At 46.3% G+C, this 72089-nt stretch overlaps 1 protein-coding gene across 1 annotated transcript; it reads right to left on the bottom strand.

Moving 5' to 3' along the window:
• Positions 1-21598: 21598 nt before the first annotated feature.
• Positions 21599-54901, bottom strand: cfap53 (cilia and flagella associated protein 53). Its single transcript, XM_034191846.1, has 8 exons — positions 54866-54901; positions 50524-50765; positions 50266-50439; positions 35420-35723; positions 29981-30199; positions 26153-26369; positions 25974-26076; positions 21599-22138 (listed from the first exon to the last, which is right to left on the bottom strand). Exons 1-8 carry the CDS (start codon positions 54899-54901, stop codon positions 21913-21915), a joined length of 1521 nt encoding a protein of 506 aa, XP_034047737.1. The 3' UTR covers positions 21599-21912.
• Positions 54902-72089: the final 17188 nt, after the last annotated feature.

Here is a 72089-nt window from a genome sequence, read left to right as displayed (position 1 = left end):
AGAAGAAAAGCTCATGTGGGCAGTAAATAAAACTCTTCAAACTGGAGGAGAATCAGGAGAATTCACGCCACCAGATCGTTCCACAGCGTCCATGGCTCCTGAACCATCAGGGGCACAGAAGCCATCACAGCCCTTGGCAGCACGTCCGTCACAGGACTCACCCACGGTGCACGCATCACTTTAGTCCCCAGCAGCATGTCTCTCAGCAGCCTCATCCACGGTGCGCACACCTTTGGAGACCTCAGCTTCACTCTCATCTCCAGAAGCACCGCTGCTCCCAGCCATGTGCACACACCACGGGAGTCACCCACAGCGCAGGCATCGCTCCAGCTCCCAGCTGCACGTATGTCATCAGATTTATTCGCTGCCCGCCCACTTCTGCACTCATCAGACCAACTCATGCCTCATGAATCACCAGCTGAACTACAAGAGAAGGTCACGCCAGCCCAGCCATCCACCGTTTGCACATTACTGGAAACGTCTATGACACATTTGCCTCCAGCATCATCAGGATCACCCACGATGCGCACATCTCAAAGGTTCACAGCCATGCCCACGTCTTCAGTGCCTCCTCTGATCCGAACATGAACGTCACCTCGATGACGGCCTTGGGCATCACAGCTGACAGGACAGTGAGTTTTTCACTGTTTAATTTCATGATCAAGCTTTTCAGGTTGTTTCTCCACTTTTTGTGTCTGTCAGGAAGACTGTTTACTGTCTCTTATCAAGATTCCATTGGGCTCCTGCATATTTATAGTTCTAAGTTAATGACAAGTGTGCCCTTAATCTTGTGTTCCAGAAAGATCTCTTTTTGGGGACCCCCTCACTGTCTGTATTTTTGATGTTTAGTTAAATTCCCTCCCAGGTCCTGTAAAGACCTATCGGACTTTGTTTGCCTCCCAAGTGTATGGTATTAGTTGTTTAACTTTTTGCACACTTTTATGAAGCAGGTTTTCTTTTTTTCAGCTTTTTTGCCAAGGTAATTGATCTCTATGGTCCTCGTAGCCTTGCATTTTGCTGGTTTCTTCCCTTTTTACTCTCAGGTCTGTAGTCCAGGTTACTTATACTTTCTGCCTTCTCATGATGCCCACCAAGGTTGTGTTTTTTTGGAGTTTCATGCCTTAGACCTGACCTTGGTCTTCCTTTTGACTCCACCACCATTCTCTGCCTTCCTAATAGCCGTCCTCCTGACTCTACAGTGGACCTAATCACCCGTAATAGCCTTCAGAAATGGAAGGGTTTTAGCCATGCTGTTGCTCCCCAGAAACATTTAGTCTGTTTACTCAGCTTTTGAATGAAACTTGATTTCTCACCCACTCCCCTTTTGAAGAAGACTTCGCCTCATTTGTACTCACTCCTTTTGGAATAAGACTACTCCTCAGTTGCACTCACCTTTATAAAGAAAACTACTCCTCAGTTTAACTCACCTTTTTTCTGAAGACTACTCCTGAGTTGAACTCACTTATCTAATAAACTACAGTTCTTGTTTTCCATACCTACGTCTAGGCTGTCCTGCTTTGGGGTTCATTTAGTCAATTCTGTCCTAACACCCAACTGTAACAGAATGGACCCACAACTGAAGAACGTGGCAGGCAGCCTTCTCAGCCCAGTGTCCTTTAGGTCTTTTTGTGAACAATTCAACCTGTGTTACAACTCCTTCCATGGTTTTCAGAAGAGGAGGACAAAGAAAGAGTGGCTGGACAAAACTTGGAATGTGGTCAAAGACTGGGCTCAAGACTCCCTGGCATATTTTGTTAGGCTAAACTGCCAGGTGTTACCCAGGCCAGAGGAGCCTTTCCTGCTCCGACTGTCTCTACCAAATGTGACACTGGCAGGGCCTGTTGTGTGGGCCGCTGAAGAGGAGGTACTGCTGGCCCACCACCACCAGAGGGCGCCCTGCCTGGAGTGCGGGCTCCAGGCACCAGAGGGCGCTACCGCATCATGGGAGTAATCTGGGTGACAGCTGTCACCCATCACCAAACACAGCTGTTTCTACTCAGCACCGAGGTATATCAGGAGGACGGCGTCTCCACCTCAGTGCCGAGATATCGCCTAAGACCAAGGTAACATTCTCTGCAGCATATTCTGTGATTGATAAACTTGTTAAACCTTTCAGGACTGGTGACTACTGAGACCCTCCTTCTTTGGATAAGTACTCACCTTCCTGCTGAACTTTGCCAAGAGGTGGAGGCGGCTTCTCCCCTCTCTGTACTGGGTGCGTTCATCCACTCCTGTGTGTTCTTGCTCTCTCCTGCCAGCAGTACCGGATCCGACGAGCGGAGGCAGTGGCCACCTGGGAATTCGGGACTTGGCGGTTCCAGTATTTCCGGGGTTCGGTGGCAGTGGAGATCTGGGTGGTTCCGGTTCGACTGAGACGGACGTCTCCTATCTTCGAGCCTGCCCACACGACACCAGCGGATTCGACCCTAAACATTGTGTTTGTTATACTACTCGTGCTTGTTTCAGTAGTAAATCTTGTTTTTTACTTCCTCCATTGTCCATTCATTGCGCCCCCTGTTGTGGGTCCGTGTTCCTACACTTTCACAACAGGAACAGGATATCTCGGCCAGCGTCATGGATCCCGAGGGGCGTCAACCGGCTGTTGAACGGCCAATGGAAGACCAAGGCGCAGCGGAGGCTTCGGGAGGGGTAATCGGTGAGTTGCAGCGGATCCTCACCGCTTTCACCTCTCGGATCGATTTAATGACCGAGCAGCACGTTCTCCTAAACCGCAGGGTGGAGGCTCTCGCCGCACAAGTGGAGGCACGCCCTTCGGGCGCCGCTGCGGCTCTCCCTCCCGAGGACCCTGCGCGTGAAAGTGACGTTCCACTGGTCGTTCAACGGTCCCTTCCTCCGTCCCCAGAAGCATACATAAGCCCTCCAGAACCGTATGGAGGCTGTGTGGAGAAGTGCGCGGACTTTCTTATGCAGTGTTCGCTCGTCTTCGCTCAGCGTCCCGTGATGTACGCGACTGACGCTAGCAGAGTAGCTTATGTGATAAATCTGCTTTGTGGAGAGGCACGCGCTTGGGCTACAGCGCTCTGGGAGCAGAACTCACGGCTCCTTCATACTTACGATGGGTTTGTACGGGAGCTCAGAACGGTGTTCGATCATCCCAACAGAGGAGAGTCCGCTTCAACCGCACTACTGTCCATTCGACAGGGACGCCGGAGCGCAGCTGCCTATGCAGTCGCCTTCCGCATCGCGGCGGCGAGATCCGGCTGGAATAGCACTGCCCTCCGCGCTGCCTTTATAAACGGACTGTCACTGGTCCTAAAAGAGCACCTGGTGGCTAAGGACGAACCGCGGGATTTAGATGGGCTTATCGATCTAGTCATACGACTCGACAACCGGTTAGAAGAACGCCGTCGGGAACGAGGCGAAGGGCGTGGCCAGGCACGCGTCGTCCCTCTCCCTTCCGGGTCCGATCGAGCTCCGCCCTCCCCACGCTCCTCTGTTCCTGCGCTCCGTGCGCCTATGGCTCCCCCTGCTGACGAAGCTATGGACACGAGCAGGGCAACATTTAGGGCACCTGGAGCACAAAGGAGGCGGGCTCACGGAGCTTGTTATGTTTGTGGCTCGAGTGAGCATATGGCAAACGACTGCCCCGAGCGGTTAAACTCCAACGCCCGCCCCTAGAGACTGGGCCAGGGGTGGGCCAAAACATTCACGTGGGACACACCCACATTGCTACACGACTCCCAGTCACGATCCTGTTTGAGGATTCAACCCTGAAGGCCCCAGCACTGGTGGACACGGGCTCTGAGGGGAATCTGCTTGACAGTAGATGGGCCAGGGAGATAGGGCTCCCTCTGGTGGCTCTTACCTCGCCTGTGCAGGTTCGGGCACTAGATGGCTCCCTACTCCCACCAATCACGCACAAGACACCTCCAGTAACTCTGGTGGTGTCAGGTAACCACCGGGAGGTGATCGAGTTCTTTGTGACTCAGGCCACCTCCCGTGTGGTTTTAGGGTTTCCATGGATGCTTAAGCACAATCCCCGGATTGATTGGCCGTCCGGGGTAGTGGTTCAGTGGAGCGAAACCTGCCATCGGGAGTGTCTCGGTTCCTCGGTTCCTCCCGGCTCCCAAGCTAAGGAGGAGGTCCGAGTCCCGCCCAATCTGAAGGCGGTGCCAGCGGAGTATCATGACCTCGCTGACGTGTTCAGCAAGGATCTGGCTCTCACGCTTCCTCCCCACCGTCCGTACGATTGTGCCATTGATTTGGTTCCAGGCAGTGAGTTCCCGTCCAGTAGGCTGTACAACCTCTCACGGCCGGAACGCGAATCAATGGAGACCTATATCCGGGACTCATTAGCTGCCGGATTGATCCGGAATTCCACCTCACCGATGGGCGCAGGTTTCTTTTTTGTGGGTAAAAAAGATGGCGGGCTTCGTCCATGCATTGATTACAGGGGGTTGAACGAGATCACGGTTCGCAACCGATACCCGTTGCCCTTGTTGGATTCAGTGTTCACTCCCTTGCATGGAGCCAAAATCTTCACCAAGCTGGATCTTAGAAATGCGTATCATTTGGTTCGGATTCGGAAGGGAGACGAATGGAAGACGGCATTTAACACCCCCTTAGGTCATTTTGAGTACCTGGTCATGCCGTTCGGTCTCACTAATGCTCCCGCGACTTTTCAAGCGTTGGTAAACGATGTCTTGCGGGACTTCCTGCACCGGTTCGTCTTCGTATATCTAGACGATATACTCATCTTTTCCCCGGATCCTGAGGCTCATGTCCGGCATGTCCGTCAGGTTCTGCAGCGGTTGTTGGAGAACCGTCTGTTTGTGAAGGGCGAGAAGTGTGAGTTCCACCGCACTTCTTTGTCCTTCCTGGGGTTTATCATCTCCTCCAACTCCGTCGCCCCGGACCCGGCCAAGGTTGCGGCGGTGAGAGATTGGCCCCAACCAACAAGCCGTAGGAAGCTGCAACAGTTCCTCGGTTTTGCTAATTTCTATAGGAGGTTCATCAAGGGCTACAGTCAGGTAGTTAGCCCCCTGACAGCCCTGACCTCTCCAAAAGTTCCCTTCACCTGGTCGGACCGGTGCGAGGCCGCGTTCAAGGAGTTGAAACGGCGCTTCTCGTCTGCACCAGTTCTGGTGCAGCCCGATCCTAGCCGCCAGTTAGTGGTTGAAGTGGATGCCTCGGACTCAGGGATAGGAGCGGTGCTCTCCCAGAGCAGGAAGACCGATAAGGTCCTTCACCCGTGTGCCTATTTTTCTCGCAGGTTGACCCCCGCTGAATGGAATTATGACGTCGGCAATCGGGAACTCCTTGCTGTGAAAGAGGCCCTCGAAGAGTGGAGACATCTGTTGGAGGGAACAGCCGTGCCATTCACGGTTTTCACTGACCATCGGAACCTGGAGTACATCAGAACCGCCAAGCGTCTGAACCCCAGGCAAGCCCGCTGGTCACTGTTCTTTGGCCGTTTTGACTTCCGGATTACCTACCGCCCCGGGACCAAGAATCAGAGATCGGATGCATTGTCCCGGGTGCACGAAGATGAGGTCAAAACGGAACCGTCGGATCCCCCGGATCCCATCATCCCGGAGTCCGCTATCGTGGCCGCCCTCACCTGGGACGTGGAGAAGACCGTCCGGGAGGCCCTGACCCGTGTCCCGGACCCCGGAAACGGACCAAAGAACAGACTGTACGTCCCGCCAGAAGCTAGGGCCGCAGTCCTGGACTTCTGTCACGGTTCTAAGCTCTCCTGTCACCCAGGGGTGCGAAGGACCGTGGCAGTCGTCCGGCAACGCTTCTGGTGGGCATCCCTGGAGACCGACATCCGGGACTACGTCCAGGCCTGTACCACCTGCGCCAGGGGCAAGGCCGATCATAGAAAGACCTCAGGGCAACTACAGCCACTGCCTGTGCCTCATCGCCCCTGGTCCCACATCGGCCTGGATTTCGTCACGGGTCTCCCGCCGTCCCAGGGAAACACTGTTATCTTCACGATAGTGGACCGTTTCTCCAAGGCGGCCCACTTCGTGGCCCTCCCGAAGCTCCCTACGGCCCAGGAGACAGCGGACCTCCTGGTCCACCACGTCGTCCGTCTGCATGGCATACCATCAGACATCGTCTCCGATCGCGGTCCCCAGTTCACCTCGCATGTCTGGAGGAGCTTCTGCCGGGAACTGGGGGCCACGGTCAGCCTCTCGTCTGGGTACCATCCCCAGACCAACGGGCAGGCAGAGCGGGCCAATCAAGAACTGGAGCAGACACTTCGCTGTGTGACAGCCGCGCACCCGACGGCCTGGAGTACCCACCTGGCCTGGATCGAGTACGCCCACAACAGTCAAGTGTCATCAGCCACCGGCCTCTCCCCGTTTGAGGTGTGCTTGGGGTATCAGCCCCCCTTGTTTCCGGTGGTTGAGGGAGAGGTCGGTGTGCCCTCGGTCCAGGCCCACCTACGGAAGTGCTGTCGGGTGTGGCGGGCCGCCCGCTCTGCCTTGTTGCAGGCCCGGACGAGGGCGAAGAAACATGCAGACCGGCGACGAGCCCCGGCCCCCAAGTATCGTCCTGGGCAGGAGGTCTGGTTATCCACCAAGGACATTCCCCTACAGGTTGACTCACCTAAACTGCAAGAACGATACATCGGACCGTATAAAATCCTCAAGGTCATCAACCCCGCCGCAGTGAGGCTCCAGCTTCCGGCCTCACTGCGGATCCATCCAGTTTTCCATGTTTCCCGGATCAAGCCTCTTCACACCTCACCCCTCTGCACCCCGGGTCCGGCACAGCCTCCTGCCCGGATCATCGACGGAGCACCAGCTTGGACTGTCCGCCGGCTCCTTGACGTCCGTCGGATGGGCCGGGGTTTTCAGTATCTGGTGGACTGGGAGGGGTACGGCCCCGAGGAGCGCTCCTGGGTGAAGAAGGGCTTCATCCTGGACCCGGCCCTCCTGGCCGACTTCTACCGACGCCATCCGGACAAGCCCGATCGTGCGCCAGGAGGCGCCCGTTGAGGGGGGGGTCCTGTTGTGTGGGCCGCTGAAGAGGAGGTACTGCTGGCCCACCACCACCAGAGGGCGCCCTGCCTGGAGTGCGGGCTCCAGGCACCAGAGGGCGCTACCGCATCATGGGAGTAATCTGGGTGACAGCTGTCACCCATCACCAAACACAGCTGTTTCTACTCAGCACCGAGGTATATCAGGAGGACGGCGTCTCCACCTCAGTGCCGAGATATCGCCTAAGACCAAGGTAACATTCTCTGCAGCATATTCTGTGATTGATAAACTTGTTAAACCTTTCAGGACTGGTGACTACTGAGACCCTCCTTCTTTGGATAAGTACTCACCTTCCTGCTGAACTTTGCCAAGAGGTGGAGGCGGCTTCTCCCCTCTCTGTACTGGGTGCGTTCATCCACTCCTGTGTGTTCTTGCTCTCTCCTGCCAGCAGTACCGGATCCGACGAGCGGAGGCAGTGGCCACCTGGGAATTCGGGACTTGGCGGTTCCAGTATTTCCGGGGTTCGGTGGCAGTGGAGATCTGGGTGGTTCCGGTTCGACTGAGACGGACGTCTCCTATCTTCGAGCCTGCCCACACGACACCAGCGGGTTCGACCCTAAACATTGTGTTTGTTATACTACTCGTGCTTGTTTCAGTAGTAAATCTTGTTTTTTACTTCCTCCATTGTCCATTCATTGCGCCCCCTGTTGTGGGTCCGTGTTCCTACACTTTCACAACAGGGCCCCACGGACAGGGAGGAAGAATAGTTCCAAGGCTGTTGCTGGAATGCCCAGCAGGTCAGACGAGGGGGCAGGGAACACTCACGGCAACCCCAGTGACGTCCCAGAGGATGTGCATGTTACAGCCCTGGATGACGCCCTGGAAGGACTGGACACCTTGTGTCCAATTGACACCCCCACTCAGAGTGATTTAGTTCTGTTACAACCACTCTTATCTTCAGCCTGTGACATTTTGGCTGTGGACGTAGCTTCCCTGACCACCCATACCTCTGCATTATGGGAGCATTTGTCTCAGCTTCAGGAGGAGGTCCGATGGGCTTGGATGGGCCTTTTTGTCACCTCCTGTCCTCCAACCACCTCCTCGGTTGGCGGATTGCCCACCTCCTCTTCCATATCACCTCAGCTCTTCCACCTCTTCCTTTTCATATCACTTCAGCACAAGGATCCCGCTATTCATTTCTAGTCTCTGCCCTCGCTGGATTCCAACTGTGGCTTGGGTGGAGCCAGGAAGAAGAGGAACCAGCGCCGATTGACATCCTGTGATGATGGTCATCAGCCAGTAGTAGTCACAGCGGCCATCCTCCTACCAGCAACTAAGCAGAGCAAAGACGGGTTGGCTGATCTCTTGTGCAAGACGCCTTTAGGACTCCAGGAAGGGGGGACTTTGTTAACCCATGCTGACTTTTCTTGCAGGTCGCGTGGTGAGCACATCTGGTCAGAGGAGGAGTAGAGGGAACATGTGCACTGGTAATATCAATCTCACTGAGGGGAACTCCTTTCCTACCCCTGATGATGTCTGCCCGCCCCCTCTCCTGAGGATCCCCTGAGGAGACGTTGCTGACCTCCTGTGACAGCGTCCAGGAGGAACTACTGTGCCTGTCATCTCCTGATGGCGGGATGGGGGCAGGACATTCTAATCCATGTATTGAGTGTTTTAGATCAGAGAAGGAGGACAGGTGCAGACTATTTCCAGCAGTTGTATCAGAAGGATTCCAAGTCCTGGCCCCTGATGGTGTTTTAGAGGGGTCTCTGAACCCCTCAACTGCACAGTATTTGAATGCGGGAGCAGGGCTGGTTAACATCTGTTCAATATCTTGCAGGCTGGAGAGTGAAATGGTCTTCCGTTTGGGTCCAGGAGGAGTTACCGGGGGGGGGGGGGGTGTCAATGGTCTCAGCTCCCGATAACACGATCCAGGAGACAGCAGCCTCTTCCCCAGAACTTCTCACTTGTGACCCACCTGTCGACTCACATCCTAGCAGAGCCACAGACCCGAACACACCAATGATGATGCTGCCATGCAGTTGCATAGGCTCCAATGAGTTGGGGCTGGGCATCCCCATTCCCAAAGACAGCTGTGAGATGGGGCTGGACATCCCCATTTTGAAAGACTACGGAGAAGTGGGGCTGGACATCCCCATTCTGGACTCAGTCATCTTGAACCCAGTGGAGAACTCCAGGGAGTCGAATGCTCACCCTCCTGCCTCCACTGGGGATTCAGGGCAGCAAAACAACCAACCATGAGCATTCACCGATCTCGTTAGACCACATCAGAGGTCATTTTGGTCCTGGCGTGGTAAGATTGCGTCATCATTTGCATTCCAATGTAACTTTGTCTTACGGTTTTTCTAACAGTAAAGTTTCATCTCCTGGTTATCAGATCCGTCCTGTTTTGTCTTGTGGTTTCCAGTCCAATCCTGTGTTGTCTTGTGGTTCCCAGACCAGCTTGCCCCTGTTGGGTCGGCTGTTCCTGCCCAGGCGTAATCCGATAGGGTTGTATCATGGTTTCCAGACCAGCCCTGTGTATTTGTTTCCTGGTTCCCAAACCAGTCCCAGTTTTTTTAATCCCCTGGTTCCCTGACTAGTTCTGAATTTTCATCTTATGGTTTCCAGACCAGTCCTAGTTTTATGTCTCCTGGTTTCCAGACCAGTCCCAGTCTTCATACCAGTACACTTCCATGTGGTAGGCCTTTCCTGTCTGGGCGTGGTTTTGTTGGTTCATCCCCTGGGTTTCAGTCCACTTCACCCCTAGTTGATGAGCCTTTCTGTCTTGTTGGTAGTGGATTGTTGTCCCATGGCCTCCTGGGTGGGTCTCTCGGGTTTGGCAGGGTTTCTTCCATGGGTTCAGCCTCCACCTCCCACCCAATGTTCCTTTTGCAGTGTTCCTTTTGTGGGGTAGGTTGTTTTTGAGCTGTCGGGGGACAGCTGTTTGGTGGGGAGGGTGGTACTGTTAGGGTTGTGTTTTGGTAGGGCTGTTAGGGTTGTTTTATTTGACTCCTTTATGTTCTCCCTCTTGTCCCTTTGGGTCATCTACGCTTCTGTCTGGAGTGCAAGTGAGCATCTCTCTTGCTCAGCACCCCCCCCCCCCCCCCGTCTCTCTCTCTCCCGGTGGTGTCTTACGTCACAATTAGTTCCAGTCTTCTTTACTTGTGCCACACCCTGTCATCTCTCCTGTGTCTCTTCTATCAATTCAATTTCAATTTATTCAATTTATAGGGCGCCAACTCACAACAGCATCGCCTCAAGGTGCCTTACACAAAACAATTCAAAAACAGTTCAAAATGAGTTAGAAAAATTAAAAAGCACAATTAAAAAATTAAAACAAGCACAATAAAAGAGTAAAAAATAAAAAGAATTTTAAAAGAATGTCAGCACAATATTCTCTTAAGTCTGGTTTTAAAAATCTCCACAGAGTCCGACTGTCTAATTGACACTGGGAGACCATTCCACAGCATAGGGGCATGATGACAGAAAGCCCTTTGGCCCACCCACAGAGTTTTTTCTTCACCCTAGGAACACAGAGCAGTCCTGCATCCTGTGAACGCAAAATAGGTCGGTGCCAGTCCATGAACAATTTTAAAGGCTAACAGCAGGACTTTAAAATCTGATCTCACAGAGATAGGTAGCCAATGAGGAGATGCCAGAATAGGTGTAATGTGGTCAAACTTTCTGCTTCATGTCAAATGTCTGGCAGCAGCATTTTTAATGAACTGGAGACCCCTAATGCTAGACTGTGGTAACCCTGAAAACAGGACATGGCAATAATCCAATCTGGAAGAAACCAAAGCATGGATGAGGGTCTCAGCATCAGCCATAGAAAGGATGGGATAAATCCTCGCTATATTTCCCAGATAGAAGAAGGCACTCCTTGTAATGTCCCTAATATGAAGGCCAAAGGACAATGCAGGATCAAAAATCACACCAAGGTTCCTCACCTTGTCTGACACATGGACCCACACCAAGTGCTAGCTGGTCAAATTGATGCTGATATCTTGCTGAACCAAGAACCATCATTTCAGTCTTATCAGAATTTAAAAGTAGGACGTTACTAGACATCCGGCCTTTCACTGATGCAAGGCAATCCTCTAGAGGTTTTATAGAATTAAAATTATCAGCAGTTATCGGCATGTACAATTGAGTATCAGCATAGCAGTGAAAGGTAATCCCAAAACGCCACAATATGTGCCCAAGGGATGCTAAATACAGAGAAACAAGCAGGGAGCCCAAGACAGATCACTGTGGAACCCCAAATTTCATGTCACTAAGGTTAGAGGTAGTGCTTAAACACAGTGAGAACAACTGGATAGATATGATATCAACCATGCAAGGTCACTTCCAGTAATCCCAAAATAATGTTCCTGTTATGTGTCGGACGCAGCCCGGAGAACCGACCAGCGTTTGAAGGACCCAGTTTGAAATAAGCAGAGCACGGTACAAAGGATAACAAAATTTAATGACATAACAGTGATGTGGAAAAGAACAAACAAATAAGTACGCGGTCTGCGAGGTGATAATACGGTGCGCTCCCAGCTGCACAAACGGTCCAGAGCCAGAAACAGTTCGGACCCAAGGACCCCGCCGACACCCCCCAGGTGGCCGCGACAAACCGAGTCTGTGAAAGAAGAAACCATCATGTGAGTCCACACTCCACACACAGAGAGACCACTCAAAGGTGTACATAAACAGCAAACACTTCCTGGCTTAATTACTAATCAGCTTCCCACCCTGCAGGCATGGAACACCCTGTTCACATACTCAAACTGCAGTGGAAGCTGATTAAACGACTAACATAACAGCTCAATACAATAAGGTGTGAGGGACACCACATATACTGACTGTACAAATGTTAGTCACAAAACCTGACGTACCTCAGGAAGTGTGCTGACGAGCGTGAGACCTCACCACCTCTTTCACAGACCATGGCATCAAACCTGGACTTTCTCTGCATCCATAATGATGAGATGGCTCTCAAGACGACGATCCCACCCGTCTGGTCACAAGGTCGAGTCTCTGGCAAATACACACTGTGTACTCCAGACTTAAATGCCACCATGCTCCAATCCGTGTAGATGCACCACAGCTGTGAGTCCTGACGAGCTGAACATGATCAGCCTCAGGTGATCAGGGTGAGGTCCTGATAACTCAGCCACACAGCCACTCAGTCCTAAACGCGTGCCACCTGGAAGGAAAAACAAAAGACAGAAACAGAAGGCAGAAACAAAAGGCAGCCAGGCACGCCAGGCACCCCAACCACAACAGCACCCCACCCTCACGGGAAGCCTCCCGGCGACCACACAAACCTGGCCCAGGAGAAACACCCCCCTCCAGGGACCATGGCTGGAAACCGTATCTGCATTCATCTTCCAACAGAATCCTCATCTAACAGAACGGTCGACGTCTTCTCCTCTGACTGCATCATTGCCTTTGTTTCTGTCAGTCAATTAGCACAGGTGTGGCCAGGAGTTCTTGAACCTGTGCGGTCAGCCTTTGTCCAACCATGTTTATAGTCTGATTAGTCATAAAACAAAAAAGACAAACACAAACAACCAAACCACCCCCCCCCCCCTCCCCAGAGGACCATTCCATCAAACCCCGGGAAGGGGAGAAAAGAAAAACAACCCAAACTTAAGCTTACAAATAAAAACGGTAACACCCCCCCCCCCCCCCCCCCCGGACGACATGTAGGGACCAACACCCCCCAGAGGACATCCTGCCAGCTCCAGGAGTAATAACCACAGCCGAGGTCCCTCTGGGAACTAAAGTCACCCACGGGGACTCCCAGCGCCTCCCAGAGGACCGTTCCATCAACCCCAGGAGACGCCCCCCCTCATGACCAACGGACCCAGCCCCGGCCGTCTATGGCTAGATGGACCCACAGCCCTTTCCCCCCCAGAGGACACCACAGTCACACCCTGAGGGCGGAAACTGGGGGGAAAAACAAAAGGAAAAAAAAAAAACATACAAACAAAACAACCACAACCCCACCCCCTCGGCGCAGTGGAAACTGGAAGCACGTCCAGCGTCACCAACCATGACTATACCCCAGAAGTCTACCGGGAGGAGTGGAACAGCGGTTATGGCAGACGGCACAAAACGGCGCCACCCCTCCGACTTCCAAACCAGCCACCAGCTGCGGGTATATCCCACTGCCCCAAACCTCAGCCACGCCAATGGCAGACAGCTCAAAGGCGCGCTGAAGCCGGAGGTGGAACAGGGAATCAACAAAAAAAAACAACACACCAAACACCCCCCCCTCCCCTCCCAGGTGCAGAGGTTACCCGGGAAACGCCCAGCATAACCAAACTGCACCACTCCAGCAACGCCGACAACCTACGGCTCACACGGCTGGAGCCAGAGGAGAAGAGAGGGAATAAAAAAAAATACCCCAACCCCCCCCCCCCCCCCCCCCCCCCGGGTGCAGAGGTTACCTGGGAAACGCCCAGCATAACCAAACTGCACCACTCCAGCAACGCCGACACGCACGGCTCACACGGCTGGAGCCAGAGGAGAAGAGAGGGCATAACAAAAACAAAAAAAAGAAAAAACAACCCAATTACCCCCCCATCACCCCCCAGAGGACCGTCCCATCAAACCCTGGGAGGCGAAACCAAAAGAAACAAAAAGAAAGACTAACAGACTAACATAAAGTGACCTGGGTCCTTTTTCATGCTCCAGACAGACTGCAGGGTCACGACCCCAGACACTAATAGTGTAAAAAATCCCACACAAAAACCAACTCAAAAAACACCCACAAAAAATAAACCAACACAAAACTAATAAGTGATGTATACCGTTAAGCTCAAACAAATGGAACACACCTGTTCCACCTTAAGAGCATTAACGGTAATGTGACTCAGTCACCAACAGAGGGAGCCAAAGTGCTAAAAATAAAAACCCCTTTGGTAACAGAGAAAACAAACTCATGCTGCTTTTCTTGTGCGCAGCTGTGCGTAACACACAACCAAAAATGTGCTTCAACTAAATTACGCCGGAGCTGACACAACAGACGCAGTAGTTATCTTCACCCGGGGAAACGGGGCTACAACTGTAACACAGGAAGCACAGCGACCCGTGCCACAGAGCTCCGCCGTGCGCGTTCACCCATTACAGACACACTCATGCAGCTCCCGTTTAACCTCTTATCCGGTCGGAGTGTGACGCGAAGCCGTCGCCAGTCACACTCCACCACAACCCACGGATAAGGCACAACACAGGAACACGGCTGCAAGAGAGCTCAAATCAGTATTCGATAATGGGTTCTCAGACACGCACCATCCGGGCGGAGAGCACCCGCAACTGATCCGGATAACTTCTGAACGTCTGCGGCCGCCTTCCCGGCAGGTTACCGTCTCTGCTACCGCTGGGTCCGTGATGTTTGGCCAGAGACTACTGTTATGAGTCGGACGCAGCCCGGAGAACCGACCAGCGTTTGAAGGACCCAGTATGAAATAAGCAGAGCACGGTACAAAGGATAACAAAATTTAATGACATAACAGTGATGTGGAAAAGAACAAACAAATAAGTGCGCGGTCTGCGAGGTGATAATACGGTGCGCTCCCAGCTGCACAAACGGTCCAGAGCCAGAAACAGTTCGGACCCAAGGACCCCGCCGACACCCCCCAGGTGGCCGCGACAAACCGAGTCTGTGAAAGAAGAAACCATCATGTGAGTCCACACTCCACACACAGAGAGACCACTCAAAGGTGTACATAAACAGCAAACACTTCCTGGCTTAATTACTAATCAGCTTCCCACCCTGCAGGCATGGAACACCCTGTTCACATACTCAAACTGCAGTGGAAGCTGATTAAACGACTAACATAACAGCTCAATACAATAAGGTGTGAGGGACACCACATATACTGACTGTACAAATGTTAGTCACAAAACCTGACGTACCTCAGGAAGTGTGCTGATGAGCGTGAGACCTCACCCCCTCCTCTTTCACAGACCATGGCATCAAACCTGGACGTTCTCTGCATCCATAATGATGAGATGGCTCTCAAGACGACGATCTCACCCGTTTGGTCACAAGGTCGAGTCTCTGGCAAACACACACTGTGTACTCCAGACTTAAATGCCACCATGCTCCAATCCGTGTAGATGCACCACAGCTGTGAGTCCTGACGAGCTGCACATGATCAGCCTCAGGTGATCAGGGTGAGGTCCTGATAACTCAGCCACACAGCCACTCAGTCCTAAACGCGTGCCACCTGGAAGGAAAAACAAAAGACAGAAAAAGAAGGCAGAAACAAAAGGCAGCCAGGCACGCCAGGCACCCCAGCCACAACAGTTCCAACCTATCAAGTAAACTATGATGATCCACGGTATCAAATGCAGCACTGAGATCTAACAGCACCAGAACCGTAGTGGTGTCTGAATCCATTGAAAGCAGAAGATCGTTCACCACTTTAGAGCCGTCTCCATGGAGTGGTATTTTCTAAACACAGACTGCAGTGGCTCAAAAAGATTATTCTCAGTAAGGTGGTCCACAAACTGCTGAGAGACCACTTTTTCCAGAATTTTAGAGCGAAATGATAGATTTGATATCGATACCCTAGTGTGTTTTTCAATACACTAGGGTCAAGATTAGGTTTCTTAAGTAATGGTTTAATCACTGCAGATTTGAAACATTTAGGAACAGATCCAGAAGTTAATGAAAGATGAACTATTTCCAGCACAGTTGGCCCAAGAGTGGGCCACAGGTCCTTAAACAATTTTGTTGGTATAGAATCAAATAAACAGGTTGTGCTTTTTGTTGACGTTACAAGTTTTGTCAGCACATCTAATGAAATACCATCAAACTCTGTAAATCTAGGTGGTACCCAGCAGTAGCACCCACTTCAATAACAGGGTGCAGTGGGTGAACCAGTTTATGCTGGGATATGTTTAACCTAATGTCTTCAATTTTATCTTCTCTATCTCTTCTTGTCACAGCGTTTGTCTGTTCTCACTTCTGCCTTTGTCTCATTATCTATCTTCTCACTTTTTTCCTCTGTCATCTTGTATGTGTGATTTGACTCGCTATCCCCTCTGATTAGTTATATTCCTACATGTTTTAGTTTCTGTCCTGACCTTCTAGCACCCTCTGTTGCTTTGTTACATTCCTGCAGATTTTAGTTAAATTGTCTACACCTGCCTGCCATCCTGTCCAGGGTGTACCCCGCCTCAGGTTCTACGTCTGCTGGGATAGGCTCCAGCCCCCCGCGACCCTTAACTGGAGCAAGCAGTTGAAGATGGGTGAGTGAGTGAGTGAGTGAGTGGCTACACCTGCTTGGATCTGCAGCTGTCACTGATTTGTGTTATTTAAAGAGACTCTGTTCTATCTTAGTTGTGGCTCCATTGGTTTGAGTGTTATTGTGGGGGCCTGCCCTTGGGTATTCCAGTGTCTGCTTCAAGTTCTGGCCCATATATTTGCAGAAAAGTTTTTCAGTTTGAACATTAAAGCTCTTGTCTTTGTGGTGTATTCAATTGAATATAGTTTGAAGAGGATATACAAATTATTGTATTCTGTTTTTATCTACATTTTATACAACGTCCCAACTTCATTGGAATTGGGGTTGTATCATGAGGGACGTGACTAAATGTGTACGCTGGTGGGCAGGCCTCATTTAAGGGGAGGACAGCAATAAGTTTAAGCCAGGTTTCACATAAACCAAGCATATCTAAGTGATGATAAATAATTACATCATTAATCAACAGTGATTTTGAGGATAGTGATCTTATGTTAATGAGACCCAGACTAAGGACCTCAGTGGGGTTGACAGTTGGACTGTTTGGATTTAGCGGTGGTTCCAGAGTTGCATATGGGTGATTCTTTAACTACGGGCACTATTGGCCTTGTGAACTTGAAGAGGAAAAACTTGTGAAAATATAAATTGTCACAGTGTAATACAACCCCTGGCAAAAATTATGGAATCACCGGCCTCGGAGGATGTTCATTCAGTTGTTTAATTTTGTAGAAAAAAAGCAGATCATAGACATGACACAAAACTAAAGTCATTTCAAATGGCAACTTTCTGGCTTTAAGAAACACTATAAGAAATCAGGAAAAATAATTGTGGCAGTCAGTAACAGTTACTTTTTTAGACCAAGCAGAGGGAAAAAAAATATGGACTCACTCAATTCTGAGGAATAAATTATGGAATCACCCTGTAAATTTTCATCCCCAAAACTAACACCTGCATCAAATCAGATCTGCTCGTTAGTCTGCATCTAAAAAGGAGTGATCACACCTTGGAGAGCTGTTGCACCAAGTGGACTGACATGAATCATGGCTCCAACATGAGAGATGTCAATTGAAACAAAGGAGAGGATTATCAAACTCTTAAAAGTGGGTAAATCATCACGCAATGTTGCAAAAGATGTTGGTTGTTCACAGTCAGCTGTGTCTAAACTCTGGACCAAATACAAACAACATGGGAAGGTTGTTAAAGGCAAACATACTGGTAGACCAAGGAAGACATCAAAGCGTCAAGACAGAAAACTTAAAGCAATATGTCTCAAAAATCGAAAATGCACAACAAAACAAATGAGGAACGAATGGGAGGAAACTGGAGTCAACGTCTGTAACCGAACTGTAAGAAAGCGCCTAAAGTTAATGGGATTTACATACAGAAAAGCTAAACGAAAGCCATCATTAACAGCTAAACAGAAAAAAACAAGGTTACAATGGGCTAAGGAAAAGCAATCGTGGACTGTGGATGACTGGATGAAAGTCATATTCAGTGATGAATCTTGAATCTGCATTGGGCAAGGTGATGATGCTGGAACTTTTGTTTGGTGCCGTTCCAATGAGATTTATAAAGATGACTGCCTGAAGAGAACATGTAAATTTCCACAGTCATTGATGATATGGGGCTGCATGTCAGGTAAAGGCACTGGGGAGATGGCTGTCATTACATCATCAATAAATGCACAAGTTTACGTTGATATTTTGGACACTTTTCTTATCCCATCAATTGAAAGGATGTTTGGGGATGATGAAATCATTTTTCAAGATGATAATGCATCTTGCCATAGAGCAAAAACTGTGAAAACATTCCTTGCAAAAAGACACATAGGGTCAATATCATGGCCTGCAAATAGTCCGGATCTTAATCCAATTGAAAATCTTTGGTGGAAGTTGAAGAAAATGGTCCATGACAAGGCTCCAACCTGCAAAGCTGATCTGGCAACAGCAATCAGAGAAAGTTAGAGCCAGATTGATGAAGAGTACTGTTTGTCACTCATTAAGTCCATGCCTCAGAGACTGCAAGCTGTTATAAAAGCCAGAGGTGGTGCAACAAAATACTAGTGATGTGTTGGAGCGTTCTTTTGTTTTTCATGATTCCATCATTTTTTCCTCAGAATTGAGTGAGTCCATATTTTTTTCCCTCTGCTTGGTCTAAAAAAGTAACCGTTACTGACTGCCACAATTTTTTTTCCTGATTTCTTATAGTGTTTCTTAAAGCCAGAAAGTTGCCATTTGAAATGACTTTAGTTTTGTGTCATGTCTGTGATCTGCTTTTTTTCTACAAAATTAAACAACTGAATGAACATCCTCCGAGGCCGGTGATTCCATAATTTTTGCCAGGGGTTGTATGTAAGCATAACTAGTCTAGTTTGATGATTCATAAGAGAACACACTGATATTTTAAGACAAACTGGTGTTTTTTAACAGATTTCCAAACTCAGCTTGCACAAATGTAATTTCCATCACATGTAAATATTTGTCATTTATTTTAAAATACTATGATACACATAATGTTTTTTCACTGGAAGACCAATTTCATATATAGTTTTACCTGTTTATGCCGATATTGTAAAACACATACATTTATGGATTAGGTAAATTAATTGTGATGAGGACAAAACGCGAATCTTACGTCCGCCACAACCTGAGATATAGCATTGGAATTGTAAGATACATTTCAAGGTGTAACTACTTGTGTTTTTAATTGAAGTGGAACATTATCTCACAAATTATGCAGAGGTTTTTAATGAGTGATTAGAATTTTGTAACTATTTATTTAAAAACAAATGGGTGGTGGAAATCACAAGGCTGTGTGTGCATGCGTGTGTTCGTGCTTGCATGCATGTGAGAGTGGGGGTACACATGCCCTGGTGGTTGGCTCTCTGTCAAAGGGAGACGGAGTGTGTGGGCACCATGAATTGTGTGTGTGTCAGTGAGAAGTGATCTATGAGTCGGGTGTGTAATGTGAAGGAGCATAAGGTAGTTGGGGTCTATACGTGTATTAGGTGTGAGATAATGAGGATGTGGTGCGGGAGAGCATAGACAGGATGTGATGGGGGAGCATAGACTGAGTGTGTAGAGCAGGGGCAGTCCTAGGGGCGGGCCGACCGGGCAATTGCCCAGGCAGGGGCACCACCGCGAAACCCCGACCCCAAATGACATCGCGAAAATTGCTATAAGCATGTTAATTATAGTTATAAACGTGTCAAAAATCATCTAAAAAGTGTTATTTTTACACTATTACCACATTGTTGTAATAATAACATTACTATTAGTGGTTTTTATCAGTTATTATAAGCGTTTTTCGCCATTTATTTTTTTTTGCCGGGGACGGGGCTGCCGCAAAAGGGGGCGGGGCGCTGGAGAGGGCGTTGCCCGAGGCGCAAATCATTGTATGACCGTCACTGGTGTAGACTGTGCATAGGCTGAATGTGTGGGGAGACCATGAGATGAGTGTGTGAGAGAGCAAGGGCAGTGTATGGGGATCTATGAATTGCGCCTGCACGCGTAAATGTAATTTCCACCACACCATTGTAATTTCCACCCAAGAATGCAATGTGGTGGAAATTACAATCTGACAGTATTTTGGGGAAAAATCTATGCTAACATCACATATTAGGTAAGAAGTGGTCTCTAGCATTTTGTGCATGCAGAATACATCTCTGTGCGTTAAAAAAACAACTAATTTACAAACTGAGTTGATGTTACGGCATGTTTGGAAATGACATACAATAAAAAATATTTTCATTTCAAGTGATATTTACCTTGGCTTTTCTACAAAAGTTGATGGATGAAGTCAAAATTCCCTCCATGTCAGACATGTGCTCTGATGTCACTGTTCATCTCCATAGAAACTACCCAAACAATCTTTCATACAAACTTTTTAAAGGGACATTACAGTGTTGTGGTGGAAATTACGGCAATAGTGTGGGACAACTACATTTGGTTTAAAAAATCACAACAGTTGTATGACACTTAATACCCCAATTATATTTTGATTATTTTACTGATATTTTATTCAGTGATATTTTAAAACATTAGAAAAAACGTTTTTTTACTATTCATTTTTATCATTGAAGATCAAAAGTCTGGGTGTGGGACAAGCACAAAACGGCAATATTTGCATATAATGATGCTGAAAAAAGGTGAAAAAGTCATCATAGACTACTAGAACAAATTTCTTAAAACACTTTCATTGTAAAGATAACTATAAAAGTGTGAAATTTCCCATTTTTTCTTTTTTCATAAAATATGATCAAAGGACATAAAAGTGCCCGTAGTCTAAGAATCACCCATATATAAGATGCCTAGAAGTCACTTTAGGTTTAAGAAATTCCATGCCAGCTGTAGGTAGCAGACACAAAATATTTGATATTGCTGGAACAGCCAGCAAGCCATCCTCAATTTTAACATCATCCAATGTAGTAATGGGTATTAGGTTTGCAAAGCATATCCCGCTATGATTTCTATGGGCATGTTTGCAGAAACAGGCCACAGTCTCAACTGGATAAATTTCCCTCTCTGCTACATAAACTGCACTATCACCATGCTGGATTTTCTGCACTAATTTCCCCATGAAGCTAATGGATTCCACACCCACATTTGTCATAAGCCTTGCAGGGTCTCTAATCAACTGCTCCGTGGGCTGCTGTAAAGTCCTAATGTTAGAGCTCCATCTATGTTCACAGACAAGATGGCGGCGCCTTCCCCAGTAGGGTGAAGGCTGTCTGGCATTAGCAAGCCATGGTGGCCCCAAAATGAAAGCCAGCTATCAATTAAACGAAAGCCTTGCTGTCTACAAAATTGCGCCGGCCACCTATTTAACGATGTCAGCAATGTCAAGAACATGTTTTCAGATTTAGAGTCACACTAAGTGTTACAGACAGTGTTAAAGACACAGTGTTAGAGACACTGTGTCTTTTACACAGTGTTTGAGACAAATACATGACCAGTCAAACATGTGGACATGTATTTGTCTCACATTTAGAAAGCTGTTATTTTTCTGAAGATATCAATATGTAACAGATGGACATTATACTAAGAAAATGTACCTTAAAGGGGTTGGTATCAAAACTGTGGCCAAATGGGGAAAATGCTTCTGGACCCCAGAGTTGACTGGAAGAAGCAGATTCAGACAGCTGGGGAACCCCAAGAAACGGATCACCTGAATGACGGAGGAATAAAATTTCAAAACCTTCAAACTTGTTTTATAAACACTGTGTGTTTCCATGGAGAAAGTCAACTTCATTTCCATGCAGTTATTTAAAAATCACAGAAGATCTAATTTCAGTTTTTGAGGGTTTCAGATTTTCAGTGGGTCAAAGGTTTGTGCTCCACGTGATCAAGAGGCAAATATACATTTTTAGTCAATGTGTAAGTGAACTTATGTCTGTGAGTGCTGTAGAGCAACAGACACAACAAGAGAAAACAGAGTTAAATCAAAGTGAAATGTGTCTGTTGGTCAGCAGGTGAAGAGACACAGACTCTATTTGACTTGTTTTTATTTTTGTTTGCAGCAAAACATAAACAACATTTATGCAGCAGTAACTGACATAAACAAATTCAATGCAGAGTAACTGGTGCTCTTCCCCCCGTCATCCAGCAGAGGCCACTAATAATCACTGCTGCAAAAAACCTGACTGAGCATGAACTCGTTTTAAGTCCTGGGTGTGTTTCCTGGAGTCCTCTCTGACCCGGATTGTGCTGTCAGACGTGGAATGTGTGAGCAGACCTGGAGCGCTGGCTTCTTCTGAAGGTGTGAGGACCTGATCCACTCAGGACTTCATGTTTCCTTTGCTTATACTGTTGTTCCACAAGCAGACCTCGCTGGTACTCCCTCTGTGCCTGTGCTTTGTCCCGAGCCTGCAGCTGCTGCCGAGCTGTCATCTGGGCCAACAGGTCTTCCTGGTACTGTTTACACATCTCTATGTGACTGCAAAGATGAAAGAGTGATGTTTTAAAGCAGTGCTGTCCAAAGTATTCCACAAAGGGCCAAGAGGGGGCAGGTTTTCTTTGTAGCCACTGACTCCAGCAGGTGATTTCACTGATGAACATCACTTTGAGCAGATGGGACAAGTTCATCAGTGAAATCACCTGCTGAAGTCAGTGGCTGCAAAGAAAGCCTGCCCCCTCTTGGCCCTTTCTGGAACACTTTGGATACCACTGTTTAAAAGTCTTATTCTCAGCGCTTAAACATGACAGTGTGTTTCTTCATTCACCCCATTCCTACCAGGTTACTCAAGGAAGCCCTACCGTTAATTAATGCTTTGATCTTAAATATGATCAATCTATCTTTGTTAGTTGGCTATGTACCACAGGCTTTTAAGGTGGCAGTAATTAAACCATTACTTAAAAAGCCATCACTTGACCCAGCTATCTTAGCTAATTATAGGCCAATCTCCAATCTTCCTTTTCTCTCAAAAATTCTTGAAAGGTTAGTTGTAAAACAGCTAACGGATCATCTGCAGAGGAATGGTCTATTTGAAGAGTTTCAGTCAGGTTTTAGAATTCATCATAGTACAGAAACAGCATTAGTGAAGGTTACAAATGATCTTCTTATGGCCTCAGACAGTGGACTCATCTCTGTACTTGTTCTGTTAGACCTCAGTGCTGCTTTTGATACTGTTGACCATAAAATTTTATTACAGAGATTAGAGCATGCCATAGGTATTAAAGGCACTGCGCTGCGGTGGTTTGAATCATATTTATCTAATAGATTACAATTTGTTCATGTAAATGGGGAGTCTTCTTCACAGACTAAGGTTAATTATGGAGTTCCACAAGGTTCTGTGCTAGGACCAATTTTATTCACTTTATACATGCTTCCCTTAGGCAGTATTATTAGAAAGCACTACTTAAATTTTCATTGTTATGCAGATGATACCCAGCTTTATCTATCCATGAAGCCAGAGGACACACACCAATTAGTTAAACTGCAGGAATGTCTTTCAGACATAAAGACATGGATGACCTCTAATTTCCTGCTTTTAAACTCAGATAAAACTGAAGTTATTGTACTTGGCCCCACAAATCTTAGAAACATGGTGTCTAACCAGATCCTTACTCTGGATGGCATTACCCTGACCTCTAGTAATACTGTGAGAAATCTTGGAGTCATTTTTGATCAGGATATGTCATTCAAAGCGCATATTAAACAAATATGTAAGACTGCTTTTGTTGTGTGGGCCGCTGAAGAGGAGGTACTGCTGGCCCACCACCACCAGAGGGCGCCCTGCCTGGAGTGCGGGCTCCAGGCACCAGAGGGCGCTACCGCATCATGGGAGTAATCTGGGTGACAGCTGTCACCCATCTCCAAACACAGCTGTTTCTACTCAGCACCGAGGTATATCAGGAGGACGGCGTCTCCACCTCAGTGCCGAGATATCGCCTTAAGACTGAGGTAACATTCTCTGCCTTCATATTCTGAATAACCAGCTAAGATTTGTAAACCGTTTCAGGACTGCTGACTACTAACAGCTAAATTGCTTGAATAAGTACTCACCTTCCTGCTGTATATTGTCAAGAGGTGGAGGCGGCTTCTCCCCTCTCCGTGGCTGGGTGCTGTCGCATCCACATCTGTGTGTTGTTGCTCTCTCCTGCCAGCAGTACCGGATCCGACGAGCGGAGGCAGTGGCCACCTGGGAATTCGGGACTTGGCGGTTCCAGTATTTCCGGGGGTCGGTGGCAGAGGAGATCTGGGTGGTTCCGGTTCGACTGAGACGGACGTCTCCTACCTTCGAGCCTGCCCACACGACACCAGTGGAATTCGGTGTAAACCCAAAGTGTCAATTGTTGTATTGGTTGTGCATTTTCACAACAGTAAAAATTGTTATTTACTTTCTCCATTGTCCGTTCATTGCGCCCCCTGTTGTGGGTCCGTGTTCCTACACTTTCACAACAGCTTTTTTGCATTTACGCAATATCTGTAAAATTAGAAAGGTCTTGTCTCAGAGTGATGCTGAAAACTAATTCATGCATTTATTTCCTCTAGGCTGGACTATTGTAATTCATTATTATCAGGTTGTCCTAAACGTTCCCTGAAAAGCCTTCAGTTAATTCAAAATGCTGCAGCTAGAGTACTGACGGGGACTAGAAGGAGAGAGCATATCTCACCCATATTGGCCTCTCTTCATTGGCTTCCTGTTAATTCTAGAATAGAATTTAAAATTCTTCTTCTTACTTATAAGGTTTTGAGTAATCAGGTCCCTTCTTATCTTAGGGACCTCATAGTACCATATCACCCCAATGGAGCGCTTCGCTCTCAGACTGCAGGCTTACTTGTAGTTCCTAGGGTTTGTAAGAGTAGAATGGGAGGCAGAGCCTTCAGCTTTCAGGCTCCTCTCCTGTGGAACCAGCTCCCAATTCAGATCAGGGTGTTTTATGGCTGGGGGGCCTGGCTGCCTTTTTGTTTCTGTCTTTTGTTTTTCCTTCCAGGTGGCTTGCATTTGGGACTGAGTGGCTGTGTTGCTGAGGTTATCAGGACCTCACCCTGATCACCTGCGGCTCGTCAGGACTCACAGCTGTGGTGCATCTATATGGATTGGAACATGGTGGCATTTAAGACTGGAGTATACAGTGTGTATTTGCCAGAGACTCGACCTTGTGACCAGACGGGTGAGATCGTCGTCTCGGGAGCCATCTCATCATCAGTGGATGCAGAGAACGTCCAGGGTTTGATGCACGGTCTGTGAAAGAGGAGGGGGTGAGGTCTCACGCTCGTCAGCACACTTCCTGAGGTACGTTAGATTTTGTGACTAACGTTTATACAGTCAGTAAATGTGGTGTCCCTCACACCTTATTATATTGAGCTGTACGTTAGTCATGTATCGGCTTCCACTGCAGTGGAGTTTTGTGAACTGGATGTTCCATGCCTGCAGGTTGGGAAGCTGATTAGTAATTAAGCCAGGAAGTGTTTGCTGTTTATGTACACCTTTGAGTGGTCTCTCTGTGTGTAGAGTGTGGACTCACATAATGGTTCCTTCTTTCACAGACTCGGTTTGTTGCGGCCACCTGGGGGGTGTCGGCGGGGTCCTTGGGTCCAAACGGGTTCTGGCTCCGGACCGTTAGCGCTGCTGGGAGCGCACCGTATCACCACCACGCCAGACCGCACACTCTTTTGTTGTTTTGTATCACATCACTGTTATGTATTAAATTCAGTTAGCCTTTGTACCGTGCTCTGCTTATTTCATACTGGGTCCTTCAAACGCTGGTCGGTTCTCCGAGCTGCGTCCGACACATAACACAGGGAGACAGACACCCTCTCTACTTTTAAGATTAGGCTTAAAACTTTCCTTTTTGCTAAAGCTTATAGTTAGGGCTGGATCAGGTGACCCTGAACCATCCCTTAGTTATGCTGCTATAGACTTAGACTGCTGGGGTTCCCATGATGCACTGAGTGTTTCTTTCTCTTTTTGCTCTGTATGCACCACTCTGCATTTAATCATTAGTGATTGATCTCTGCTCCCCTCCACAGCATGTCTTTTTCCTGATTCTCTCCCCTCAGCCCCAACCAGTCCCAGCAGAAGACTGCCCCTCCCTGAGCCTGGTTCTGCTGGAGGTTTCTTCCTGTTAAAAGGGAGTTTTTCCTTCCCACTGCCGCCAAGTGCTTGCTCACAGGGGGTCGTTTTGATCGTTGGGGTTTTTCCGTAATTATTGTATGGCTTTTGCCTTACAATATAAAGCGCCTTGGGGCAACTGTTTGTTGTGATTTGGTGCTATATAAATAAAATTGATTTGATTTGATTTCTCAAACTTTGTAGAAATCGCACCGTGTCTTCTCCTCCTTGTCGGAGAGTTTGAGCTCTGTTATGGTTCTGTGCAGCTCCTCCCTCTCCTGGACAAGCTGATCCTGTTTCTGCTTCTTTAGATCCACTGGAAAACACACAGATAACCCATGTAAAGAAGCTGTGTAGCAGCAGCTGCTCACGTACAAAGACCTCGGTCTCACATTTGTGTTGAATCTGCAGGGAGCGTGTTTCCATCACATCTTTCATCAGGAGCTTCCTGGCCTCCTGCTGCAGCTGATGCTCTTTCTCCCTTTCAGCCCAAAGCTCTCGGAGGTTTTCCTCAAAAAGCTGCTCCACCTTCTCCTCCTGCCTCTTCTGCTTCGCCAGCTCCTCCACCAAGTACTGCTGATACCGCCGCTGCTCTTCATGCAACGCAATCTGAGAAAAAGACACAAAACAAGTATTCTGATCTGGTTCCACGACAAACTGGAGGTGGATCATGACTGGATCTGAATTCAGATTAAGAAGGTGTGAATCCAGGTTCCACAGGGCCAAAAGGGGAGCAGTGATGTGCGGGATTCGAACCCTTACCCGCCCCCCGTCCCAGCAGAAAATAAACCCTTCTTGAGTTTCAAGTCTTCAGCAAAAATGCAGTGATCAAGCTGTCTGTCCCACTGAACCATGACCCTCTAAGGTCCAGGTGGGCGTCCCTCTGATGACAGAGAAAAACACCTGATGACAGATTTATGATGAAGAGATTTCTGCTGTGTGGACAGAAACATGATCCTTATTAAATGCTTATGAGAGATGTAACGGCTCAGACAAGGACACATTCTGTCAGGTTGTGAAGAAGGCTGTTTGTGGTCTGAGTTCATCAGCTTGAATCTTCTTTTCTCTGAGGTCAGAACAGAAATGAGCTGCTGCCTCTGTCATGAACACCCTCATTCCTTTCTTTTTTCGTGTGTCCAACCAATACGGAACTTTTGCCAACTGATGATGTCACAGTCCTGCCTCTCTAACCCTGCAAGACGTCATAGAGCACAAGAAAAAGTTTAAATGAATTTTCTGACTGAGCGAGCCGGTGTCTCCTGCTCATAATGGACCAAACCTTGTTGTTGGTTTAACAGACTTTTTTTTTTTGTCTTGGATGATCCTTCATGGGATTTATTTTCTTCACCAGCAGAATGCTGGAGAGACAAAGGATGGCTGTGGTTGAATGCTGATGTGAATAAAGAGTAAAATAAGTAAATTTTTCTTCTTCTCTACTGTCCTCCTCCAAGGGACTTCTTTAAAAAGACCTCTGCCATTCCTTTATTCACAAGCAGGTTCCAACCATAAGGAATAAAAGCATTTCCAGACATCATCTTCTTAAACAAGGGCATCTGATGTGGACAAGTTTTCAGCTGTGATGATGAATATGGCTGAAAGGACAAAACACAACAGATTGACAGGCTTTAAAAGTTTAACTTCTGCTGCTACTGTTGTGTGTTGGGGGGTGTGGCTGGATGTTTTGGTGTTCTTTTCTTTTCTTTGCTCTTCAGGTGGCATGGAAACTGATTCTTCTGTGGAGAAGGTGCTGGCTGAAGAGTCCTCACCCTCATCAACATCATGTGTAGCACCTGTGTCTGGTGCTCACATGCAACCTTAAAGACTTTCAGCTGAAGCAGATAATTGGATGGCGTTCTGCATTTAAGTCATGTGTGATTCAAGCAGAACTGCCGGGAACTCGACCTTGTGATGTTCGTTTGTGAGACGCTGAGGACCGCGCCTGGGTTTGACACATCGAGCCGTGAAGCAGGGAAGGGTGAGGACACATGCTGTCAGCACACATTAAAGGTGATTAAGTGTTCGACTAATTGTTGATAGTGGCTTGGTGTTTTGTTACACAGTATACTTGAATTGTGATGAGAATTGTGCAGCTCGCTTCTCACTGCTGTGGCGTGCGGATAAGTGATCCTCCACCTGTTGTGAGAAGCTGCTCATTTGCATAAAGTTAAAAAAGATACAGACCTGAATGTGTTGCTGATAGCGTGTGTCTTTTGAAAGATATTGTTGTAACTGCTGACTTACCTCACCTCTTCTTTGCTTCACAGAGAGTCAGTTTGTCGTGTCCACCTGGGGGGTGTTTGGCGGTGGTAGTGAGTCCAGGAGCGCTGGGCTTTGATCCTTGCGGGCGCTGGAGAGCGTGCCAACAGTCACTCCACCAGAAGGACGCTATTTTTGTTTTTACACTTTTTATGCACAGCGGGTGTAATAAATATATTGTTTTTGGAACCGCTTTTCTGGTTATTTGTAGCGCTGGGTTCCGTCTGACGCAGGTCCGCTCCTCAACCCGCGTCGACACATAACAGCTACACTGTAGCTTGGTTAGCTTAGCTCCTTCCACTGCACTGAAAAAGAGAATGTTTGAACCAACTTAAAAAAGTGTTATAATTTGTAAAAACCAGAATGAATTAAGTTGTCTGAACATAAGTTTGAAAGTTAAATCAACTCTAACTTATAAACTTAAGTTCAAACAACTTAATTAATTCAGGTTTTTTACAAATTGTAACACTTTTTTTTAAGTTGGTTGAAACATTCTCTTTTTTCAGTGTGGTATGTACACAGTGCACAAGCTTTACATGCATGCTCCTCACCTTCTCCGCTTTTTGGTGGGAGTGTCATAGCACCACCTACAGGCCTGGCATAAACTACAGCATTTTCAGTTGTTTTCAATCCCTTAGGTCTGTATGCAGATATTTCTTGAAACAGTGGCGTGTTGACAGAACACTTTTTGAAAAGGGCAAAGAACAAAATCATATCCGTTTCCATGTGGACAAGGCCTTAGAATTCTCCCTGTGTACACTTTCACCACACGGACTGCCGTAACTGTAGAAGCAGACCTTTGCCTGCACTCTGAGTTTCTCGTGTCGTTCCTTACAAAGGGTTCTCCAGCCGTGCTCAACTCTTTGCACAGGTAGGACATGCCCCCAATCAGCTCACACCCTCTACATCTGCTGTGAAGACGTGTCTAAATCATACATTATTTATTCCAGGGGTTTTATAAAGCTGGAAATTGGGATGCTGTCGCTATTTTTGGCTTGTAGCCCCTTCTTTTGGCTGCACCCCCTTTGCCAAAGTGCAGATTTTTTTAAGCGTTACTCCAAGCATACACTCCCCCCCCCCACCCGCCCCCAGCAACTGATTCTTCCGTAAATGCACACGCAACACTGATGGCAGGAAATAGCAAGTCCCTTCATAATAAATAGCATATCAGTCACTCCCTCATCTTCGACCGCTTATCCAGGATCAGGTTGTTGGGGGCCTCGCGCTCTATGACTGCTGGGATAGGCTCCAGCCCCCCGGGACCCTTAACTGGATTAAGCGGTTGAAGATGAGTGTGTGTGATTAACAGTAATCTTATCAAACAGACATGTAGGTTGTGATAGAAATTTGGGGTAAACACAAACAAAAGGTGAAAACATGCAAAAAAAAACAAATAACACACATATTAACCAGTACAACTAAATTTGTGTGTATGTGTGTGTGTTTGGGGGGGGGCATAAAAAAAACCTCCAGAATGCATCCTTGAAAATCAAAAACACAAAATATTCTGGGCACCCCGAGCAGCCCCCAGACACCGTGCCAACAAAGGTCCATGAAGAAATGAGCACCTCCTTTTCTGATCCTGACTATGGGCCTGATTGTTGTTGTTGTTTCGGCCCTTCAAGAATACTCGAAATGCCCCATTTTGACCTCAAATTTTCAAAAAGGTCACCCTTCTGCACCATCCCCACCGCTCCCTCACATCTGGTGTGTCACCCCCTTGCTAAATTTTCATAGAATAACGTTTGTATTCTTGTGGATGAAATCACTGAGAACTAATGCGGTCCACACACACAGATATGTCTCTCAGAGACATGTCTATGTGTGGTGAGGACTGCACACACAGACATGGTGAGATTGAGTGAATTCTGACTGTAATTACGTCAGTAACTCTGAGGATGTTTCGTGTCTCATTCAGACGCTGACACTGGGACTAAAGGCGGGTTGGGACTGACTGTGCCGACCTTCCTCTCAGCAGCTTCCTGCTGCTCATCAGCTTGTCCTTCCTGAAGCTGCTGCAGGATGCTCCGTTCCAGATCCAGCTCTTTTCGCCGCTCACTGTCCACTTGCTTGTTATTCAGCCGTGAGCACAGATCCAGCTGTCTGCGTCTCATCCGCTGAGCGTGGAGTCGCTCGTGCTGCACTCGCTCATCCATCAGCTGCTGCACCTCTCTCTCCTTTGCCTGGAAAACACAGAAAACAAACAAGAAAAAGCTTCATTCTCCTCACAGCAAGAACACTGCTGAGAGAAAAGCTTCATTCACCTCAGAGCAAAAACACTGCTGAGAAAAAAGCTTCATTCACCTCAGAGCAAAAACACTGCTGAGAAAATGCTTCATTCAATTAAGAAGAAAACTATTGAGGAAAAGCTTAATTCACCTCAGTGCAAAACACTATTGAGGAAAAGCTTCATTCACCTCAATGCAAAAACACTGCTGAGAAAAGGCTTCATACACATAAGAGCAAAACACTGCTGAGAAAAAGCTTCATTCACCTAAGAGCAACACTATTGAGGAAAAGCTTCGTTCACCTCAGTGAAAAAACTGCTGAGAAAAAGCTTCATTCAACTCAGTGTAAAACACTGCTGAGAAAATGCTTCATTCACCTAAGAGCAACACTACTGAGGAAAAGCTTCATTCACCTCAGTGCAAAAACACTGAGAACGCTTCATTCACCTAAGAGCAACACTATTGAGGAAAAGCTTCATTCACCAAAGAGCAACACTACTGAGGAAAAGCTTCATTCAGCTCAGTGCAAAAGCACTGCTGAGAAAAAGCTTCATTCACCAAAGGGCAAAAACACTGCTGAGAAAAAGCTTCATTCACCTAAGAGCAACAGTATTGAGGAAAAGCTTCATTCACCTAAGAGCAACACTACTGAGGAAAAGCTTCATTCACCCCAGAGCAAAAACACTGCTGAGAAAATGCTTCATTCACCGAAGAGCAACACTATTGAGGAAAAGCTTCATTCACCCAAGAGCAACACTGCTGAGAAAAAGCTTCATTCACCTCAGTGAAAAAACAATGAGAAAAAGTTTCATTCACCTAAGAGCAACACTATTGAGGAAAAGCTTCATTCACCTAAGAACAACACTATTGAGGAAAAGCTTCATTCACCTCAGTGCAAAAACTGCTGAGAAAATGCTTCATTCACCTCAGTGAAAAAACACTGCTGAGAAAAAGCTTCATTCACCAACTACACTATTGAGAAAAAGCTTCATTCACCTCAGTGCAAAAACACTGCTGAGAAAACGCTTCATTCACCCCAGAGCAAAAACACTGCTGAGAAAAAGCTTCATTCACCTCAGTGCAAAAAACAATGAGAAAAAGCTTCATTCACCTAAGAGCAACACTGTTGAGGAAAAGCTTCATTCACCTCAGTGAAAAAACAATGAGGAAAAGCTTCATTCACCTCAGTGCAAAAACACTGAGAAAAAGCTTCATTCACCTCAGTGCAAAAACACTGCTGATTCACCCAAGAGCAACACGATTGAGGAAAAGCTTCATTCACCTAAGAGCAACACTATTGATGAAAAGCTTCATTCACCTAAGAGCAACACTGTTGAGGAAAAGCTTCATTCACCTCAGTGAAAAAACAATGAGGAAAAGCTTCATTCACCTCAGTGCAAAAACACTGCTGAGAAAAAGCTTCATTCAACTCAGTGCAAAAACTGTTGAGGAAAAGCTTCATTCACCTCAGTGAAAAAACACTGCTGAGAAAAAGCTTCATTCACCTAAGAGCAACACTATTGAGGAAAAGTTTAATTCACCTCAGTGCAAAACACTGCTGAGAAAATGCTTCAGTCACCGAAGAGCAACACGATTGAGAAAAAGCTTCATTCACCTCAGTGCAAAAACTGCTGAGAAAATACTTCATTCACCTCAGTGAAAGAACACTGCTGAGAAAAAGCTTCATTCACCTAAGAGCAACACTACTGAGGAAAAGCTTCATTCACCTCAGTGCAAAACACTGCTGAGAAAAAGCTTCATTCACCTCAGTGAAAAAACACTACTGAGAAAAAGCTTCATTCACCTAAGAGCAACACTATTGAGGAAAAGCTTCATTCACCCAAGAGCAACACTGCTGAGGAAAAGCTTCATTCACCAACCACACTGCTGAGAAAAAGCTTCAGTCACCTCAGTGAAAAAACAATGAGAAAAAGTTTCATTCACCTAAGAACACTATTGAGGAAAAGCTTCATTCACCCCACAGCAACACTGCTGAGAAAAAGCTTCATTAACCTCAATGAAAAAACACTGCTGAGGAAAAGCTTCATTCACAAACCACACTATTGAGAAAAAGCTTCATTCACCTCAGTGAAAAAACACTGCTGAGGAAAAGCTTCATTCACCTCAGTGAAAAAACAATGAGAAAAAGTTTCATTCACCTAAGAACAACACGATTGAGGAAAAGCTTCATTCACCCAAGAGCAACACTATTGAGGAAAAGCTTCATTCACCAACCACACTATTGAAAAAAGCTTCATTCACCTCAGTGCAAAAACTGCTGAGAAAATGCTTCATTCACCTCAGTGAAAAAACACTGCTGAGAAAAAGCTTCATTCACCAACTACACTATTGAGAAAAAGCTTCATTCACCTCAGTGCAAAAACACTGCTGAGAAAACGCTTCATTCACCTAAGAGCAACACTATTGAGGAAAAGCTTCATTCACCTCAGTGCAAACACTGCTGAGAAAATGCTTCATTCACCGAAGAGCAACACTATTGAGGAAAAGCTTCATTCACCACAGTGAAAAAACAATGAGGAAAAGCTTCATTCACCTCAGTGCAAAAACACTGCTGATTCACCCAAGAGCAACACGATTGAGGAAAAGCTTCATTCACCTAAGAGCAACACTATTGACGAAAAGCTTCATTCACCTCAGTGCAAAAACACTGCTGATTCACCCAAGAGCAACACGATTGAGGAAAAGCTTCATTCACCTAAGAGCAACACTATTGACGAAAAGCTTCATTCACCTCAGTGCAAAAACACTGCTGAGAAAAAGCTTCATTCACCTCAGTGCAAAAACACTGCTGATTCACCCAAGAGCAACACGATTGAGAAAAAGCTTCATTCATCTAAGAGCAACACTATCGAGGAAAAGCTTCATTCACCCCAGAGCAAAAACAGTGCTCAGAAAAAGCTTCATTCACCTCAGTGCAAAAAACAATGAGAAAAAGTTTCATTCACCCCAGAGCAAAAACACTGCTGAGAAAAAGCTTCATTCACCTCAGTGAAAAAACACTACTGAGAAAAAGCTTCATTCACCTAAGAGCAACACTGCTGAGAAAAAGCTTCATTCACCTCAGTGAAAAAACAATGAGAAAAACTTTCATTCACCTCAGTGCAAAAACACTGCTGAGAAAACGCTTCATTTGCCTCAGTGCAAAAACAGCTGCGAAAATGCTTCATTCACCTAAGAGCAACAGTATTGAGGAAAAGCTTCATTCACCTCAGTGCAAAACACTGCTGAGAAAAAGCTTCATTCACTTAATAGCAACACTACTGAGGAAAAGCTTCATTCACCTCAGTGAAAAAACAATGAGAAAAAGCTTCATTCACCTCAGTGCAAAAACACTGCAGAGAAAAAGCTTCATTTGCCTCAGTGCAAAAACACTGCTGAGAAAAAGCTTCATTCACCTCAATGCAAAAACACTGCTGAGAAAATGCTTCATTCACCTAAGAGCAACAGTATTGAGGAAAAGCTTCATTCACCTAAGAGCAACACTACTGAGGAAAAGCTTCATTCACCTCAGTGCAAAAGCACTGCTGAGAAAAAGCTTAATTCACCAAAGAGCAAAAACACTGCTGAGAAAATGCTTCATTCACCTAAGAGCAACAGTATTGAGGAAAAGCTTCATTCACCTCAGTGCAAAACACTGCTGAGAAAAAGCTTCATTCACCCAAGAGCAACACTATTGAGGAAAAGCTTCATTCACCCCAGAGCAAAAACACTGCTGAGAAAAAGCTTCATTCACTTAATAGCAACACTACTGAGGAAAAGCTTCATTCACCTCAGTGTAAAACACTGATGAGAGAAAGCTTCATTCACCTAAGAGCAACACTGCTGAGGAAAAGCTTCATTCACCTCAGTGCAAAAGCACTGCTGAGAAAATGCTTCATTCACCTAAGAGCAACAGTATTGAGGAAAAGCTTCATTCACCTCAGTGCAAAACACTGCTGAGAAAAAGCTTAATTCACCTCAGTGCAAAAACACTGCTGAGAAAACGCTTCATTCATCTAAGAGCAACACTATTGAGGAAAAGCTTCATTCACCCAAGAGCAACACTATTGAGGAAAAGCTTCATTCACCCCAGAGCAAAAACACTGCTGAGAAAAAGCTTCATTCACTTAATAGCAACACTACTGAGGAAAAGCTTCATTCACCTCAGTGCAAAAACACTGCTGAGAAAATGCTTCATTCACCTCAGTGCAAAAACTGCTGAGAAAATGCTTCATTCACCTAAGAGCAACAGTATTGAGGAAAAGCTTCATTCACCTAAGAGCAACACTACTGAGGAAAAGCTTCATTCACCTCAGTGCAAAAGCACTGCTGAGAAAAGGCTTCATTCACCAAAGAGCAAAAACACTGCTGAGAGAAAGCTTCATTCACCTAAGAGCAACACTATTGAGGAAAAGCTTCATTCACCTCAGTGTAAAACACTGCTGAGAGAAAGCTTCATTCACCTAAGAGCAACACTATTGAGGAAAAGCTTCATTCACCTCAGTGCAAAAGCACTGCTGAGAAAAAGCTTCATTCACCAAAGGGCAAAAACACTGCTGAGAAAAAGCTTCATTCACCTAAGAGCAACACTATTGAGGAAAAGCTTCATTCACCTAAGAGCAACACTATTGAGGAAAAGCTTCATTCATCTCAGTGAAAAAACAATGAGAAAAAGTTTCATTCACCTCAGTGCAAAAACACTGCTGAGAAAAAGCTTCATTCACCTCAGTGCAAAAACACTGCTGAGAAAATGCTTCATTCACCTCAGTGCAAAAACACTGCCGAGAAAAAGCTTAATTTGCCTCAGTGCAAAAACACTACTGAGAAAAAGCTTGGTACCCAAGGATCCATCGGAAGAGACCTGGTACCCAAGGATCCTCTGAGACACCTGGTAACCAAAGATCCTCTGAGAGCCCTGGTACCCAAGGATCCTCAGAAGAGACCTGGTACCCAAGGATCCTCTCAAGAGCCCTGGTACCCAAGGATCCTCTCAAGAGCCCTGGTACCCAAGGATCCTCTAAGAGACCTAGTACCCAAGGATTCTCTGAGAGCCCTGGTACCCAAGGTCCTCTGAGTGACCTGGTACCCAAGACTCAGACTGATATCTGGGCCGTAATTAAGTGGTGGATTCATTTGAAAAAGTCGGGTGAGCCGTGTGTTTGTGACAGAACTCACCAGGTGCAGCGCCTCCTCCTCTTTCAGGTGTCTCTCCTGCTCGTGCCGCTTCTGGCTGTCCTCCATCTGGGCTCTGAGGAAGTCCAGCTGTTCCAGGTTCCTCTGCCGCTGCTCCTGGACTTGGCGCTGGTTTCGCTCCTCTTTAGCATGCTGGTCTGCATCCCACAGCTTGGCGAAAAGCTGCGCCTCCTTCTGCTGCTGCTGCTGCAGCTCCCGTCTGGTTTGCATTTGTGCTGCTCGCTGCAGGCAGAGATCTTCCTCCGTGCGTTTGGTCTGGATGTGTCGAAGCTCCTCACACTGCTCCCTGAAAACCATTCAGACCTCAGACCTGATTCATGCAGACGCTGGCTGAGTTTCTGAACAGCAGATTTTCTGCTCTACTTCATGCATCCCTGCATTCAAGAACTGAAACACATTCCAGAAAAATCTGGACTTAATGTGATACTAATGATGTAAAATAAGGATAATGCTGATCGTTGAAACAGGCAACTGTGATCATGAAGAATCAGGGAAATGCAAAGAGAGCCTGTGAGGATCAAAGACAGGAAGAAGGACCTCAACAAAGAGAGTCTGTGAGGATCAAAGACAGGAAGAAGGACCTCAACAAAGAGAGTCTGTGAGGAGCAAAGACACAAAGAGGATCTCAGCAAAAAGAGTCTGTGAGGAGCAAAGACAGGAACAAGGATCTCAACAAAGACACTCTGTGAGGAGCAAAGACACGAAGAGGACCGACCTCACCAAAGAGAGTCTGTGAAGAGCAAAGACAGGAAGAAGGATATCAATAAAGAGTTTGTGAGGATCAAAGACAGGAAGAGGACCTCAACAAAGAGAGTCTGTGAGGAGCAAAGACGAGAAGAAGGATCTCAACAAGGAGAATGAGTGAGGAGCAAAGACAGGAAGAAGGATCTCAACAAAGAGAGTCTGTAAAGAGCAAAGACAGGAAGAGGACCTCAGCAAAGAGAGTTTGTGAAGAGCAAAGGCAGGATGAAGGATATCAACAAAGACTCTGTGAGGATCAAAGACAAGCAGAAAACTTAAAGAAAGAAAGAGCCTGTGAGGATCAATGACAGGAAGAGGACCTCAGCAAAGAGAGTTTGTGACGATCAAAGGCAGGAACAGGACTGACCTCACCAAAGAGAATCTGTGAGGAGCAAAGTGTTGGGAAGGTGTAGTGACACGGACCCACAACAGGGGGCGGCAATGAACGGACAATGGATGAGCCAAAAAGTAACAATTTAATGTTGTGAATTGCACAACGGAATACAGACAATTGCAGTTGAGGAGTTCAGTCAATCATACACAAGGTGACGTATGGGCAGGCTCGAGGATAGAAGACGTCTGTCCAGAGAAGAGCCGGATCCCACATGGCTTCCACTGCCAACGGATCTGAAGAACACCGGAGCCGCCAAGTCCTGGGTCCCAGGTGGCCACCGTCTCCAGCTGTCAGACCAGGTACTGCTGGCAGAAACAGAAACAGTTAATGGTGGGTGTGTGAAGACACACCCAGTAATCGTTCCCTGAGTAGTTCCTCCGGGAGGGAGAACCTCCACCTCCAGATACGATATCACCCGTGCAGCTCCTGTTGGTCTCCTTCCTGGATGGAGTGAGAGACGAAGTCCATCGTCGTCGTCCTCTCACTGTCCGCCAATCCAGCCTTAAATAGACCTCGCAGGAACACGGTTGCACACAGACCACTGTTAAGTCACAATAATAATCACCGCAGAGAAAATTACCTTGTTCGGTAGCTGATTTCTCGGCGAGGAGGTGGAGTTGCAGTCCGGCCTTTGTAGTGATGGTGATGATTGACAGCTGGTGCTGATAAGTGACAGCTGTCACTCCCAGCGGCTCCGACGCCCTCTCATGCTTGAAGCCCGCACTCCAAGCAGGGCGCCATCTGGTGGTGGTGGGCCAGCAGTACCTCCTCTTCAGCGGCCCACACAACAGGACCCCCCCCTCAACGGGCGCCTCCTGACGCCCGACCAGGCTTGTCCGGGTGACGGGTGTAGAAGTCGGCCAGGAGGGCCGGGTCCAGGATGAAGCTCCTCTTCACCCAGGAGCGCTCTTCGGGTCCATAACCCTCCCAGTCCACCAGATACTGGAAACCCCGACCCTTTCGACGGAAGTCCAGGAGCCGGCGTACTGTCCACGCGGGCTCCCCGTCGATGATCCGGGCAGGAGGCGGCGCCGGTCCAAGGGCACACAGTGGAGAGGTATGGCAGGGCTTGAGTCTGGACACATGAAAAACGGGGTGTATCTGCAGTGAAGCTGGTAGCCTCAGCTTCACTGCGGCCGGACTGAGGACTTTGAGTATGGTGAATGGTCCTATGTACCTGTCCTTGAGTTTCTGGGATTCCACCTGCAGGGGGATGTCCTTTGTGGATAGCCAAACCTCCTGCCCGGGCTGGTATGCAGGGGACGGGGAACGCCGGCGGTCTGCATGGGCCTTAGCCCTCATCCGGGCTCTGAGCAGGGCAGAGCGGGCGGTACGCCACACCCGACGGCACTTCCTCAGATGGGCCTGGACCGAGGGCACCCCGACCTCTCCCTCCACAAGCGGAAACAACGGGGGCTGGTACCCCAAACATACTTCAAATGGGGAGAGGCCGGTGGCAGATGAAACTTGGCTATTATGAGCGTACTCGATCCAGGCCAGATGGTCACTCCAGGCCGTCGGGTGCGCGGAGGTCACGCAGCGGAGGGCCTGCTCCAATTCCTGGTTCGCCCGTTCTGTCTGTCCGTTCGTCTGGGGGTGGTACCCGGACGAGAGACTTACTGTGGCCCCCAGTTCCCTGCAGAAACTCCTCCAGACCTGGGAGGAGAACTGAGGACCACGGTCTGAGATAATGTCCGATGGAATCCCATGCAGACGCACGACGTGGTGGACCAGGAGGTCTGCAGTCTCCTGGGCCGTCGGGAGCTTCGGGAGGGCCACGAAGTGGGCCGCCTTGGAGAACCGGTCCACTATCGTGAGGATGGTAGTCAAGCCCTGGGACGGCGGGAGGCCCGTGACAAAGTCCAGGCCGATGTGAGACCAGGGGCGGTGAGGCACGGGCAGAGGCTGGAGTAGGCCTTGGGTCCTGTGATGGTCGGCTTTGCCCCTGGCGCAGGTGGTGCAGGCCTGGACGTACTCCCGGACGTTGGCTTCCTTCGCACCCCTGGGTGGCAGGAGAGTTTAGAACCGTGACAGAAGTCAAGGACTGCTGCCCTGGCTTCTGGTGGGACGTACATCTTGTTCTTGGGTCCAGTCCCCGGGACCGGGTTCCGTGTCAGGGCCTCCCAGACGGTCTTCTCCACGTCCCAGGTAAGGGTGGCCATGACAGTGGACTCGGGGATGATGGTTTCCGTTGGGTCTGACAGCTCGGTCCTGACTTCCTCCTCGTGCACACGGGACAGGGAGTCAGATTGTTGGTTCTTGGTCCCGGGGAGGTATGTGATCTGAAAGTCAAAACGCCCGAAGAACAGTGACCAGCGGGCTTGCCTGGGATTCAGACGCTTGGCGGTCCGGATGTACTCCAGGTTCCGATGGTACGTGAAAACCGTGAATGGTACTGAAGCTCCCTCCAACAGGTGTCTCCACTCCTCCAGAGCCTCCTTCACCGCAAGAAGTTCCCGATTGCCGACGTCATAGTTCCTTTCAGCCGGGGTCAACCTGCGGGAAAAGTAGGCACATGGGTGGAGAACCTTGTCGGACTCCCCGCTCTGGGATAGCACGGCTCCTATCCCTGAGTCAGAGGCATCCACTTCGACTATAAACTGGCATTTTGGATCGGGCTGCACCAGAACTGGCGCAGTCGAAAACCGGCGTTTCAACTCCCTAAACGCGGCTTCGCACTGATCCGACCAGGTGAAGGGGACTTTTGTGGAGGTCAGGGCTGTCAGGGGGCTAACTACCTGACTGTAGCCTTTGATGAACCTCCGATAAAAATTAGCAAAACCGAGGAACTGCTGTAGTTTCCTACGGTTTGTTGGTTGGGGCCAATCTCTCACCGCCGCAACCTTGGCCGGATCAGGGGCGACGGAGTTGGAGGAGATAATAAACCCCAGGAAGGACAAAGAAGTATGGTGGAACTCGCACTTCTCGCCCTTCACAAACAGCCGGTTCTCCAACAACCGCTGCAGGACCTGACGTACATGCGTAACATGAGTCTCAGGATCCGGGGAAAAGATGAGTATATCGTCTAGATATACGAAGACAAACCGATGCAGGAAGTCCTGCAAGACATCATTTACCAAAGCTTGGAACGTTGCAGGGACGTTAGTGAGGCCGCACGGCATGACCAGGTACTCAAAATGACCTAACGGGGTGTTAAATGCCGTCTTCCATTCGTCTCCCTTCCGGATCCGAAACAGGTGGTACGCATTCCTAAGATCCAGTTTTGTGAAAATTTGGGCTCCATGCAGGGGCGTGAACACCGAATCTAACAGGGGCAGAGGGTATCGGTTGCGAACCGTGATCTTGTTCAGCCCCCTGTAATCAATGCATGGACGGAGTCCGCCGTCTTTCTTGCCCACAAAAAAGAAACCAGCACCCATCGGGGAGGTGGAGTTCCGGATCAGCAAGGCAGCTAACGAGTCCCGGATGTAGGTCTCCATTGATTCGCGTTCCGGACGTGAGAGGTTGTACAGCCTGCTGGACGGGTACTCAGTGCCCGGTATCAAATCAATGGCACAATCATACGGACAGTGCGGGGGAAGGGTGAGTGCCAAATCTTTACTGAAAACGTCAGCAAGATCGTGGTACTCACATGGCACCGCCGTCAGATTGGGGGGGACTTTAACCTCCTCACTAGCTGTCACACCAGGCGGAACCGAGGATCCAAGACACTCCCGGTGGCAGGTTTCGCTCCACTGAGCCACAACCCCAGACGGCCAATCAATCCGGGGATTGTGCTTTATCATCCAAGGATAACCCAAAATCACACAGGAGGTAGAAGGTGTTACATAAAACACAATCTCCTCCCTGTGATTACCAGACACCACCAATGTCACTGGTTGTGTCTGGTGTGTGATTAATGAAAGAAGGGTGCCATCTAGTGCCCGTACCTTCAATGGTGAAGGTAGAGCCACTAGAGGGAGCCCGACTTCCCTTGCCCATCTGCTGTCCAGCAGATTCCCTTCCGACCCCGTGTCTACCAGTGCTGGGGCGTGAAGGGTCAGATCCCCACTCAGGATCGTAACTGGGATGCGTGCGGATTTGCGGGGTTTCCCCGCGTGCGTGTTATGGCTCACCCTTAGCCCAGTTTCTAAGGGTGGGCGATGTCGTTTAACCGCTTGGGGCAGTTCCTCTGTAGGTGCTCACCCGAGCCACAGAAAACACACTCCCCGCGGGCCAGCCTCCGTTGTCTGTTATTTGATTTAACTTTGGCCCTGCTCGTGTCCATAGCTTCATCAGCAGGGGGAGCTGTCGCCACACGGGAGTCACGGGCTGTGGAGCGTGGGGAAGGCGGCACCCTTTCGGACCCGGAAGGAAGAGGGACGGCTAGTGCCCGGCCACGCCCCCTGCCCTGCTCCCGACGGTGTTCCTCTAATCAGTTATCTAATCGTATAACCAGATCAACAAGCTCATCGAAATCCCGCGGTTCGTCCTTAGCCAGTAAATGCTCCTTCAGGACCGGAGACAGTCCATTTACGAAGGCGGCGCGGAGCGCAACGTTGTTCCAGCCAGACCTCGCTGCCGCGATGCGGAAGTCGACTGCGTACTCCGCTGCGCTCCGACGCCCCTGTCTGATTGACAGCAGCAAGTTAGAAGCAGATTCGCCTCTATGGGGGTGATCAAAAACCTGTTTGAACTCCCTCACAAACCCAGTGTACGTCGTTAGGAGTTGTGAATTCTGCTCCCAGAGCGCCGTAGCCCAGGCGCATGCCTCTCCTCGAAGCAGATTTATTACGTAAGCCACCCGGCTGGCGTCTGACTCATACATAACGGGACGCTGTGAAAAGACGAGCAAGCACTGCATTAAGAAGTCCGCGCACGTCTCAACACAGCCTCCGTACAGCTCCGGAGGGCTTATGTAAGCTTCAGGGGATGGTGGGGGGGGGTCATTGAACGACCAGCGGAATGTCTGATTCAGGCCTCCGGTCAGCAGGAGGAGGTGCTGCAGCAGCGCCCTGAGCTTGCACGTCCACCCGGGCGGTGAGAGCCTCCATCCTCCGATTGAGAATAACATTCTGCTCAGTGACTAAGTCCAACCGAGCAGTGAAAGCGGTTAAGATTTGCTGCAGCTGACCTAACACGCCTCCTGCTGAGGCCTGTTCACCTCGCTCTTCCATTGGCTGTTCAAGTGATGGTTGACGCCCCTTGGGATCCATGACGCTGGCCGAGAAATCCTGTTGGGAAGGTGTAGTGACATGGACCCACAACAGGGGGCGGTAATGAACGGACAATGGATGAGCCAAAAAGTAACAATTTAATGTTGTGAATTGCACAACGGAATACAGACAATTGCAGTTGAGGAGTTCAGTCAATCATACACAAGGTGACGTATGGGCAGGCTCGAGGACAGAAGACGTCTGTCCAGAGAAGAGCCGGATCCCACACGGCTTCCACTGCCAACGGATCTGAAGAACACCGGAGCCGCCAAGTCCTGGGTCCCAGGTGGCCACCGTCTCCAGCTGTCAGACCAGGTACTGCTGGCAGAAACAGAAACAGTTAATGGTGGGTGTGTGAAGACACACCCAGTAATCGCTCCCTGAGTAGTTCCTCCGGGAGGGAGAACCTCCACCTCCAGATACAATATCACCCGTGCAGCTCCTGTTGGTCTCCTTCCTGGATGGAGTGAGAGACGAAGTCCGTCGTCCTCTCACTGTTCGCCAATCCAGCCTTAAATAGACCTCGCAGGAACACAGTTGCACACAGACCACTGTTAAGTCACAATAATAATCATCGCAGAGAAAAAAAAACCTTGTTCGGTAGCTGATTTCTCGGCGAGGAGGTGGAGTTGCAGTCCGGCCTTTGTAGTGATGGTGATGAGTGACAGCTGGTGCTGATAAGTGACAGCTGTCACTCCCAGCGACTCTGAAGCCCTCTCGTGCTTGGAGCCCGCACTCCAAGCAGGGCGCCATTTGGTGGTGGCGGGCCAGCAGTACCTCCTCTTCAGCGGCCCACACAACACAAAGACAGGAAGAAGGATATCAACAAAGAGTCTGTGAGGATCAAAGTCAGGCAGAAAACTTCAAGAAAGAGAAAGTCTGTGAGGACCAATGACAGGAAGAGGACCTCAGCAAAGAGAGTCTGTGAGGAACAAAGACAGGAAGAAGGATATCAACAAAGAGAGTCTGTGAGGAGCAAAGACGAGAAGAAGGATCTCAACAAGGAGAGTGAGTGAGGATCAAAGACAAGCAGAAAACATCAAGAAAGAGAGCGTCTGTGAGGACTAATGACAGGAAGAGGACCTCAGCAAAGAGAGCCTGTGAGGAACAAAGACAGGAAGAAGGATATCAACAAAGAGAGTCTGTGAGGAGCAAAGACGAGAAGAAGGATCTCAACAAGGAGAGTGAGTGAGGATCAAAGACAAGCAGAAAACGTCAAGAAAGAGAGCGTCTGTGAGGACTAATGACAGGAAGAGGACCTCAGCAAAGAGAGTGTTTGAGGAGCAAATGCAAGAAGAACGAGCTTAACAAAGAGAGTCTGTGAGGATGAAAGACAAGCAGAAAACCTCAAGAAAGAGGGAGTCTCTGTGTGGATCAAAGACAAGCAGAAAACATCAAGAAAGAGAGCGTCTGTGAGGATTAATGACAGGAAGAGGACCTCAACAAAGAGAGTCTGTAAAGAGCAAAGACAGGAAGAAGACCTCAGCAAAGAGAGTGTTTGAGGAGCAAACGCAAGAAGAACGATCTTAATAAAGAGAGTCTGTGAGGATGAAAGACAAGCAGAAAACTTCAAGAAAGAGGGAGTCTCTGTGTGGATCAAAGACAAGCAGAAAACGTCAACAAAGAGAGAGTCTGTGAGGATAATCGACAGGAAGAGGACCTCCGCAAAGAGAGTCTGTGAAGATCAAAGATGGGACAATGACCCCCCCAGCCCCCCACAAATGAAACAAAATCATAGAAAAAATGAAAAACAAGTATTAGACAAGATTTGATTTGTCTCTGAACTGTGTGTGTGTGTGTGTGTGTGTGTGTGTGTGTGTGTGTGTGTGTGTGTGTGTGTGTGTGTGTGTGTGTGTGTGTGTGTGTGTGTGTGTGTGTCTGCACATGCGCTGTTGGACACTTGAAGATATGTTTGCAGGAACAATGGGACAAAATAACTCCTGAAATACTTCATCACTTCTCTCAATGTTGTGAGAAAATATTTCAAAGTGGTGAATGTTTTCATGTTCCCACTTTTTGAATGAATTAAATAAATGTGACCAGAAAAGCCTGAAATAATTTGTCTTCAACATGTCTGCAGTGAAAAGAAAGTCAAGGTAAGAACCACGGCTGTTTTTTTTTTTCTGATTTGGGTACGTCCATTTGGGTGGACTGGCAGCATTGCGTGTGTTCCCATGTTTTAAGAGACTAAAGACAACAGGCCTGCTTCCTCTTTCAAAGACACATTGGCACATCAAATGTCTCGAGTTGATTTCCTCAGTTACGCGTCTCTTGGAAGTTGGACATAACTGTTAAGACATGCAAACATCAGGGAAAACGTCATGTTGTCTTTTTACACCTCAGCCTGTAATTGGCCGGAGGTGTCCTCGTGCTGGCAGTTGTGTGGGTGAAAGTTGAGCAGTGTCAAAAACAGGGAACTGCAGTCTTGTTTGAACCCCTGCATGATATCACAAGATTTGACCACATCGGGGGACAACCTGCACAAACACAGCATCACTTCTAACAGAAAAAATGGTGTATTGTTTTGTTTTCACTGCAATCACAGAAGCAGCCGCAAAAAGTGCCGTTTTTTTTCAGTTCCCAGTGGAGAAGGGAAGACGACGCAAATGGGAGAGGTCGTGTCGGGAAGGGTTAGCCTACACATCTTGACAGAGTAGCTGCTCCACCACCTCGACATGTTTGAGCTTTATGATGAAGTGGTGTAGAGGAGGATTTTCTTAAAAAGAAGACCTGACCAGACCAGCTACAAATAGCCAGAAGGGACATCTGAGATGCAAGCCTAGATTTGATCTGTTCTGGTGAAAGAAAACCCTCCTCTGTACCACTTCATCATGAAGCTGTATAACTGGTGATACAAAATGCAAAACATGCACTGTGCACAATTTCTCCAATCACAGAAGCCTATAACTTCTTCTGGGTTGTCTGAGTGTCTTGGTGGCTTTCCTCACTCTTCTTGCACAGTCACTCTGGCAAATCTGTTTACTCCATACAGATTTACCATAGAGTGCCATACTGTTAACAGATGTAACTAAAGTTCAAGTTTGGGGAGATGATGGTCTAGTGGTTAAGGTGTTGGGCTTGAGTCCAGAAGATCATGGGTTCAAATCCCCACCTGACTGGAAAATCACTAAGGGCCCTTGGGCAAGGCCTTTAATCCCCTATTGCTCCCGGTGTGTAGTGAGCACCTTGTATGGCAGCACCCTGACATCGGGGTGAATGTGAGGCATAATTGTAAAGTGTTTTGAGTGTCTGATGCAGATGGAAAAGCGCTTTATAAATGCAGTCCATTTCAAGACATATTCAGTGACTTGGAAATGTTTATGTATCCATCCCCTGACTTGTCGGAAGAAAACGGGCAATAAAACTGATTATTTACAGGTATTATACCAATGGAACCCATTACTTATGCAACCCATCATCTTGGCTTTTATATTTTTAATTAATTTATATCAAGTTGTCCGTGGAGAACTCAGAGTAGAGCTGCTGCTCCTTCGCATTGAAAGGAGCCAGCTAAGGTGGTTCTGGCATCTGGTAAGGATGCCCCCTGGGCGCCTCCCTAGGGAGGTATTCCAGGCACATCCATCTGGGAGGAGACCCCGGGGAAGACCCAGGACTAGGTGGAGAGATTATATCTCCACACTGGCCAGTCAGAGGTGGTCAATGTGGCTCGGGAAAGGGAAGTCGGGGGTCCCCTGCTAGAGCTGTTGCCCTTGCGACCCGATCATGGATTGATCATGGGTTGAAGATGAATGAATGAATGAAGTTGTAGAGATTTGCTTCTAGTTTGAGTTTAAGGAAGATAATTTTAGAAATTTGTATGTTGAGAAGCCTGATTTATCTTTGTATTTGAAATGGCATAAACAAGTTAAAATGTGTGAAATACCAAGGGGCAAAAACTTTTGCAAGCCACTGCATATAAAGTAAATTTAAATGCATAAGTTATAGTGTGTGGTGCTGGTGTGCAACTCACCTTTATAATACTTTTGTTATACTTAGTTATACTTTATATAAGGTGATGGTTCCTCTCCAGGAACCATCGGCGGACCAGACCCGAGTGGCAGGGGCTAGCTCTGGTTGGTGAGGAATGTCACCTCCCTGTGGGGGAAGGAGCCGGAGCTTGTGCGTGAGGTGGAGCAAAACCAGTTAGATCTGGTGTGTCTCACCTCCACGCACAGCCTCGGTCCGGAACCGCTCTCCTTGATAGGGGTTAGACCTTAGTCTTCTCTGGAGCTGCCCAGGGTGTGAGGCACCGGGCGGGTGTGGGGATACTCACGAATCCCTGGCTGAGCGTCACTACAATGGCGTTTACCTCGGTAGATGAGAGGGTCGCCTCCTTGCGCCTTCGGGTGGTGGGGGTGAAACTCTGACTGCTGTTTGTGCGTATGCACCGAACAGCAGTTTGGAGTATTCAGCCTTCTTGGACTCCCCGAAAGGAATCCTGCATGGGGCTCTGGTGGGGGACTCCATTGTTCTTCTGGGGGACTTCAATGCACACGTGGGCAATGACAGAGACACCTGGAGAAGTGTGATTGGGAGGAACGGCCTCTCCGATCTAAACCGGAGTGGTCGTTTGTTATTCGTCTTCTGTGCTAGTCATGGACTGTCCATAACGAACACCACGTTCAAACATAAGGATGCTTATAAGTGTACATGGTACCAGAGCACCCTAGGCTGAAGATTGATGATAGGTTTTGTGATCGTATCATCTAATCTAAGGCCGCATGTTCTGGACACTCAGGTGAAGAGCGGGGCAGAGCTGTCAAATGATCACCATCTGGTGGTGAGTTGGATCAGAAGCTGGGGGAGGATTTTGGACAGACCTGGTAAGCAAAAATGGACAGTGGGGGTGAAGTGGAAACGTCTGGAGGAGCCCACTGTCCGACAGATCTTCAACTCACACCTCCGGCGGAGCTTTTCTAGCATCCCTGTGGAGGTTGGAGGCATTGAACCAGAATGGGCAATGTTCAAAGCTTCCATTCCTGAAGTTGCAGTGGGGAGCTGTGGCCTGAAGGTCTTAGGGACCTCAAGGGGCGATAACACTTGAAAACTGTGGTGGACACCGGTGGTCAGGGAAGCCGTCACAAAACATCTGTCAATGTTCTCAAACACTGTGTGATGTCACAAAACGTCTGTCAATGTTCTCAAACACTGTGTGATGTCACAAAACATCTGCCAATGTTCTCAAACGCTGTGATGTCACAAAACGTCTGTCAATGTTCTCAAACACTGTGTGATGTCACAAAACATCTGTCAATGTTCTCAAACACTGTGTGATGTCACAAAAAGTCTGTCAATGTTCTCAAACACTGTGTGATGTCACAAAACATCTGCCAATGTTCTCAAACGCTGTGATGTCACAAAACATCTGTCAATGTTCTCAAACACTGTGTGATGTCACAAAACGTCTGTCAATGTTCTCAAACGCTGTGTGATGTCACAAAACGTCTGTCAATGTTCTCAAACGCTGTGATGTCACAAAATGTCTGTCAATGTTCTCAAACACTGTGTGATGTCACAAAACGTCTGTCAATGTTCTGAAACGCTGTGATGTCACAAAACGTCTGTCAATGTTGCCAAACACTGTGTGATGTCACAAAACGTCTGTCAATGTTCTCAAACGCTGTGATGTCACAAAATGTCTGTCAATGTTCTCAAACACTGTGATGTCACAAAACATCTGTCAATGTTCTCAAACGCTGTGATGTCACAAAACGTCTGTCAATGTTCTCAAACGCTGTGATGTCACAAAACATCTGTCAATGTTCTCAAACGCTGTGATGTCACAAAACATCTGTCAATGTTCTCAAACACTGTGATGTCACAAAACATCTGTCAATGTTCTCAAACACTGTGATGTCACAAAACATCTGTCAATGTTCTCAAACGCTGTGATGTCACAAAACGTCTGTCAATGTTCTCAAACGCTGTGATGTCACAAAACATCTGTCAATGTTCTCAAACACTGTGATGTCACAAAACATCTGTCAATGTTCTCAAACGCTGTGATGTCACAAAACGTCTGTCAATGTTCTCAAACACTGTGTGATGTCACAAAATGTCTGTCAATGTTCTCAAACACTGTGATGTCACAAAACATCTGTCAATGTTCTCAAACGCTGTGATGTCACAAAACGTCTGTCCATGTTGCCAAACACTGTGTGATGTCACAAAACGTCTGTCAATGTTCTCAAACGCTGTGATGTCACAAAACGTCTGTCAATGTTCTCAAACACTGTGATGTCACAAAATATATGTCAATGTTCTCAAACACTGTGATGTCACAAAACGTCTGTCAATGTTCTCAAACACTGTGATGTCACAAAATGTCTGTCAATGTTCTCAAACGCTGTGATGTCACAAAACATCTGTCCATGTTGCCAAACACTGTGTGATGTCACAAAACGTCTGTCAATGTTCTCAAACACTGTGTGATGTCACAAAATGTCTGTCAATGTTCTCAAACACTGTGATGTCACAAAATGTCTGTCAATGTTCTCACTGTGTGATGTCACAAAACATCTGTCAATGTTCTCAAACGCTGTGATGTCACAAAATGTCTGTCAATGTTCTCAAACACTGTGTGATGTCACAAAACGTCTGTCAATGTTCTCAAACACTGTGATGTCACAAAACATCTGTCAATGTTCTCAAACACTGTGTGATGTCACAAAACATCTGTCAATGTTCTCAAACAGTGTGATGTCACAAAACGTCTGTCAATGTTCTCAAACGCTGTGATGTCACAAAATGTCTGTCAATGTTCTCAAACAGTGTGATGTCACAAAACGTCTGTCAATGTTCTCAAACACTGTGTGATGTCACAAAATGTCTGTCAATGTTCTCAAACACTGTGTGATGTCACAAAACGTCTGTCAATGTTCTCAAACACTGTGTGATGTCACAAAATGTCTGTCAATGTTCTCAAACACTGTGTGATGTCACAAAATGTCTGTCAATGTTCTCAAACACTGTGTGATGTCACAAAATGTCTGTCAATGTTCTCAAACACTGTGTGATGTCACAAAATGTCTGTCAATGTTCTCAAACACTGTGTGATGTCACAAAACATCTGTCAATGTTCTCAAACAGTGTGATGTCACAAAACGTCTGTCAATGTTCTCAAACACTGTGTGATGTCACAAAATGTCTGTCAATGTTCTCAAACACTGTGTGATGTCACAAAACGTCTGTCAATGTTCTCAAACGCTGTGATGTCACAAAATGTCTGTCAATGTTCTCAAACACTGTGTGATGTCACAAAATGTCTGTCAATGTTCTCAAACACTGTGATGTCACAAAACGTCTGTCAATGTTCTCAAACACTGTGTGATGTCACAAAATGTCTGTCAATGTTCTCAAACGCTGTGATGTCACAAAATGTCTGTCAATGTTCTCAAACACTGTGTGATGTCACAAAACATCTGTCAATGTTCTCAAACGCTGTGATGTCACAAAATGTCTGTCAATGTTCTCAAACACTGTGTGATGTCACAAAACGTCTGTCAATGTTCTCAAACACTGTGATGTCACAAAACATCTGTCAATGTTCTCAAACACTGTGTGATGTCACAAAACATCTGTCAATGTTCTCAAACAGTGTGATGTCACAAAACGTCTGTCAATGTTCTCAAACGCTGTGATGTCACAAAATGTCTGTCAATGTTCTCAAACAGTGTGATGTCACAAAACGTCTGTCAATGTTCTCAAACGCTGTGATGTCACAAAATGTCTGTCAATGTTCTCAAACACTGTGTGATGTCACAAAATGTCTGTCAATGTTCTCAAACACTGTGATGTCACAAAACGTCTGTCAATGTTCTCAAACACTGTGTGATGTCACAAAATGTCTGTCAATGTTCTCAAACACTGTGATGTCACAAAACGTCTGTCAATGTTCTCAAACACTGTGATGTCACAAAACATCTGTCAATGTTCTCAAACACTGTGTGATGTCACAAAATGTCTGTCAATGTTCTCAAACACTGTGTGATGTCACAAAATGTCTGTCAATGTTCTCAAACACTGTGTGATGTCACAAAACGTCTGTCAATGTTCACAGTTGTACAAGGTCATAAAAGTCAAATGTTAATATTAATTAACATTCCCATTGCTTCTGATGTAAGTACAACTAGTTGGTGAAGTTCCCAAAAATGTGAGACATCTACAGACACCAGACCTGAAATAATACAAGTCTGGAGTGAAGGTCTACAGTGTGCATGCCACATAACTCATACTCTTGAGAATTTAAAGGTTCCCTGAAAGTATTAGTGAGCTTCGCAACCCCCAACACACACACACATACAAAAGTGGCTAATTTACCTTCAGATACAGTGATGGGACTGACATAAGACTGTGGACTCTTGAACCTCAGATATCAGAGTCACAAATGGAAATCTGCAGAAGGCACCTATCCACCACTTGGATAACAACCTTTCCATTCATACCAAATTTGTCCTCAAATATGTGTTGGCAAATGAAAATGAGGTTTTGGATCATGGCTTCTGGACTAATATTGTCTAATGTTCAAACCCACCAACCTGAACAGCTGTTCCAGCTTCTCTGAAACCACTTGCTGTCTTTCACGCTCCATTTTTTCCCGTAAGGTTTTGGCTCGTTCTCGTATTTTAGCTTGTTTTTCCACATATGTCTCCTGTGTGACTTCCAGCAGCTTTAGGAACTGCTGATCCTCTGTCTCCAGCATCACACGCAGTCTTTGGGACATAAAGGGACAAAGAACAGGTGATGAGAATGATCAAGACATACAAAAGTCCAAGAGATGTATGTAATGGACAGACCTGTCCCTCTTCTCATCAATGCTGGTCTCATACGACTTCACAGCATCTCTGACTTGTCTCCTTACTCTTCCTTCTTGGATGTGGCGCTCGCTGTTCTTCAGCCATGAAGTCTCCATGTCGCAGGTTTTCTGGTACTTGGTGAACTCCAGGGCTTCTTCTCGGAGAGCATCCTGTTTTTGTCTGGCCAGGATGAAGTGCTGTGGCAGCCATGACGATGGGAGAGCAAAGGCTCTCTGTGATCTCTGTGACACATCAAATACACAATTCCATTCTGGTCTTCAGTGTGTTCACACCCACATCAAAGGGAGAATTAATCATGTTAGACAAGCTGGGAGTACAAAAATGTTCAAGGCACAGAATTCAGCCTTCAAGCCTGGTGAAAAGGAGGCACTAAGAAGGCAATTCCACAGTGACAGACGTTACATTCAGAGGGATTTGAGCCTTTCTAAGTACTCTCACATCTAAAGTTGTACCCCAAGGAACCTAATCTTTTGTGAGGTACTGGTTCAGGTCTGAGCTTGTTCAAGGGGAGAAGAAAATAGATCTAGTCGTCTCTATGTCTGGCACTGTACCCCAAATTAAGAGCGTGACGGACGTTACATGAAAAAGACATGGAGAAAAAGCAGCTAACCTTTATTTCAGAAGTCTGTGAAACTAAGCAATGACAAAATGAATTAATATTCCAGGATTACATAATGACCCCTCCTCTTAAAATACCAATTATGATATAGCTCCAAATGATAGTCTCTGAGGAGGGACATCCAAAAATGTTACAAATTCTGTGTGATGGACATTACCTGATGAACGTTACATTTTGTCCACTGGGATATAAAATCAAACTTTGTGCTGAAAAGTTCATTATCTTGTGCTAAGATAAAATGAGCACAGTGACTCTGCCTTTTGAATGTTTTTATGTTTAAAACTTTGAACCCAAAATTCGTGACATGTATGATTTTTCCTTTTTATTCAAGTTCTACATGTAATCTTACTGTCCAGCTGTTCAAATCAAAATCAGCTGCAGACACTTCAAATTCTAAACTAGGCCAAACATTTAAAACAAGTGTTCAAAATTGTAACTGCAAACATTTCAAAATCTAATGACATTCACCAAACATTCGAAATTCATCCCGAATGAAAAACACTTCGACATCCAGATTATGAGATCAACTTATACTCAACAAAAATATAAACGCAACACTTTTGGTTTTGCTCCCATTTTGTATGAGATGAACTCAAAGATCTAAAACTTTTTCCACATACACAATATCACCATTTCCCTCAAATATTGTTCACAAACCAGTCTAAATCTGTGATAGTGAGCACTTCTCCTTTGCTGAGATAATCCATCCCACCTCACAGGTGTGCCATATCAAGATGCTGATTAGACACCATGATTAGTGCACAGGTGTGCCTTAGACTGCCCACAATAAAAGGCCACTCTGAAAGGTGCAGTTTTGTTTTATTGGGGGGGGATACCAGTCAGTATCTGGTGTGACCACCATTTGCCTCATGCAGTGCAACACATCTCCTTCGCATCATCCATGAAGAGAACACCTCTCCAACGTGCCAAATGCCAGTGAATGTGAGCATTTGCCCACTCAAGTCGGTTACGACGACGAACTGGAGCCAGGTCGAGACCCTGATGAGGACTACGAGCATGCAGATGAGCTTCCCTGAGACGGTTTCTGACAGTTTGTGCAGAAATTCTTTGGTTATGCAAACCGATTGTTTCAGCAGCTGTCCGAGTGGCTGGTCTCAGATGATCTTGGAGGTGAACATGCTGGATGTGGAGGTCCTGGGCTGGTGTGGTTACACGTGGTCTGCGGTTGTGAGGCTGGTTGGATGTACAGCCAAATTCTCTGAAACGCCTTTGGAGATGGCTTATGGTAGAGACATGAACATTCAATACACGAGCAACAGCTCTGGTTGACATTCCTGCTGTCAGCATGCCAATTGCACGCTCCCTCAAATCTTGTGACATCTGTGGCATTGTGCTGTGTGATAAAACTGCACCTTTCAGAGTGGCCTTTTATTGTGGGCAGTCTAAGTCACACCTGTGCACTAATCATGGTGTCTAATCAGCATCTTGATATGGCACACCTGTGAGGTGGGATGGATTATCTCAGCAAAGGAGAAGTGCTCACTATTACAGATTTAGACTGGTTTGTGAACAATATTTGAGGGAAATGGTGATATTGTGTATGTGGAAAAAGTTTTAGATCTTTGAGTTCATCTCATACAAAATGGGAGCAAAACCAAAAGTGTGGGTCAGTCAAAGTCTAGGAACCGAGCACCCCTAACAATGCCTTTCATTCACCATGTTGGGTGGCTGGGAGATGAAGCAGACCCCTTGGATTTCCACGACAAATTTTTTTAAATTATGTGGAAACGCTGTGGAAAAATGTCAAAATATATAAAAATTATGCAATAAAGAAAGAACATATTTCTTCATTACTTTATTCTTCAAATTACTCATGTAATTTTAAGAAATATAATTATGTAAACAATGATTTGTAAGTGAATTTGTTTAAGTCTGACTTAAATATCTGAATATATTTATCTGAGCCATTTTCTCAGGTGAGAAAGTGCTGTTAGTTGGTTTACATTGTCTGAGGCTTAACGTGACATAAGACACTTTTAATTCACCTGTTGACACTTAACAGGGACAAAAAAATATTAAAGACTGGTTTGTTGTTTATTAAAAACATGTTTCATTGTAACCTAACACAGTTATATCTGCTAATATCTGCCACCCCAAACTTGTGATCCACCTTTGATTTATCAGACCTCCATGCAATACTCAACAATACCCAAATTAGCACAAACAACACGTGCTTTGAAATATGTCTCATTTACAACAAAACTGACATTACTAATAATCTTCAATGTCTTATATTTCTGTATTTACTCGTTACAAAAAAAAAAACCCCACAGTAATAATGGATACATGCCATTAGTTATGATGATTTTGCTTGATTTTGAAATTAAGAAAATTGAAAGGTTTGCCTTCAGCTCTTGTCCTTGAATTAAGAAACAGGAAGTACACTTTGCATTGTGGGTTTATTGTTTTAGCTTCTACAGGGCCACCTCTGGTTAATTAGTGGAATTATAACTATTTGTCCTAAGAAAAGCAGAGAGAATCAAAGAAGTTGAGCATTCCTCCACTCTCTGGGCATGTGACGGACGTTACATGTGACGGACGTTACATGCGACGGACGTTACAGGTTTTGATCCCCTTGCCCACTGTACTTGCCAAACTTTGGGGCAAACTGTGCATATTATTGACTTTGCCCTGTCTTCAACTTAGAGAATTGAAAAGCTTTTGTCAATATTCCATCTTATTCTCTTCCTATGAAATGAATTCACAATTTCTGTGACGGACGTTACATTGACAGGCCAGTTACGGTCACCCCACTCTACCAGCCTGCAGCTTTGTCAGTATGGTTTAAGCTCCTTTCTGCTTAAGATCTTGATGTTTGAGATGTAACAAACTGACTGATACAAATTCAGTAGTACCCATAGTTACTGGTTTTATCCGTGGCTCAAAATGACCTATTTGGGGCTGATTTCAGTGAAAAATCTATGCCATACATTCCGAAGAAAAATTAATGCAGAAAAAGATTGAATCAACCATAAATTGAATTGTTTCTTGAAGTTAGAGGTATAATAAATAGACTAAGAGCCTTTACTGCATCTAAAACAGAGATTTATTTTTTGTTCATCGTGTCCCTATTTGCCCAAGAACAGCGAGAGCCACCTTGAACTGTACCATCAGACTCGCTAGGCATGCTCACAGTCAGTCACAAAATCTGTGACAGTGACACTAATATGAGGAAGCTATGGCGAGGCATACAGGCCATCAAAAAACTACAGGACAGCAGCTGTGTGTGTGTGTGGGGGGGGGATGTGGACATCCTCAATGAACTCCAGAACGTCTCTGGGAGGTTTTCCTGCGGATGATGAGACTCTGTGTCTTGACACAGGCGACGTGCGGAGGACTCTGAGGGGAGTCAATATATGAAAAGCCCCTGGCCCAGGTACTCAGGGAATGTGCAAATCAGCTGACTTGTGTTCTAACAGCCCTTTTTAAAAACCTCACTGGATCAAGCCAAAGTTCCATCATGTTTCAAGAGTGCCACAATCATCCCAGTGCCCAAAAAACCTCAGATTACGTCACTCAACGACTTTCGGCCCGTAGCACTCAGTCTCATGATCATGGAGTGCTTTGAGAGGCTGGTAAAGGTGCACATCATCTCCAGATGCCCTCCCACATTCGAGACCCCTTCCAGTTTGCCAACAGGCTAAACTGCTCCACTGTGGATGCCACCTCTCTGCTCTTCACCTGAACCTTGCACACCTGGAAGAGAAACACACTCATGTGTGCTCTGCTCCTGGACTTCAGTTTAATGCCATCATTCCACAGCATCTGTTGGACAAACTGGGACCCCTGGGCTTCAGCACCTCCCTGTGCAACTGGCTGCTGTGTGGGTCGGACAGAGCTCCTCCAATGTCATCGCCCTCAGCACAGGTTCCCCTCAGGGATGTGTCCTGAGTCCTCTCCTGTTCACTCTGATGACACAGGACTGAATCCCACCAACCACATTGTGAAGTTTGTGGATGACAACATATTAGTGAGCCTTATCAGGAATGACAATGACCTGGCTTATAGAGAGGAGGTGGAGCAGCTGGTGGGGTGGTGCAGAGTCAACAACCTGATCCTGAAAGTGGACAAAACTAAAGAGATTGTTGTCGACTTCAGGAACAACCAACCCAGCCACATTCCACTTCTCATCAATAACATGGCTGTGGAGATGGTCTGCAGCATTCCTGGAGCCTCTTTGATTTTACTCAGTCACTTTCCAGATGACATCACTGAGGTCTGTGAGAGGTCAGAGGTCAGGTCTGATGCCCCATGTCCGGCATGTACGTCAGGTCCTGCAGCGGTTGTTGGAGAACCGGCTGTTTGTGAAGGGCGAGAAGTGTGAGTTCCACCGCACCTCTTTGTCCTTCCTGGGGTTCATCATCTCCTCCAACTCCGTCGCTCCTGATCCGGCCAAGGTTGCGGCGGTGAGAGACTGGCCCCAACCCACAAGCCGTAGGAAGTTGCAACAGTTCCTAGGCTTTGCTAATTTCTACAGGAGGTTCATTAAGGGCTACAGTCAGGTAGCTAGCCCCCTGACAGCCCTGACCTCACCAAAAGTCCCCTTCACCTGGTCGGATCGGTGCGATGCCGCATTCAAGGAGTTGAAACGGCGCTTCTCGTCTGCACCTGTTCTGGTGCAGCCCGATCCTAGTCGCCAGTTAGTGGTTGAAGTGGACGCCTCGGACTCAGGGATAGGAGCCGTGCTGTCCCAGAGCGGGAAGACCGATAAGGTCCTTCACCCGTGTGCCTATTTTTCCCGCAGGTTGACCCCAGCCGAACGGAACTATGACGTCGGCAATCGAGAGCTCCTTGCGGTGAAAGAGGCTCTTGAGGAGTGGAGACATCTGTTGGAGGGAACGTCCGTGCCATTCACGGTTTTCACTGACCACCGGAACCTGGAGTATATCAGGACCGCCAAGCGGCTGAATCCCAGGCAAGCCCGCTGGTCACTGTTCTTTGGCCGTTTTGACTTCCGGATCACCTACCGTCCCGGGACCAAAAATCAAAGATCGGATGCTTTGTCCCGGGTACATGAAGAAGAGGTCAAAACGGAGCCGTCGGATCCCCCGGATCCCATCATCCCGGAGTCCGCTATCGTGGCCGCCCTCACCTGGGACGTGGAGAAGACCGTCCGGGAGGCCCTGACACGAGACCCGGACCCCGGAACCGGACCGAAGAACAAACTTTACGTCCCACCAGAAGCCAGGGCTGCAGTTTTGGACTTCTGTCACGGTTCTAAGCTCTCCTGTCATCCTGGGGTGCGAAGAACCGTGGCAGTCGTCCGGCAGCGCTTCTGGTGGGCGTCCCTGGAGGCCGACGTCCGGGGTTACATCCAGGCCTGTACCACCTGCGCCAGGGGCAAGGCCGACCACCGCAAGACATCGGGGTTGCTGCAGCCGCTGCCCGTGCCTCATCGCCCCTGGTCTCACATCGGCCTGGATTTTGTCACGGGTCTTCCGCCGTCCCAGGGAAACACTGTCATCCTCACGATAGTGGACCGATTCTCCAAGGCGGCCCACTTCGTGGCCCTCCCGAAGCTACCAACGGCCCAGGAGACAGCGGACCTCCTAGTCCACCACGTCGTCCGTCTGCATGGGATACCATCAGACATCGTCTCTGATCGCGGTCCCCAGTTCTCCTCGCATGTTTGGAGGAGCTTTTGCCGGGAACTGGGGGCCACGGTCAGTCTCTCATCCGGGTATCACCCCCGGACCAACGGACAAGCAGAACGGGCCAACCAGGAGATGGAGCAGACCCTACGCTGTGTGACAGCCGCGCACCCGATGGCCTGGAGTACCCACCTGGCCTGGATCGAGTACGCCCACAACAGCCAAGTGTCATCAGCCACCGGCCTCTCCCCTTTCGAGGTGTGCTTGGGGTATCAACCCCCGTTGTTTCCGGTGGTTGAGGGGGAGGTCGGTGTGCCCTCGGTCCAGGCCCACCTACGGAAGTGCCGTCGGGTGTGGCGTGCCGCCCGTTCTGCTTTGTTGAGGGCCCGGACGAGGGCGAAGAACCATGCAGACCGGCGGCGGGCCCCGGCTCCCACGTATCGTCCTGGGCAGGAAGTGTGGTTGTCCACCAAGGACATTCCCCTTCAAGTGGATTCCCCAAAACTGCAAGAACGATACATCGGCCCGTACAAAATACTCAAGGTCATCAATCCCGCCGCAGTGAGGCTCCAGCTTCCGGCCTCACTGCGGATTCATCCAGTATTCCACGTCTCCAGGATTAAACCCCATCACACCTCACCCCTCTGCACTCCGGGTCCGGCGCCACCTCCTGCCCGGATCATCGACGGAGGGCCGGCTTGGACCGCACGCCGGCTCCTCGACGTCCGACGGATGGGCCGGGGTTTTCAGTATCTGGTGGACTGGGAGGGGTACGGCCCCGAAGAACGCTCCTGGGTGAAGAAGGGCTTCATCCTGGACCCGGCCTTCCTGGCCGACTTCTACCGTCGCCACCCTGACAAACCCGGTCGTGCGCCAGGAGGCGCCCGTTGAGGGGGGGGTCCTGTTGTGTGGGCTGCTGAAGAGGAGGTACTGCTGGCCCACCACCACTAGAGGGCGCCCTGCCTGGAGTGCGGGCTCCAGGCACCAGAGGGCGCTGCCGCCTTACAGGAGCAGCCAGGATGACAGCTGTCATCTATCACTGGAGACAGCTGATCCCAATCACTGAGGAGGTATATCAGCAGGACGGCATCTCCACCTCATTTGCCGAGATATCGCTCTACCAAGGAGGTAACGAACTCAGCCAGCCCTTCATCATTTGTGAAAGGAACGTATTCGATAAGTATCCTAGTTACTAGACAGTGTTGTTTTCTGATTAGAGGTGGAGGTGGTGTTTTCCACCCCACGTGTTGTTGGGTGCAGCCGCACCCACGTCTGACTGTGTCTGTTCCTCGCCAGCAGTACCGGATCCGACGAGCGGAGGCAGAGACCACCTGGGAGTTCGGGACTTGGCGGTTCCAGTATTCCCGGGGTTCGGTGGCAGAGGAAATCGGGTGGTTCCGGTTCGTCTTGGACAGACGTCTCCTATCGTCGAGCCTGCCCACACGACACCGTTGGAATTTAACTTGAGACCGAAATTGTGATTTGTTGTATTTGTTGTGCGAGTTCACAACAGTAAAGCCTTGTTATTTGACTTTCTTCATTGTCCGTTCATTTGCGCCCCCTGTTGTGGGTCCGTGTACTGACACTTTCCCAACAGTCTGAGCATGATGCAGGCCGAACGTACTGCAAGTCGGTTCGAGCTTCTGTCTGACTTTGTCCAGCGCTGCACAACTACACCATGTCACATGACCCTGAAGCCTTGATGGGGACAACCACCTGTAGTCAGGCCCTGCAGCTGCTTTTCACCAGCTGCATCATCTGTGATGGCACAGCCTTCCCAGACTGGCTGAAGGTTTCACCACCACTGATGAAATTTAGTTTGTTGTCATCCTGAGGTTGGAGTTTAGACAACTTCAGATCCCTTATCTCCAAAAACAGCAACAAATAAACACCTTATAAAAAATATAACGCAATGCTAAAATACCCTTGGCCACATGAACATAAAAATAGGAAACAGAATGTGACCTTTTGAGTTCTTAAAATAGGTCAAGATTAGCTATAACAACAAGGTAAGTTTTAAAATGCAGTTAAAGTCATTTTTATTCAGTCAGTTAAGGGAAGAACAATTCAACCATTTTATTTGTTATTAATGTGAATCTTAGTTCAAATGTTTAGCCTGTCTTCTTGTGCATTGTTTTTCTAGTCCTAAATTTTGTGCTAGAATTGTTGTTATGTGTACATATTTATAGGTATACAGTTGCTATTCACATTCATTATTAAGATCTTGTTGTCTTCTTTATAGCAATTGTTTAATTGGAATCCCAGTGCAAACTATATACATATGTCAAAGTAGAAACTGTGATTCTACCAGTAGAGATGGTGATCACCATCTCTACTGGTAGAAATTCTGACCCAAATGTTGTAACCTAACTAAAGTTACATTATTGAGTTTGAAAGCCAAAATTTCTGAAAATGCTCCATTTCACATACTTGAAATACACAGTTTGATGATGCAGAACTACAACACTATTTTAATTGCTGAATATAGCAAAATATGACTATGACTTCCAAATGATATTTTATTACATTTATGATCAATGTTTACTTTTTTCAAGTATAGTTGATCTCCGTTGTTGCAGTCTCTACTGGTAGAAACTCTTATCCAAATGTGGGCAAAGTAGCACTCAGAGTAAGTAAAGGCAAAAACACAGGAAATGTAATTGATCAACATCATGCATGGTGATTGTGATCGCAATCTCTACTGGTCGAGACTCTGATGACACGCAGTGTGGCCGTGTGAATGGGGTCTAACAGCCATGATAACATGTTACTACACATACATCCTCTGACACATGAGGTGGACTGACAATGGATGTGTGATATGCTCATCCTGGACATCACACCGTGATCACAGGCGCTGTGCATCAGCACGTCTCCAGTGTGGCCATGTGGATGAGGTCTGACAGCCATTATGACATGTTACTATAGATACATCCTCTGACACGATGTGGACTGATAATGGATGTGTAATATCGTACTCATTCTGGACATCACACCACCATCATGGGTGCTACGCATCAGCGCATCTCCATGACACGCTGACGCATAGTGCAGCCGTGTGGAGGGGGTCTAACAGCCATGATAACATAATACAGATACATCCTATGACACATGAGGTGGACAGTGGAATCTGTAATATCATGCTCATTATGGGCATATGTGACACACAGCGCAGAGCCTTTGACTTGCTGTGGAGCAGGGCACTGCGCAGTTGCACATGGTGTTACAGCTACAGTGATCATCATGATTGACATACATGATGTAACCCATGAGAGGGCATAACAATGTATCTGTAACAGCCCAGTCAGATGAGCTGTGCAGTGAGTCAGTGCACCTCAGAGCCACGTTACACCACGCATGGCTGGATGGCTGTCACAGCTGGAATACATATCCAACCCAGTGATCATATCACATTACCACATATGAAGGACTGACATCGCAACAGTATTACTAAGCCATCACAGTATGAATAGTCACCTGTGGAACAGCTCCACATGGACCCACTTGGCACACACCAGCCAGCCTGCAGCCGGGCTGGAGTGAAAGGCGCAGGACGGCAAGCACTCGGTCATCTTTATACTTTTATTTATTCCCTCTTTTGACAGATATGTGTCAGTAATCATTACATATGGGTGAATGAGATGAAGGAGAAAGAAGATTTCTGGAGTGAGGTGGTGGAGAGTGAACCCAAGCATTAAAGAGTGGTGATAGAAGCAGACTTCAATGGGCATGTTGGTGAAGGGAACAGAGGTGATGAGGAAGTAATGGAGAGATATGGTATCAAGGACAGGAATGTGGAAGGACAGATGGTAGTTGAGTTTACAAAAATGATGGAAATGGCTGCAGTGAACACCAGCTTTACGAAAAGGGAGGAGCACATGGTGACATATAAGAGTAGAGGAAGGTGCACACAGGTGGACTACATTCTGTGTAGGAGATGTAAACTAAGATAAATTGGAGAGTGTAAGGTGGTGGCAGGAGAGAGTGTAGTTAGACAGCAAAGGATGGCGGTTTGTAGGATGACTTTAGAGGTAAAGAAGAGGTAAAGAAGAGAGTGAGAGCTCAACAAAGGATCAGATGGTGGAAGCTGAAGGAGGAAGACTTGTGTGAAATTCAGTGAGCAGGTGAGAGAAGCACGGGATGGAGGGGAAACAATTTTATACAACTGGAAAAGTACTGCAGATGTGGTGAAAGAGACAGACAGGAAGGTACTGGGTGAGACAACTGGACAGTGGAAAGAAGACAAGGAGACTTGGTGGTGGAACGAAGATGTCCAGGAAAGCATAAGGAGAAAGAGTTTGGTGAAAAAGTTTTGGGATAGTTGGAGAGATGAAGTAAATAGGCAAGAGTACAAGGAGATGTGGCGTAAGGCGAAAAGAGAAGTGGCAAAAGCGAAGGAAAAGGCACATTGTGAGCTGTACAAGAAGCTGAATGGTAAGGAAGGACAAAATAATAATAATAATAACAATAAATTTCATTTATAATGCACCTTTCATTCATAAAAATCTCAAAGTGCTACAGGAAAAATAAATAAATACATAGAACCAAGGATAAACAAGAAATTAAAAATCTTAAGATAAAAACAGTCAGCAGAATCGAATAAACCAAAATAAAATAATAAAATGGAATAAAAAGACTAAGATGCAAAAGATTTTAATTATTGAGACCTGTTGTTGTGTGGGCCGCTGAAGAGGAGGTACTGCTGGCCCACCACCACCAGAGGGCGCCCTGCCTGGAGTGCGGGCTCCAGGCACCAGAGGGCGCCGCCGCCGTACGAGAGCAGTCAGGGTGACAGCTGTCACCCATTACTGGACACAGCTGACTCCACTCAGCCCGGGGGTATATCATCAGGACGGCGTCTCCACCTCAGTGCCGAGATATCGCCTTAAGACTGAGGTAACGTTCTCTGCATTCATATACTGAATAACCAGCTAAAACTTGTTAAACCTTTTCAGGACTGCTGACTACTGATAGCTAAATTGCTTGGATAAGTACTCACCTTCCTGCTATATATTGACAAGAGGTGGAGGCGGCTCTTCCCCTCTCCGTTACTGGGTGCTGTCGCATCCACACCTGTGTGTTGTTGCTCTCTCCCGCCAGCAGTACCGGATCCGACGAGCGGAGGCAGTGGCCACCTGGGAATTCGGGACTTGGCGGTTCCAGTATTTCCAGGGTTCGGTGGCAGAGGAGATCTGGGTGGTTCCGGTTCGACTGAGACGGACGTCTCCTATCTTCGAGCCTGCCCACACGACACCAGCGGATTCGACCCCAAATTGTTAATTGTTGTATTCGTTGTGCTCGTTTCACAACAGTAAAACTTGTTATTCACCTTTCTCCATTGTCCGTTCATTACGCCCCCTGTTGTGGGTCCGTGTACCTACACTTTCACAACACCTGTGATAGGCTTGTCTAAAAAGGTATGTCTTGAGGCTTTTATTAAAAAGCTTCAAGAGTTTGTGATGCCCTCAGATGGTCAGGGAGGGAGTTCCAAATATGAGGGGCAGCTGAACAGAAGACCCTGTCTCCCAGCCTCCTCCATACAGGAAGTGAGGGTGGTAAGTGGACAAAGAGGTGATAATGAAAAGGAGGAATGTGCCCGCAAAGAAGAGGGGTTTGGATCTGTCCTCAAGTATAGCTGTGTGTCATCAGCATAGCAGTGGAATGAGATGTCATGCCTGCTGATGACAATACCCAGTGGCAGCATGTACAAAATAAATAGTAATGGGACAAGGACAGAACCTTGAGGTACACCACAGGAGATGTGGTATCTGGGACTTGGCTTTTCCCAGGCTGACATACACAGTCCTGTTGGTGAGGTATGATGGAAACCAGTCTAGTGTAGTGCGGCAAAGTCCAGTATCAGTGTGTAGGTGGTTAAGGAGAATGTGGTGATCAATGGTATCAAAAGCAGCTGTCAGGTCAAGAAGGATAACAAAGGAGGAGAAACCAGCATTAGCTGCCATAAGGAGATCATTGGTGACCCTCACCAGAGCTGTCTCTGTCCTATGAGCAGAGCGAAAACCAGACTGGAACCTTTCAAATAGACTATGAGAATGGAGGTGGTCCTGTAGCTGAATGGCAACAGCTTTTTCCAGCACCTTGGAGAGGAACAGAAGGTGGGAAATGAGCTGGTAGTTAGAGAGCACCTCTGGGTCCAAGTTGGGTTTGGGGGAAGATGACAGCAGTTTTCAATACTGATGGGACATGACCAGACTGTAGAGAGAGGTTTATTATTTACGTGATGAGAGGGCTTAGCACAGGGAGGCTGGACTTAATAAGGGCTTTAGGGAAAGGATCCAGGGCACAGGTCTCATTTTTCTGATGCGGTCCTCAATCTCACTCTATATGACCTCAGCAAAGCAGCTGAAAATTGCCGGGTGTAGAGAAACTGATGACTAGGGTGGAGAGAGAGAGCTGAAAAAATTAGATTGGACGGTGTTGATCTTATTTTTGAAAAATAAAATGAAGTTGTTGCACTGTGCCGCTGTGGATTCCATGTGGTTTTGGTTCTGAGGATTGAGGAGGTGGTTTATTGCAGAAAAAAGCTGTTTGGAGTTTCCTGGACAGTTGTTAATGATTTTGGAGAAACAATTTGACCGTGCTTCTTTTCTAGGCTTAGCATAGGCCTTCTGATGGTCCTTGTAAGCCAGCCTATGTACGAGGAGGCCAGATGATCTGCAGCATCTCTCAACAGCACAGCCAGCAGCCTTCATCTTAGCATGTTATCAGTGAACCAGGAGGCTGAACGTACAAAGGACAACATTCTTGTTTTTAGGGGGGAATGGATATCCAGTAGAGAGCAAAGAAAATTATTGTAGCAATCTACTGATGAATTAACAGAAGAAGAGTTCACAAATGACAGGAGTTGGAGATCTGAGGAAATGATTTGTGGGTTGATGTTTTTTATATTACAGAAATGGATTTGACATTTGGGCTTAAAATGTGGAGATAGACAGGGAACATCCACTGAAATGACACTGAGATCGGAAATGCCCAGATCATAAACTATACAAGGTTGAAACAGTCCAACATTTGAATGAAATCAGCTGCCATGGAAGAAGAGGGATTATCACTGTGAATGTTAAGGTCACCAAGTATAATGCTACTGGAAGATGAAGAACACACTGAGCTGAGGAGACCATGTATGTCTGTGATGAAGGCTGAGTGGGGTTTGGGTGGCCGGGAAATGAGCAGTGTGTTGAACTGGAAAGGAGGTTTGGATTGGAATGCCAAATATTCAAATGAATACACACAAAATGTAAAAACAAGAGGTCTATCTCATGCAGCCAGTGAAGTAGAATTATTCTGCACTATTCTAATATTTACATATAACAAGTCATAAGAAATTTGATTAGATTTCAAATAAAAAAAACAAGAGGTGTATCTCATGCAGCCAGTGGAGTACTATGATCCCACACTGATTTTGATTCAATTGGTCACATGAACTGGAAGCTATTGAGCTAAAACATTAATAATTACATATATTAATTTATTATTAATAAAAATATTTAGAGGTTTAAAATGACAAAACACCCTGAGTCTGGGGAGCAATATGAGCAGATCCAGTGCGCCTCCGGCTCAGGTGATCCTCCGCCATCCCCAACGAACTGGATCCTCCGCTCATATTACTCCCCAGACGAGGGGTGTTTTTGTTTTTTAACCTCAGCTGATTGCAGTATTTTTACGAAAATGATACGTTAAACAAGACTGAGGATCCATGTTGTGTGGAACTATTGTCCTCCCGCCAACAAAGATGGCGGCCACAGCGGCACAGTGCAGCAGCACAGTGCAGCAAGCCAGAAAGTAGTTCTGCTTGGCTGGCTACATGAGATAGACCCCTTGTGTGAACATTTTAAATCTTTAAATATTTTTTAAATTTTTATATGTAAATATTAGCATTTTAGCTCAATAGCTTCCAGGTCATGTGATCAATTGACTCAAAATCAGTGTAGAATCATAGTACACCACTGGCTTTATGAGATACACCTCTTGTTTTTACATTTTAAATCTTTGAATATTTTTTATAAATTTGTATATGTAAATATTAGCATTTTAGCTCAATAGCTTCCAGGTCATGTGATCAATTGACTCAGAATCAGTGTGGAATCATAGTACTCCACTGGCTGAATGAGTCATAGCTCTTGTTTTTGCACTTTAAATCTCTAAATGCTTTAAATTCATTTTTATATGTAAATATTAGTACATACAAATACATTATTAAAAAAATCATACATTGTGATTTCCGGATTTTTTTTTTTAGATTATGTCTCTCACAGTGGACATGCACCTAAGATGAAAATTTCAGACCCCTCTATGATCTCTAAGTGGGAGAACTTGCAAAATCGCAGGGTGTTCAAATACTTATTTTCCTCACTGTGTGTGTGTATATATATATATATATATATATATATATATATATATATATATATATATATATATATATATATATATATAAACTGTAATGTTTCTTTATATTTTAAGAAATATTTTTTATTTGTCCCAATCAGGAACATTTGTTGTGCAGACAACTTAAATACAGATGCGCTTCAAAAACTTACATTGATGAGCTGAACACCATGAAGTCCAGTCGGAAGAAAACATCTCTGTTCTTCAAAATAGGACAAAAGTGTCTTCATCACCACCACCAGAGGTCAAAGCTGCAGAAGAGACCTTCATCTGGTCCCGAAAATCCAGCATAACATCACCTGCTTCTAAATAAAAGGCTCTTTAAACAGCAACTATTTTATAATTTTTTAAAAAGCTGTTTCATTTTATATTTTAACAATAAATGAATGGATCATTAAAAATGTCCACTAAATCAAAGTCAAAAGACATTTGCACAGGTAGAAGCTCTCCACTTATTGGGCCTCATGTATCAACGTTGCGCACTTGTGGTGTAAATTTACGGTGTAAATTTGAAGTACACCAAAGTTGCCGTGACATGTATCAAGCAGTGCGCACCTGCCCATTTCCGGCGTACGCCCAACGTGACCTTGATAAATGCGGCGGGTGAAAACAATCGTAATTATAATAAACACGCCCATAAATATTCAGACTCCGCTTCAGACACACCCTCATTTTATGATATGGAAGCCAGGAAGACGGCAAAGAAAAAGAACTCCACCAATCACGATGCGTGCCAACAGAGCGTCAAAAGCGGCCGTCGTATCAATTGTTTTGTAGTATAATCAAAGAAGTGTTACAGTGGTCCCTCGTTTATCGCGGGAGTTACGTTCTAAAAATAGCCGAAATCCACGACGTAGTCAGCGTTATTTTTTGTAATTATTATAGATGTTTTAAGGCTGTAAAACCCCTCATTACACACTTTATACACTTTCTCAATCAGGCATGAACATTTTCTCACTTTTCTCTCGTGTGTAAACACTCTCAAAGTTCAAACCTTAGCAGAAAAATAAGTCCAAACTGTTTTCAGGCCCAAACATTTGTTTGAGAAATAAAAATAGAACGTTTTCCTATAAATAATTCCGATGGCTAATTTTAGAACTAACAAATTTAATTTTAACGATCAACATACGAGGTTGGACACATAAGAAATTATTAATAGTGACTGACCAGTATTTCACAGTTCCTCTGATCGCGCCTCTGCGTCCTGACGCCACACCTTGAGTCAAACCTCGCTGCAGGTGTCTTTTTCCGAGTGAAGAACACAGTTATGGGTAGTTGTTGGCGCTCTTTTTTCTTCTGGGCGAGAAGATTCTTATACATACATACATATATAACAGACACGCAGACCACAATGCACTGTAAAAAAAAGACATGCAAAATTGGACTAAAAAACTCCGCGAAACTGCGAGGCCACGACAGGGTGAACCGCGTTATAGCGAGGGACCACTGTATTCTCTTTTCACATGTCAATAATTCTTGACGTGGATATTTGCTCACTCAATTAATAAGACGCCTAATTTTTCAGATTTCTTTATTTTTAAAATGTATGTCTTTATTTATTTTATTGTAACAAATGAATGGAGAAGACAAAACCTGGTTGCAGCACGGGCGAAGGGAATGACAAAACTACAGTTGTAATTATCAATTCCATTGTCTAAAACAATCACACCACATAAAGTTAAGCTCAGCGCTGCTCTGGCTCCAGGCTCGAAGTCTGGAGAAAAAAACGGGCAGCGCTTTCTTTGCAGTCAGCGCTGTGGCCACAGATCGTGCTCGAGACCAACAATCCCGCAAAAGCGGGATTTGTATTAATTATTATGTAGTATAATCAAGAAAGTGTTATTTATCTAACATATGCATTGATTTGTATAATGGCACTGTTTATCATGTTGATCATCTTCATTTTTATGTGGATTCCAGCGCTGGTTCATTTTGGTGTATAATTTACGCCACCTCTCGACCTGGTGTATATTTTCAGCGCACCGTACGCCAAAGACCACATTGATAAATGCCAAGTAGCGCAGCCATTTTGGCGTACACCCCATATACGCTCAATTATCGCCATACGCAACGTTGATACATGAGGCCCATTGTGCACAATTTTAAAACATTCACAATCACTAGTTAAATTCATATTTTAGAAATGACTCTGTCCTAATCACAACATTAAAGGCAATCACTAATTTTGATGTAATTACAAGTTGAAATGACTCAAGTAAAAAAAAAAAAATAATCATAAGGTTTATGTCACAGAAATCCTACTTTACAATCACACAGTCATTATTAAATTATCTCCTGTTGCAATTACAATAAACATTTGTATTTATTTACAGTGTCTGTTTTTCTGGTTGAAACGAGATATGAATAATCTGCCAGACTTACAAAAATATACAAATTTCCATGTTATTTTATTTGTCTAAAAATAAATGTCCAAGGTTACAGGTGGTTTTAATTTACAGATGAAGAAAGGTTTCTTAAGAACTTTTAATTTTTTTAATTAGCTATTTTAATTAAAAGTGTTCTAAACTTTTTTAATCAGAAATTTTGAGGTAAAAAAAAATTTGCAAGGATTTTTCTTCAGAAAACTATAAATGAGCAGTGCTGTGACACATTTCTGTTTTGTAGAGATCAGTGGTTTCTGCACTGATCTGTTTTGTAGAGATCAGTGGTTTCTGCCATGAGTCTTCCGTGTTTTGGTCCGAAGCATCATTCTTATTGGACAGCGCAAAGCTACGTCAGAGCTCAGAGAGAGAGAGCAAAAGTTGGATTGGGTTGAACTTTGACCACGTTAGCCTGTCGACAAGCGGCAATGCGCACTCCCGTCAGAAGCATCGCTTTAGCTCGGCTTTTGATGCGACGCTTCTGACGCCTCTAAAAAGCAACGCGTCTCATTGAAAATAATGCTTTTTAGACAGATTCGTGACACCTCTGACGCTTCCGACACGTCCGGTGTGAAAGGCCCATAAAATAAAACAACTGTTTGAAACTTATCCTTTCCTGGTGCACAGTTCTTGAAGAGATAAATATTCGGATTTTGAACTGCGCGCCACTAAAAACCAGGAACTTCCTGGTGTGCCAATATTAGACAATAAGGAGAAGGAATCGGCGTCACCTCTGGAACCATTATCTTAATTGTCCCATTAATTTATGGATTAATTTATGGATTTTACAGGCTACTGACACCCCTGTGGTTCGGGTCGGAGCTGCACCATGTTTTTGGTGTCAGAACAGTTACTTTTCGCCAGGCAGAATGGCAGGTGGAACAATTATATTGACGAACGCACATTGCATGGAGTCCCTGGCTGCTCCACTTGACACGGAGACAAAACTGAGGATCTTCAGATTATTTTATTGTTTTGTGGATCATGGGATAATGTCGTCACTTGCAGATTGAGACGTTATGAGCAGAAGAGGTGCTGGGAGTCTCTTTCCTGCAGCACAAAGCCGCTCATTAACAACACAGACTGGACTGATCAGCCGCAATAACTGATTACAGCTGGCGCTGGAACCTGGCACCAAAATCCAGTGTGTGAAATGGAGTTTTCTTCAACTACCAGTCCCTTCAGCTGCTCCCCTGCTTGCACTCGGGGACGCCACAGCAAATCCAAGGTGGATCTACATGTTGAATTGGCACAAGTTTTACGCCGGATGCCCTTCCTGACGCATCTCCACATTACATGGAGAAATGTGGCAGGGGTGGGATTTGAACCTGGAACCTTCTGAACTGAAACCAAGCACATTAACCACTTGGCCACCACCCCTGCACCTGATATAAATATCAAAAATATACATACAGTATAGTAAGCTGAAAGTGGTTTTAATTATCATCACTGAGAAATAAAGTTTGTACAGCTTCTCAAAAGTGTGTTTCTTGGAAAGCGCGCTGGCAGCGTTCCATCAGCGGTCACGTGTTGCCGTGACGTCACAGTGTGTAGAGTCCCATCTTTGTCTGTTCGACTAACAACAGGAACAGATGGACCTCAGCATGGACAGTGACGAGATCGAGAACTCTTCTGACTCCTCTTCAAGTGTGGATTGTCTCTGTGAGGAAATCGAGACTGACTCGGATCCTGAGGATGTCGCAGTAGTGATTAGACCCTACAGATTGGAGCCGTATGTTTTGGACAAACATTCACACCAGGAGCATTCTGACAGCGAAAATAATGGCGACGGTGCTTATGGCGGAGCCGAAGCAGAGGCAAGAGACGTGTCAATTCCGATGGATTTTGAAAGGCTGCAGAATAAGGAATGGTGAGGGAGGCTTTGATTTTTTTGTTGCTGCTGTTTATAACACTATAATTATAGCATTTTAGATTCTAGCGTCAGTTTACCACCTTTGTTATTTTTACGGAGCCGCGATAGTGTAGCTACTACTTGCGGACCATCGTCATTACTTTCGGATTTTTGCCGTTTTCGAGTGCCTGGCATTGCATTCATCCATGTTATGTTATTTTCACGAAAGAATAGGAAATAAATGGCGAAAGTTTTGAAAAAGATCGCCGAAAAACAACAGTGAACATGGCACCGCTGTGTTTACTACGTATTGCACTGATATTTTTACAAGTTCCTTGACCATTTCGAGATTATTGTGAACATATTATTTGGGGTTGACATTTTAGGTGTTCCTGTGAGCGGTGCGAGAACACGGAGACGGTAGAGGAAAGTGTCGGGAGCAAATGCGGATGTGCGAGCGGAGGGAGCGGCAGCCTGACATTTTGTGCATTACACAACATCGCGGCTTTCGATCAATCTGCCTGGACTTGAAAAGGCTAAAACTGTTGTGTGTTGGGGGGTGTGGCTGGATGTTTTGGTGTTCTTTTCTTTTCTTTGCTCTTCAGGTGGCATGGAAACTGATTCTTCTGTGGAGAAGGTGCTGGCTGAAGAGTCCTCACCCTCATCAACATCATGTGAAGCACCTGTGACTGGTGCTCACATGCAACCTTAAAGACTTTCAGCTGAAGCAGATAATTGGATGGCGTTCTGCATTTAAGGCATGTGTGATTCAAGCAGAACTGCCGGGAACTCGACCTTGTGATGTTCGTTTGTGAGACGCTGAGGACCGCGCCTGGGTTTGACACATCGAGCCCGTGAAGCAAGGAAGGGTGAGGACACATGCTGTCAGCACACATTAAAGGTGATTAAGTGTTTGACTAATTGTTGATAGTAACTTGGTGTTTTGTTACACAGTATACTTGAATTGTGATGAGAATTGTGCAGCTTGCTTCTCACTGCTGTGGCATGCAGGATAAGTGATCCTCCACCTGTTGTGAGAAGCTGCTCATTTGCATAAAGTTAAAAAGATACAGACCTGAATGTGTTGCTGATAGCGTGTGTCTTTTGAAAGTTATTGTTGTAACTGCTGACTTACCTCACCTCTTCTTTGCTTCACAGAGAGTCAGTTTGTCGTGTCCACCTGGGGAGTGTTTGTCTGGTGGTAGTGGGTCCAGGAGCGCCGGGCTTTGATCCTTGCGGGCGCTGGAGAGCGTGCCAACAGTCACTCCACCAGAAGGACGCTATTTTTGTTTTTACACCTTTTAAACACAGCGGGTGAAATAAATATATTGTTTTTGCAACCGCTTTTCTGGTTATTTGTAGCGCTGGGTTCCGTCTGACGCAGGTCCGCTCCTCAACCCGCGTCGACACATAACAAAAACCTTTCGCCCTTGTGTTTGTGCAATATGCTGCGACACACTGGTCAGGCATATCGACAAACGGTGATTTTCAAAAAAATGAAGCCTTCTTGTGAAAAGAAGCTCAAAATTCAAACTGATTCATTTCCAGTATTTTCTCTATTTCATGAAAGCCAGTTCTATACTTTACGGTGCATTTTGATCTCTAGGTGTACACAATGTAAAGATATGTCAATTTGTTCAGCCAGAACCTCGCCAAAAATTTGACAAAACCTTGTGGACAAGAATAATCATGATATAATATAATATATAAGATATACCTTACTGAATTTTCATGAAGTTACACTATTTTGAGCAAATAAGAACACTCTGTTATTAGTTTGTGGGTAACGTGTCGATCCTTCTAAATATATCAGCAGCAGTCGTTAAAATTAAAAAAAAAAAAAAAATTTTAAATTGCTCTTTTAGAGGGGTATTTTCAATTAATCTGGTTCATTATTTTTAATTTGTATACTTAAATCCACAGCTTTAACTGTTAGTTCATACTGAAATGGATGTAGCATTTCTACAAGAAGATATCTTCACATTTATAGCATATTTGGACTTCATTCAGGCGTGCTATGTCCTAACATGTAAGACCCCCAAAAAAGCAATTTTCACTTGTAATTTTGTTACACTCCAGACATCATCATATTCGTATTCAGTCAATAAATACATGAGACCTGTGCACTGCCATGATATCCAACTTGTTGATAAACAACCAGTGCACATTTTAACCATACCTAATTTAATACTATTGGAATGTTGTTGTGCGTTGAAGAATTTAAGGACACAAACGGATCTATCAACTTCAATGAACGGTTTGTTGAACTAATTCTGTTACAGAATTGGGTCAACAATGCTTAACCAATGCTTAATACAACAACAGTTTTCTGGCCCATATAATTGACAACCAAACAACTGGCATCAAGTAAATCTATTTAATCCTTGGCCATTTCATATAGTTTGCAGAAAAACCTATGCTATTCTTATCGAGGAAATATTGTTACACTCCAGACAAGTTTAAAATAGTTGGTTGGCTGAGTGTGAATTCTAAACAGTGACAATTATATAATTATCTTATGATCAAAATGTCTGTTTGCATTTGTGATGAAGCACAGTCTTTCTAGTGCGTGGAGATGATGAAGTCAGACGTGGTACTTTTGGCGAACCTTGGTTCGGAGTCATAAATGTTTCTTTCCTTTTCTGTCTGCTCTTGCGTTTTTCCACCTGATCCTT

Source organism: Thalassophryne amazonica, chromosome 17, assembly GCF_902500255.1.
Source record: "Thalassophryne amazonica chromosome 17, fThaAma1.1, whole genome shotgun sequence".
Classification (NCBI taxonomy): Eukaryota; Metazoa; Chordata; class Actinopteri; order Batrachoidiformes; family Batrachoididae; genus Thalassophryne; species Thalassophryne amazonica.
The sequence above is the reverse complement of the archived record's forward strand: the minus strand, read 5'-3'. Positions and strand labels throughout refer to the sequence as shown.

Excerpts from the sequence above, each read along its gene's own strand:
- cfap53 (XM_034191846.1), bottom strand. The coding sequence starts at position 54,901 with ATGAGTGTGTTTCTCTTCCAGGTGTGCAAGGTTCAG. Across the intron at positions 26,077-26,152 it reads CCTGCAGATTCAACACAAAT|TGGATCTAAAGAAGCAGAAA; the intron begins GTGAGACCGAGG and ends TGTGTTTTCCAG. Across the intron at positions 22,139-25,973 it reads GACAAGGAGGAGAAGACACG|TCACATAGAGATGTGTAAAC; the intron begins GTGCGATTTCTA and ends TCATCTTTGCAG.